This window comes from Magnolia sinica, chromosome 17, assembly GCF_029962835.1.
Source record: "Magnolia sinica isolate HGM2019 chromosome 17, MsV1, whole genome shotgun sequence".
NCBI lineage: Eukaryota > Viridiplantae > Streptophyta > Magnoliopsida > Magnoliales > Magnoliaceae > Magnolia > Magnolia sinica.
Window position 1 is genome coordinate 68,166,044 of NC_080589.1, and position 60,948 is coordinate 68,226,991.

At 38.4% G+C, this 60,948-nt stretch overlaps 3 protein-coding genes and 1 non-coding gene across 8 annotated transcripts; 1 reads left to right on the forward strand and 3 right to left on the reverse strand.

Annotated features, from left to right (window-relative positions):
* Positions 1–10,264: 10,264 nt before the first annotated feature.
* LOC131231353 (gibberellin 20-oxidase-like protein) lies at positions 10,265–12,055 on the reverse strand. The gene is made up of 2 exons (XM_058227519.1): positions 11,700–12,055; positions 10,265–11,556 (listed from the first exon to the last, which is right to left on the reverse strand). The coding sequence occupies exons 1-2, from the start codon at positions 12,053–12,055 to the stop codon at positions 10,932–10,934; spliced, it is 981 nt and encodes a 326-aa protein (XP_058083502.1). The 3' UTR covers positions 10,265–10,931.
* Positions 12,056–27,750: 15,695 nt separating this feature from the next.
* Positions 27,751–30,855, forward strand: LOC131231491 (pentatricopeptide repeat-containing protein At3g57430, chloroplastic-like). The gene has a single exon (XM_058227707.1). The coding sequence runs from the start codon at positions 27,997–27,999 to the stop codon at positions 30,142–30,144; it is 2,148 nt and encodes a 715-aa protein (XP_058083690.1). The 5' UTR covers positions 27,751–27,996; the 3' UTR covers positions 30,145–30,855.
* Positions 30,856–34,287: 3,432 nt separating this feature from the next.
* Positions 34,288–46,357, reverse strand: LOC131230762 (pentatricopeptide repeat-containing protein At5g14770, mitochondrial). 5 transcript variants are annotated; one of them, XM_058226726.1, is made up of 3 exons: positions 42,988–46,357; positions 39,208–39,432; positions 34,288–34,649 (listed from the first exon to the last, which is right to left on the reverse strand). In XM_058226726.1, the coding sequence occupies exon 1, from the start codon at positions 46,322–46,324 to the stop codon at positions 43,283–43,285; it is 3,042 nt and encodes a 1,013-aa protein (XP_058082709.1). In that variant the 5' UTR covers positions 46,325–46,357; the 3' UTR covers positions 34,288–34,649; positions 39,208–39,432; positions 42,988–43,282. The 5 variants fall into 5 exon arrangements, with proteins under 5 accessions (XP_058082709.1, XP_058082708.1, XP_058082712.1 ...); XM_058226725.1 differs by lacking the exon at positions 34,288–34,649 and adding an exon at positions 35,236–35,439; XM_058226729.1 differs by lacking the exon at positions 34,288–34,649 and adding an exon at positions 35,236–35,439 and having other exon boundaries at positions 39,208–39,435.
* A 4,451-nt stretch (positions 46,358–50,808) lies between these two features.
* LOC131232081 (small nucleolar RNA R71) lies at positions 50,809–50,915 on the reverse strand. Its single transcript, XR_009164685.1, has one exon. It is a non-coding gene; the product is annotated as a small nucleolar RNA R71 (small nucleolar RNA).
* Positions 50,916–60,948: the final 10,033 nt, after the last annotated feature.

Here is a 60,948-nt window from a genome sequence, read left to right on the forward strand (position 1 = left end):
TATTGCTGCAATTGGTAATCTAATTGTTTTTTGATATCATTAGTGGGCCACGTGCCCAATAGAATAATAGTAGGGTGACACGCATATTAGACATGCAACTATTGAAATGATTTTAGGTGTAATCCAAGCTCTCACTATGGATTAGAAACCCGAGTTACTTTATATATGCTGCCAAACAACAAGCGGATTTGAAATCCCCTCAAATACCCCAGATCCATGGTGCCAAATGATCCTTAGGAGGATTTCACATCCGGGGGGTTTTGAATCCAAGGGTTCCAAATCCACACTCCCAAACAGGCCCTTATAGATAGGTTGGACCTCAAATAAACATCACAGTGAGCCCTCGGAAGGTTTCAATAGTGGGTGTCCCTGTCCCCACTGTTTTCTAATGTGAGATTCACTTGAGATTTGGATTGCCTCGTTCTTTTGCTCATGCCTTAAAATGATCTATCAAAATGAATGGATGGTGTGGATACAACACATACATCATGATTGGGGCCATAGAGTTTGGTGATGTCACTCTAGCAAGATTCGCTACTAAATCAGTCAGTGGCTAATCAGCATCCCCATATAGGGCTCCCATGGGGGCACACCGTGATGTATATGTTCATCGGTAAAGTCCATCTATTTCTCATATCATTTTAAGCTATGAACCAAAAATGAGGCTGATCCAATAATGCTCAAGTGAATTCCACTAGAGAGGAGAGATTATTCTTGCATTTAATGGTTTTTGCATTTATTGCAACCCAAGCTCACTATTTGGTGTGATCCACATGCATGTACCATGAGAAATTAATAGATGATTGAGGCTTGCTAATCCCACGCGTGTACTTCACATTAAGGTTTTGAAAATGTAGTTGAAATTAAAACTTTTTGAAGATCAAAATTAGTCCATTAGGCCTTAAGAATCATAGTTAAGATATCATCAAGTTTACATAGAAAACCAAAATTAGAAATTTATGTTCAAAAATGTTTTTTAATCATTTTTATTGAAAAGTATTAGATTTTTTTAAATAAAAAAAATTGTACACCCCTACACACTCACGTTGCAGTGGGATTTCACCACCTATGGATACTCAAACCCTTGACCGGGTGTTGAAACTCCGGAGAGTCTGTCACCGGAGCAAAAAATATATATATTAGATTGTCAACGTCATATACTTTCAACGTAGAAGATTCTCTTCATAATCCATTTTTAACGAGGATAAAAGAAAAATCAATATGCAAAACCCTAAAATAGAACTAGAACCGGTTGATGTACTCTTGTCCTTTAGAATAAGACATGAGCCAGAGTTTCAACAAGAGACACCAGTAGGGTCCTTACTCTTGCTGTGGTGGTAGACTGTTAAGAGTTTCAACACTTGGTCAAGGGTTCGAGTACCCATAGGTGGTGAAATTCCAGGGGTATGTGTGCGTGTAAATAAAAAAAAAAAAAGACGAATATAGTATTTCACTACCTTACACATTTTAATATGCCTAATTACTATATCTAAAGTCTGCAATTCTACCTATATATTCAGATTGGCTCTATCTCTCATTTAAAAATGACCATCAGTACTCGACAGAAGTAAAGTGGCCCACCTTTTTTGTTAGTGCATCTACACTTTGGTGGTCATGTGATGGATGGCTTGGATGCTCTACACACTATCAATGTTAGCAAGTGCAGATGCATTTATTGGGGATGCTGGGCTACACATGCAGTGTGGATTAGCACACCTCAAAACTTTTTTAGGTCATGTGGATCACAAGGAAGGATGCATCTACCATACAATGTACACAATCCACACCGTCCAAATTGTAATCTCACTTTGGATGGAGCAATATTGCTCAAAAATCAAACTGATTAGAGAATCTGAACCTTTCAATCGGTGTGGCCATGAAATGAGTGAGGTCCACCATACGCTGGATAGTCGTATTATTCCTCTTAACTTTATCTAATCATAATCAAACCCAAATAATGCAATGCCACTGGAAGTTCTTATTGAATAACCGTACATCAACTCAAAAATTAATAAATAAACTTACCATTTTCTAATCCCAACGTATCCATTTCGAACAAGTGGGCCAATGTTTTATTGATCTAAACCGTTGATCTTATACTAGGCCCAAAAATCTTCGCATGAGCTTTCTTCTGAAAAGTTGTTGTATTTTATCTTTACCATCTATTTAGTGACCACTGATGAAATGTTTATTAAGACCTAATCTGGGAGGTTTTTGAGGAGTCCCTCATTCAAATTACTAGCGACACGATCAACGGTCTGGATGATTGAACTATGGCTCCATGGGTACATAATGGCCCATCATGCAGCTATTAACGATCTGATGCATTAGGACTTCATAATCCCATCACTGAAAACAGAGAAAAACTTCAATACTCTGGAAAAGTGTGATAGTTGATACACAGCTGCCACTAAAAAATTGTACATGTGGCATACAAGTAACTTATATATATTAAACCATCCAAATTGTGGGTCCCAATCTTGGTTCCTCATAAATAAAAAATAGCGCTGATTTTATTTCATCACTGCCACAATGGTGGACATTCAACAAAGTCAAAACAAAAATAACCGACGGTCCAAGATAAACAAAAAAATCCCTTTAATCAATGGTTAGGATCATCCGATCAATCTCAATTTTGGATGATGGCATATATACAGTGGCTTCCACAATCTGGATGGTCTAAACTGAATTAATATATCCGACATGTACAGTTTCTGTGTGCACGTGTATCAAACATAAAACTCTGCCAGAGTACAAAAATAAGCCTTCATTAGGGGAGAAGGCAGCCGTTGAATGCAATAATCAAAAGCTTAGTCTCTTGATTCAAAATATAGAGATAATAGCAAGTTGATGATGCACTTGCATTACTATATATATTTTGGGTTTGATGGGTCTAATAACAAGAGCAAGTCGCCCACTTTGAATGTTGAAAGTATTCTAGTCTATGGTGTTGTCTTTTGATTAGGGTTCTTTCCTGTCTGCGGTTGGTTTTGCAATCTTCAAGCAACAAAAGCGTTGACAATGACTAGTACATGTACATGAATACATACACATTGCATGTATATAGATAGATGTAGAGAGAGATGTACATAAGCACAAGTGTATGAAAGAGAGAGAGGTGCGAATGGTAGAGAGATGTGTGCATAAACATACATGGGGAGAGGTGTACATAAACATACAGCAGAGAGAGAGATGTGAGGTGGAGAGAGATGTCTGCATGAACATACATGGGGAGAGGTGTACATAAACATACAATAGAGAGAGGGGTGTCTGAGGGGGAGAGAGATGTGTGCATAGACATACATAGGGAGAGGTGTGCATAAACATACAAGAGAGAGAGAGAGAGAGAGAGAGAGAGAGGTGTGTGTAGATGGAAAATTTCTCCACCTGGTTTCATCAATTTGTAAATTCTTCCTCAATTAGTTAAAAAAATAAAATTAGTTGATATCATGAATACTAGGTAGTATAGATATCATTATAGAAGAAGTTGATTGTTGAAATTGAAATGATAATTGATACAACAAAAGTACAAGCTATCAATTCTTTTTCCAGATCGGAATCCCTACAAGAGGTATATGGCCTTGTATGGCTGCTTGTCCCTATTTTTATTGTGGTATTGTGAATCACGTCTCTTGATTGTGTGGTTAGAAAGAGAAATATCCACAAGGATACAACAAGCTATTGGGCTTGAATATGTTGGTCCCTTGAGAATTCTTCAAGCTCTAGTAGATGGGACCAAATTACTTTTCAAAGAGTGATGTAGAGTGGGTCGCGGACAGTTTCATGTCCAACATGGATCAGAAAAGGTTCGGTTGACGACAGAAGTGATCTGGACCATCAGACCCTAAATTAGGCATATCTCGCAATCCGAAATGAGTACTCGGATGTAAAATATATGATTTTGGGGTAGAACGAGCTACTTTAGCCACCCAACTCGCAAGCCAGATTTGCAAAATACTATTACATCGACGGTTGTTTCCCTATTTTAATTCTGTTTTTACTATAAATAATAAGTTTTAGTTTGATTATAACTCTTCATCCGTTGGGCTTTAGGAGTTGCGCCCAACACGAAAAGTGCTTAAAATAATTAGGAGAACTATGTGGTGAAGTCAAATACAACACTTACTATTTTTGGCTAAAAACCTTGTACAGTAGTAGACATCACGACTGTCTATAAATAGTAAGTTGCGAATTCTAGGAGTTTTAGTTATAGTTTGATTCTGAAATCTCTCCCATTGCTTAATATCTCTATTAAAAGGGTTGTGATCTCGTTTATTTCATTCTTCAATTAAATTACGAATTTTATATAATTTATTATTTTTCTTGCTTTTTTTCCTCATGGATTCGAGAAGTCTCTTAAGGAGTCCAGGGAAGTTCCAACGATTCGGAGTAGTTATCCTTGAGGAAGACGATGATCAACCTTATCACGTTCATCCCTGCGTCAAAGAGGAAATATTCATTAATTTATTCAGTAACGGACCATTTATAACAGTCATATCAATTCTACTAAGTTATTCTGTAATTCATTATGGTTATCGTCTTGTTCTAGCCGATCTCACACACACACACACACACAGTAGAGAAATATGTGCATAACATACATAAGAGTAAGATGTGTAGATAAACATACCTAAGAGATAATTAATGGTTGCTTGGCATAGTGGTAGACAGCCTCTATTTCAACACTAAGACCAGGGATTGAGTTCACATGTAGGCAGATGGTATGGCTAATTTGGGTAGCTCCAAGCAAGAAACGCCCCTGTTTTCTTCCCTTTCTGACCTTCCTCAGGTCGTTAGGGGGTTGCTTTTCCTTGATAGAGCGGGACTTGGGGCGATCCGGAAACGCAGTTTTAGGTAGCTCATCCCTTCGTTTTTTTCAATTTTTTAGTAGGGGTTTTCTAGTGTCGGGTTGGATGCCATCAGGGTGATGGCTCATGTAATTCTTCTTTTACAATAGGTGGCCCGAGTCTTGTGTTTTTGGTAGACTCTTGGGGACACCTGAAGTACAGTCTTTGTAACCCCTCCTTTTTTGAATGATATTCAGTTTTCGTTTATTTTTATTTATTTTTATTTTTAATTTTTATAGTGTTCACATGTAGTGAGGGTGGGGTATTGTGGGTGTGTGTAAAAAAAAAAAAAAAAAGGTGTAAAAAAACATACATGAGAAAGAGATGTGTGCATGGTTATATGCTAGAAATAGTTTGTGTGTGTCGCCCACTTCTTATTTATGTGGGCAACCACATTTCTCATTGCCATCTTAAACCTACATATAGCTGTTTAAATGCCATAGAGTAATCAAATGATCCAATTCAATTAATCAGTTTTGGGAGGTGTCTCGTACATTCATACAACTTTCATTAGGCACTGATGTCATATTTTGGGAATCCAATATAAATTATGACCTAGATCAGATCGATTTTTATATAAATCTCTACATATTCGATTCCTTCGAAACCCGAGAATATTCTATTTTTTTTTTACATAATTCTCTATACAATCTCATATTTTTTTCATCTTCTTGGAGACCTATGGAATAACTTTTTGGAATGATGCAACTAAAGAGAGCAATGCTTTTGGTTTGCTCGATCATGTTGGAAACCAAGTGGATTGTTATTATTATTGTTTGCCCATATTTAATGGGCCATAAGCACACGACCATATTTAAAGGCCGTTGCATGCAAAAATCTTCATGATCACCATCACACATGCCATCCACACAAACACATACATATGGGTCCCACAAAACAAGTCTATGTATGGATGACAATTGTGTGGACATGAGACATACATGTCTATGTGTGGATGACATTCGTATGTGTAGACCCATGCATGTGTATACGTGTTGATGTCATTTGTAAGGATACAAGCATGTGTATGTTTGGATGGCATGTGTGAAGACGTGTGCATTCTAATCAACTATTTCTTGACAAGGGTACAAGATGTGGTGGTCTAGGAACTGAAAGGACGGCCATGGGGACGGCCTCTTGGAATCTCTCATGCGTTCCAAATAAAAGCCTTAGAAAGGGAGGCCATATATACAGGGAGAAAACCGGCTACGTGAAAAACTGATTTTAAAATTTTTTAAAGGTGGTAGCTGATTTTGGGAGTGGTGTAGCATAACTTATTTAATTATGAGAATGCCAACTATAAGCATTTCTATTATCAAATACTTAAAATGTAGGAAGGAGCTCTTCCCATCAACTCCAACTAGCTGGGATCATGATGTTGATAATGGTGATGTATTTTTGGGTGCTTGAGTATGTATGTATATGCACATTCACAAATGTATGCATGTCTGTTGGTGCGACGCCTTAGATGCATGGGTTTTTTAATTAACTCGGGGACTAAAACTGACTCATTCAACTGATTAATGGTTTCTTATTATTATTACTGCTCGGCGACTTATACTGGCTAATTCGGCTTAGCTCACAACCTTCTTGCTCTAAGATAATCATTGAATCTATAGGGACCCTTGAATCCACAATGTAGAAAAACTTTTAAAAGAAAAAATACATATATTATTAAAAATAATGAACAAAAGTGAATAAATGTTTATTAAACTAGTAAACTTTACTAAAATATTGACCTTATTAAGAATAGTAGAAGTGTTTAATTCTATTACCCTAAAAGACTCAAGATAAAGATCTTAGACTATCATATTACTCTAAATCCTAAAATACTTAAAAAATGAGTAAAATTGCAACTTACTAAAATATTAACTTCAAACTTCAAACTCAAAATTAACCTTAAAATAACTTTATTTTGCAAAACTGTTCAAAGGCCAATTGCCTTTGGTATTGGCAAGGATGTAAAGTTTGTTCGCAACTTTCAGATGACATATCATATGTGCAATTCCAATAAATATTTGTAAGGTTGTAGCTCTAAGAATTTTTTTAATGCACATTACGTCCTTTTTTTATACCTATTTTGGCCCTACAACATGATTTCCTTCTATCTTGGTTTACCATATGATTGCATGTCTTATCGTCCACTAGGGGTGACTCATGCACTACGAGTAAAGGGCCAAATTCGACAGTCCAAAACAATCGATTTTAGCAAAAATCAACAGACATTGGAATTGAAAAGGATCGTCAAAATTTTTGATATAAAAAACGAAATTCGATAGTTCTAAACCTACTTATTGTTTTCGTTGGTTTAGTAGAGTAATCTAAACCTACTTATTGTTTTCGTTGGTTTAGTAGAGTAATCGAATGCGGGTTTCGATAGAGAATAAATTCAACGAATTTGAACTGTCAATCTACTTACCAATTTTTTTTGGTTGTGTCAAGAGTATCGTCAAATGAGTTTGGTGCAAGCATGGAAAATATTCGGCCATTTCAAGCCGTCATTTTGGAAACTTATTCAATGGATCGAAGCTGTCATTCCGAGTTGATATTTTTTCACATTCGACAACATATGCCGTCGAATTTTATTTCGATATAGGAAAAAAAAAACAGCCGAAATTTATATCCTTTGGGATATGGTTATGCTCGTACATATGATAAACATTTTTTATTTTATCTAAAATCACCATAATCCACCATACATCTGATAAACCCATATTATATTATCTAAAATCACCATAATCCACTATATACCTGATAAACACATTTAATTTATATAATCTAAAATTACTATAATCCGCTATTATTTTTTTTCAAATATATTTTAAAAAAATACAATTTGATTTTTCAATGCAAGGTAAATGAGACATTATTATCATTTCTAGGTGTTAGTTTAATAAGAAACTATGGCTCGTAGATTAATAGTCAAATATACTTGTGAAAAAGATGAGGTAAAACATAATCATTATATTTTTACCTTATGAAACCAATAGTTTTAGAGTGATTTCAGGTTAAAACAAACAATTTAATAAAATCATTAATATTACAGTCAAATGCATGTGATATAATAATCAAATTACAAAAGTAAATAATTATGACCCAAATACAATCGTAAATACAGGCGATTTCACTTGAGGAACAGTAAAAGAAGACTGCTGACATTTCATGGTCGAAGCATTAAGATCCGCAAGAATACAACTCATCCTAGCTAATTATTCCGTGAAAAGAAAAACTCAAGTAAATTAAAATTTGTGAATACAAAATTTCAACATAAATAATAAAAAGATGAAATCATATGCACTTCCCCAATTACTTCGAGTAGGAGACATCTTGAATCTGAGTAGTTGGTTGTCACCGGATCTTGATCATAGTCGATGGCCTCATCAAATTTAATTGCCACGGGCCCCACCACAGGTCACCGTGCAGGGCATCGATCCCACCAAGATTAAGCTGATATTTGTGTTTTTCCTTCATCCAAGTTTGTTTGACCTTATGAACATGTTGGATGGGCAACACTATCCCTAATGCTTCGTCATTTGTTATTAAGATATATAATGTCATTGTAACTAGTTCATAATCAGGATTTGAGTTAAATATTTTTTATTTTCACCGGATTCTCCATAAGCAACGAGAGAGTTGTTTACATACTTATCATCATTATAAAATCGGATCACTGTAGTTTATCTCTTTTTTCCAGTTGACAACACAAGACTACGTTCGAGTCTAAATTGTTCTACTGTCTTGAATGCTGCAAGATTGATAAAAGCCAGCATATGAGCTCAAATCAGTGGCTATCAAATAGATGGTTAAATAAAAATAGTGAGAGGTCCAAATTCTAAGAATAAAATCAGACCAATTACCATTGTTCTTGGGTTTTTCCCCATTAGCAGTTGGGTCTGCAATTTGGATAATTCAGATCACCCTAAAACTAATGCGTTCTACTTCTTCCCTTTCTCCATGCCCTTGCTAAGTAAAATGCATGCATACATATATGTATGGGGACATGCAAGCATGCATGTATTGGTGTGTAGGTATATGCGAAAACGAGAGAATAAAAAAATCTACAAATTGTTAAAAATCGTATATCATAATGTGATTACAAAAGACAAAATAAAGCAGATAAATTTTTTAATAAATGCAAGTGTGTTGTTATTGTTCCTACCACAATTCAAACTTATATAAGCATGTCAACTGTAAAATAAGTTAAGGCGTGTGATTCAAACCTTAAAATAGATTATAAAAAGACGGTGAGCTTCTTCTTCTTTTCTCCATGCTCTTGTTATGTTAAATGAATGCATAGATAGATGTATGGGGGCATGCATGCATCAATAGGTTGGTGTGTGAGTATGTGCAAGAACAAGAGAGAATACAAAATTATTAAATTGTTAAAAATTGTATATCATGATCTGATTGCAATTTGCAAAAGATAGAATAAATTAATATATTTTTAATAAATACAAGTATACAGTAAATGTTCCCACCATGGTATATTTTTGATCCTATTGTTAGAGAGACACTTTGTTGGGATGTGTCCGTGTGGCCTCATACATTTGTGTTCATTATTTCTAAAATCCATTTCTATAGTTTTTTTTTTTTTTTAGTTATGTATATTTATGAAGTTATTACTAAAATTCAGACTTTTTACATATGAGGAATCAAAGATTTGCATATAGTTAAAATGCAAGTGGTAGACTCACGAGAGTTTCAACATGAGGTCATAAGTTCGAATACCCATTGTAGTGAAAATCCACTGTGGTGTGAGTGCTTGGCTGCGTGTGAGGGTGTGAGTGCGTGTGTTAAAAAAAAAAAATTAATTAATTTTAGAGGAATTCTTTGTTTCTCAAGCAGAAGATCCATATTCATTAAATAGTGGCATTTTATATTTTATGCTAGAGAAAACTCACTATGTATAAGTTTAATTATTATTTTGTGGAACCATTGTTATCTTTGCAATCTAAATAACAGAAAATGTCAAATTAAGAGAAAAATAATTTTTTTCTTATGAATTCCAGCTATCCTTACCAGCCCTAAGAAGTTATTTTCAAACTTATAACTGCCAACTTTGTACTTGTCATGGAAGAAAATTCTCATGACTACCTAGGAAGAAGATTAGAAAAGTCCTACCCACAACAAAAAAACAATTAAAAGAAATCCTCATCAACAAGAAATTCCCATTATAGCTACCACCAAACTGTCCATTTTTATAAATTTCCTTTGCATAATTTTAATAGAGTCTACCTATGGACCTATCACACTTAACATCAATTCATGGGTAGCATGCATATCTATGCAAGCGCATGCACACACACATATATATATAGAGAGAGAGATAATAAACAAAGGGGACCTTTAAAAAAACACAACCCAAGTCCAATGAATTATATAATTAAAAAAACACAAGTTGCAACATGAGCTTCAACTCTATTACAATTCTTACAGTTAAAAAATGTTACCAATTCCCTTCCAAGAGACAAGCAATAACCATACTCCAACTTCCATCTTAAAACACCGACTTCCCTCTCTTTATTCTACCTTTGTTCATTCATATTTTCAACTCCATCACCATCACCACATTCCAAATTAAGATCACACAGAAACACTCTCTGTAACAAAATCCAACATAAAACTAGGGCTAGATAGTCAGGAACAAATGAAGAGAGAATGATCCAGTGCAACTCATGTGCACCATATTATGGTCCAACTTTCATTATTTGACATTTCAACAGTCAATCATTGATCTGGACCGTTCATCTGGGGGTCCACCTTTTATAAGCCATAATTTAGAATCAGAACTGACTTTACCATCCTAATCATCCAACCAGCAGTGTGCAAGTGGGTGGATGCAAATGATAGATCAGCAATTAGGATCATCTGATCTGAGCAGTTTTTTTTTTGAGAAGTGCCCAATGCAACATGGGCCTGGTTGGATGAATGGTCTAGATCAACAATCTGATTGTCTCAATGTCTGGTAACACAAATCACACACTAAAATGTTAAAAATGAATTGCACCATATCATTTCCCTCTAATGAAATCATAGGAATCAATACCCAACACTCTTCCAAATTTCAACCATGAGGCACTTCATTCATTCCACATTCAATCTTCCAGTGGTGATGGCTGCAGCGAAATCCTTTATAGTGTACCCGACTTTCTCAAACCTACCTTTCTCAGAGTTTTCTCTAAACTTCAAATAATCCACACAAACAAATGGCCTATAAATCCTTGAATTCCCTTCCCCCACCACTTCCTTAGGTGCCCAAATCACCTTCTCATCCTCAAAACACCAGAAGAAAGCGAGTGAAAGGCGGTTCACCGGCCGCTTCAAGACGACCCGGTGCTCGGACGATCTCAACCGTCCATTGCTCCAAGCTTGCAACAAATCACCAATGTTGACCACAAGAGTCCCCTCACATGGCCTTATGTCCATCCAACTCCCTTCCTTTGATCTCACTTGGAGCCCACCAATCTCATCTTGGTTGACTATCGTGATACAGCTCATGTCTGTATGCATTCCAAGCCCTTCCAGCTCTTCTTCCTCGGCGATCATCTGCGGCGGGGTGTAGTTGATTATCCTCAAATACCCATTACAATTCTTGAACTCCGATTCGTAGAACTTCATCTCAAGACCATCACCCAAACAACTCAAGAGAATCAAGGCGATTCTTTTCGATAATTCCATCATCTTGCTTCCATATTCTTGCAAGATTTTACTGCAAAACAAGAACACCCAACTAAGAAAATGCAAAAAACTAACAAAAAATAGCCCAGCACGGCCCATTTTATTCAAACTGGGGCCCACCCACAAGGCCAAACCAATGAATGGACCTGATTTAAAGGGTAGAGATGTTATTACCAGAATTCGGGATTGGGAGGGTGGAAGAGGACGTCTGCGGAGGCCTTGGCGGAGGCGAAGAAGTCGGGACCGGAGACTCGGAGGCTTTCAAAGAAAGGAGAGGCAATGAAATGGGGAGTGTAGGTTTTGAGATGTGATGATGGGCCCAGCTGGATTTTGGTGTGTGAAGGGATGGAGAAGAGGTGCTTGGAGATGGAATAGAGCTTGTTTTGGAGTTGTTTGGATATGCCATGGTTTGTGATGTGGAAGAATCCCCATTCCTTGCAAGCTTTAGTGAGAGAGGTGAGAGAGGGAGGTTGTAAGGGTTGGGAGATGTCTAAGATAGGGAGTTGCACTGATGTATGGGATTCAGACATTATCACAGAGAGAGAGAGAGAGAGAGAGAGAGAGAGAGAGAGAGAGAGAGCTGGGGTTGGTTTGTTCAGTTGGTTAGGAGGCTAATAAATAGAGAGAGAGAGAGAGAGAGAGAGAGAGAGAGAGAGAGAGAGAGATGGCTTTCCGACGTGGCACCCCTGTAAGAGATCCAGGCTGTTCATCCAAGGGCCTCGTGGTGAACGTGAACGAAACCAAAAATTGGACGGTTCGACTAAGGAAGCAAAAGGAAAGGATAACCAACGGTCCAGATTTAATTTACGAATATGGGCCTACCTGGTTTTTGGAGTTAGGGATATTTCCCCATAGGGCTCACAACTTGAACGGCTTGGATCTATCGCACGTGTGCTGTTTTAGTGCATCAGGAGGCGTGTATCAGGCGTTTGCAGATGAGCTTCTGCAAGTAGCATTTCTCTCCGAAAACAAAAGCCCTTTTTACATGGTTGCTTTCTAAAAAGAGCTCGTTTTCCTCCGTCGCGACTGATAATTAAGTGTGTGTCGCAGATTACCGGGGCCCACATTCACAGTGTTACAATGATCAGAACCGTCCATTTTATGGAATATTTTCTTTATAGTAGTTTTGAGAAAAACAAAGGTTAATGGTTGACTTTGACCATCACAATCTGTAAATGAGTTTAGAACTTAAAAAGAATTTTTCAATATATCGAATTCAACTCTAAAAATCAAAGGTGAGGATCATCATTAAAGTATAATTTGGGAAAATATCTTAATTTTGGTAGTAAATAGAATATGGACGGTTCAAATCATCAGACTTTCTCAGCAAGCAAGCTGCAGTGGGTGGCGACACACACTCGTATATGAGTCGCGACAGAAACAAAACTAACTCTTTAAAAAAATGAAGTTAACGTGTATAATAAAAGATCAGCTATTAATCAGCAATGTAGGCGGATTGATGCTACCTTCACCGGGACCCAGCTACAGACGGCCAGTCATGCAAGGGCTCTGTAGGCCCACTGTGTAGGTTTCATCCACGCCGTCAATCCATTTAGACAGATCATTTTAGAGCAGGAACCCAAAAATGAGGAAGCTAGGAGGTTCGAGTGGACTACACCACAGGAAACAGTAGAGATTGAATTTCTACCGTTGAAAACTTTTTAAGTCCCACTGTGTTGTTTATGTTCCATCTAACCTGTTCTTAAGGTCCAATAGACCGGTATGAAGTGAAAAAATAAATATCAGCTTGATCCAAAACTTCTGTGGCTCTCAAGAAGTTTTCAACACTAGGCTTTCAATCCCCACATGCTTCCTGTGGTGTAGTCCACTTGAGCCTCATCTCTGCCTCCTTTTTTGAGCATTACCCTAAAAATGATCTTTCAAAATAGATTGACGGTATGGATTAATGATATACGTCACGATGGGTCCTACAGAGCACCTGACAGGACCGTCCGTCTATAGCTGGGTCGTGTGGGGGTAGTACCCAATTCGCCCCCAATGTTCACGTACTGGAAATGTACGTGAACTTTCAGGTACAGCCACATCTTTCCTGCTAACGAGTCATTTTTTAAGAGAATCCTGGCCTTAGAAAATGTGGGCCACACAATGAAGATTACCTGTGGCAAAATCAGGTTCGTTCACTCAATGGGGATGTGAGAGTGTATGAATCAAAAGACAGCCGTTGATCTTGCACAACCTACAAGCATGGTCCACCTAATCCGTGGATCGGCCTGATTCTCGCACGAAGTAATCTTCCCATTTTTTCTGTCGGATGTTCTACAGTGATGTACATCAACCGGGCTGTCTAACCATTGGGTGGGCCACCATAGAATTCAACGGACATCCGAATGACTGATATCAACAAACTTAGTGACCCACATAATCCCGGGAACGGACTGATTCTCACCAATAGCAATTGCCATGGTGTGACCCATCTTTTGTACGGCTTGGATTCCTTACACGTATGACACTTTGTCAATAAAGATTGCGATGTATGTGAAGTTCACATACAGTGCCTGTATGTGATCATTTCTCAAAAAATCCACATCAGCACCGATGAAATGTTGGAGAACAGAAAGAGATGTGTGGCTGAAAATAATCCAAAACATATTATACACGAGAAGATCTCAAGTCCAACCGCTTGGACCGCTACATTGGTCCAGCCAAAGAATAACTTTCAATCTGTTAAATGATGCGCAATCCAAACCATTCAATAGGTTGCTCCCACAATGAAAATCACCTTATGGAAAAAAAAAAAAATCAATGCTATGTACTGAGCAAGTGTGGTACACTGTTTTAAAAAAATTCTACCCATTGATAAATATAAACTTTGATTTTTGTGCAGAGTAATGCTGATGGTGGGGCCAAGATATTGGATGGATAGGATTTCTTATACACTTAACAGGATGGGAGTTATCGGCTGGATGAACCGTAAATTGTGGTCTAACCGGTTGGACAGGATCCCTTCTCATTATATACATTTCATGTGAGAGTATTAGCAAAGGGAGCGGATTAGGTGACACCCCGGCCCCATCCAAGACGGTACGGCCCTTACCGTGGGACCCACTTGATGTATGTATTATGAATCCACACCGTCCATCCGTTTTTCAAGATCATTTTAGTTTACTTTCAAAAAACCTGAGGCAGATCCAATTATCCTCTGGACCACAAAACAGGAAATATAGGTGATCGCTCACCAATGTGCCGAAAATGTTTTAGATCAAGATGATTTTTCCCCCTTCATCCAGGCTTATGTGACCTTATCAACAGATTGGATAGAGAAAGAAAAAAAGCACTACGGAATCATTAAGATGCGCCCTATGAATTTTTTAATGATAGGATGTTCAATCACCACTGTTTCCTAGATAATGGTCCACCTGATAATTCTATATTCTTTATTATATGGATAATGCCATTAAATAATCTGGGAAAACAGATGGATGGGATAGATAAAGAATAAAAATATCAAGGTAGGCCCCACGGTAAGGGCCGCATCGTCTAGGGTCAGGCCGGGGTTTCACGTAAGCCGCTCCCATGAGCGGGGAAAAGCTATGTAGAATTCAATGTGCGTTTGCCACAAAGTGTCGAATTGTGGCAACTCACTTGAAATGCACATGGGACGCATACAAATCAATCCAGACCGTTAAATCATTGACGCTGATGTCGATAGAGCATGGCCTAGAGAGTTCTATGATAGACGATCTTGACCTTATGATTTCTACGATCGAGTTTATGTTGTTCATTATTTTCATTTTACCCATCCATTTTATGGCCACCAAATGGATGGTTAGGATTACATGATCGATATCATTTTGTTTGTATGTTCCATCTATGGTGGGGCCTACGATTTTGATGTCTGGGCTCTGGTTTTGTCATTTGCACCGGGGGTAAGTTGCCACAATATAGTGGTTTGTGCCCAGAGGGAAATGGGTGGTTTTTGCCGGTGAGGGATTCTACGGTCCTGATGCATCTCAAAGGGCATAGTTTCCTGATGAGCCAATCTGAAGATATGGGGCCATGTATGTGTTTTATCCGTTCCGTCCATCCATTTTTACATCTCATTTTAGGGCATGAGCCAAAAATGAGGCAGATCAAAATCTCAGGTGGACCATACCACAGGAAACAGTGGTGATTGAACACCCACCGTTAAAAACTTCCTAGGGCCCACCATAATGTTTATTTGCCATCCAACCTATTGATTAAGTCAAACAGATATGGATGAAGGGAAAACACAAATATCAGCTTGATCCAACACTTTCATGGCCCATAAGAACTTTTTTAATGGTGGGCGTTCAATCACCACTGTTTCCTGTGGTGTGGCCCACTTGAGATTTTGATTGGACTCATTTTTTGAATTATGCCCTCAATGAGATGGAAAAATGGATGGATGGCGTGGATTAAATACATACATTATTGTGGGGCCCACAGAGCATTTCCAGCACCGACGCGGGTTAAACCAACGGTCCAAAATAACAGTCAAAGATGAGATGAATACAATCACCGAATTTGAAAAAAATAAAATTAACCCATCTTTATCCATGATGATTCCCATCACATCAACGGTCCAGACAAACTACTTGTCGGCCCCAGTTCTGCAGAATAGATGCATCAGAACACTCATGCTTTGATGCATCAAGATCTTATATGTCTCCTTTAACTGAAGAAAGTCAATGAGAGAGATTGTGTTTTTAGTTCATTTTGTAGGTGATTTTTGGAGCAAGAGACAGGAATGATGGAGGGTTTTAGTGGGCCATCTTGACTTTCTTTAGGTAGAGTTATGATACTCGGTCTGTGTATGGCACTTGATACACAGGCACTCAGAACTTGTACACATGGCATGTATTGACACAAATTAAATCGACTAAACTGTAGAACCTACGGTCACTAATTTACAAACCTAAAATCAGAACAATCATAGCCTTTGATTCGTGGATCCTTGTTTGTAGACTTATGACCGTTGGATTTCATTTTAACCGTCCAATAAATGTCCACCAATCCGTTTGATAATCAAATGAGTGTAGTATTTTTCATTTCGGTACATCTATAATTTGTACAATTTAATCTGACTTAGTTGTATGCCACGTACGCAATTCCTAGGCGGCTGCGTATTGACCATCACTCTCTGCCAGAGTAACACATTTTTTTCTATTCTAGAGTTCGGTGATTGCATGGGGTTTGAGCTTAGATTCTTCTCGAAGGGAGATAATAAGGTAGAGCCAAACGAACTGGAGTATGGTACATCCGTCTTTGTTCATCATATATTTCGTAATAATATAGATATCGGAACCGTTCATCTTGTGGAAATAAATCTGGATGGCCTATTTTTTAAAAATTATACAGAATAATATCATATAAATTAATTTATTTATCATTCCAGATGCATAGTTTTGACCGTTAAAAGTTTTTTTTGCTACTATTTACTTGAAGTACAAGTTTCAGATCTATACATGATCCAATCTATGTGTGTCTTCAAAATTGTTTCATCTATATTACGACCCACTAGATGGACGGTTTAGATTGATGCATCAAGCTGCCAGGTGCACTATAAATAGATGGCCATACATCTTACAGTTCTTACAGCTCTACCGTATCATCCACCCGGGAAATGTACTGAGGAGCGTACCTACTATGATAGTTCATCATAATTTAAAAAATAGCGGTGATTCATCTAATAAGATACATTGCATAGTTGAACTGCAATCCTGACCGTCCAAATTATTGCAGAGCATCCACATCGCTTATCCAATTGTCGATGGTATAAACCATGATATTACACTGAGAAGATGACAACAACCATCTTCTTCTTCCCTTTGGCATATGGACCAATAAGTATTATGCTCCTAACCGTCCATTTGATTGACATCAATTGAATGGTTAGGATTACTTGAGTAGGTGTGATTTTAAGAATATGCTCCATCTGCAATATACCCCACAATTTGGATGGTTTGGATAGCCGTACAAAAATGCCACACGTGAGAATATCAGTCACCACCATTTTAAAATGGTGATGAACAATCAGAGGAATCTAGATGCTATTCCGGATGACTAGAGCCAACAACTTTCTACGGCGGAATCATAGGGTCAGGACTTGTCCCGAGGGCACGCGGATGCAGCCCCCGCCGCATGAAGTTCAATAGGGTCGGAATCTAGGTGGGGCCCATGTGAAATTCACCATTTTTTTCCACTTAGGACGTGAACAAAAAATGAGGCTCAAGTAGGCCACGTGACATGAAAAGGTGAGAATTGATCATCTACAATTGAATTATTGAATTATATATACACACACATACACACGTGTGGAAATGGTACTACGAGGTCGACCACATGGGAACTTTTCATGAGGTCAAGTTGTGTGAGCCCCACCATAATGTGTGTTGAAGATCTACACCGTGCATTTGATGGGTCTCTTTTAGGTTACAGGATATGTCAAAAATCAACCGTATACAGAACTTAGGTGGGCCCTACCATTTAAAACCATGTGAAGACATTACTAAAATATATAAAAGCACTTGGTGGGGCTCACCTGAGTTTTGGATGCAGCTAAAACTTGGTCTGGCCCCTCATCCAAGTGGGACACACACAATAGATGGGATGGATTTGTGAACCACATCTTGGTGGGCCCAATAAATGATTATGAATGTTTTAATGGGAGGGTAACCCATCTCAACCGGTGTATGTCGTGTGGCCCACCCAAGTCATGGATTAACTAAGTTTTTAAGCCTGTGGCCCACCCAAGTCATGGATTGACTAAGTTTTTAAGCCTGTGGCCCACCATGAAATGTTGCATCTGATTGATTGTAACACCCTGAGTTTTCAGGGGCCGTGTAGGAACTCGGCTCCTGAATTCTTGGGTGCCATGAGTGCCCTAATAGGCTTTATATTTTAATTACATTTAGATGATCTTATAAACAATAGAGAATTTAGTAAGGCATGAAGCATTAGTACGTCAAAAAGCAGTATCAATTGCTACTAAATATAAAAATATCCAAACCACGAATCCAAAATCATCTAAATAGGAAACTAGTCCAACCCATACATGACCTAAAGCGATTAGGGCTCTAGTCTATACCCCGCGGTAGCCCGAACTCAAACTAAAAGGATCCGCCGAAAGTCTGGAAGCAGGGAAGCTCCTCCTCCCTATTCATGCTCACCTCTCTTGGTTCATCGAGCTCCGCCTCACCTACATCTAGTAAAGGGGCTGGTTGGTGTTTTAAAACACCGTCCGAGAGTGGGAGTGAGTAGCTAACTCAATGGTTACTATTAGCCTTAAGTTACAACAAGCATTAATTATACAATGAATTTAATGAAAGGCATACATTCACGGATCTCTAACTAATCTTATCAATGCATATGTATGTATTATGATATGATGTATATCCTTACAACAATACTCTCTCGAGCGACTTCGTTTAACGATCGCGCAAGACCAACCACCCTCATTGTGACCTCAATTGCCGAGTCGTCAAATCCTAACTAATGCGATGCATGGATAATGTTAGCCGAGTATTTAATTAATTCTGTTCATCCAGCAGATTGGAAAAACTGGTACACCCCACGTATCATTGCCCTCAACTGGTTGCGAGGCTAAGGCCCTTCAATATGCGAGGCTAGGACCCCACGATCCTTGATCCCATCGGGTTCTCTATCCCCGATTTCAAGCACATGGGGAATGCTGAGAAGAGGGATCGCTCGCGATCACTACAGGGAGGCTCGTCACCCCATCGTAAGCCGACAGCTCGGATACAGTGTCACATTCCACCATGCCCGGCTCTCGAGTCAGGGATCGGTTTCAAATGGTTATCAATGGGCTTCAATGGTTGAAGGGTGTTCCAGGTTCCATACAGGCGTGAGTAGAGAGGATTAACAAACATGGTTGGTCAGTAAGTGAACTAGACCGTGTGAGTTCAGGCGAGTATGTGATGGACAACATCGAGTGCAGGCGACCCATGTAGTCCAACTACTGTCGCCCATTTGATTCCGCCCAAACCCGCTTGTTTAGCCGTAGGATGGTCCTACCAACGGCACCACCTTCTCCCACTTCAATTCCCTGACCAACCCAGGGGTTTATGACATTCAATGACACTTCAACGAATCAAAATTCGTCATCTAACACAAGTAATGTCATGCACTCATATATTAAACATATAAATTCAGATTTTCTACAACTACAACTACTAACAATAATGTGAAATAAATGTGTATGTGTGGGGTTAATGAAGAGAACAAGAGCTACACATCTATCATAGGACAAACATACAACAAGGATTAATACAATCTTGTATGCCACAAGAAAGGTTATACTAAGATCGCATACGAGATGAACATAACATACAAAATCAAGCCTAATCATGTTGAAGAGCAAATAAACAACACTCAAAGATGTCATGGAATTTAGTAAAATCATATATGAGATGAACATGTCACACTAAAGTCAAACCCAATCATGTTGAAGAACAAATAAACAACACTTATTCATTTCATGGAATTTAGGGGGACCTATCATGTAGGGTCTTGGCGAGGCTCTCTCTAGATTACTCAAGCACCTCATCCTAACATTTATAATCATTGATCTCATAGTAAAATTAGTGCTAGGCCACCTAAGGATAATAGTCCGCACCTTGTGACGAACCGCTCGATCCACGACGCCCGTAGGGTTATGGTGTTAGAAAATCATTGTTGAAATACCTAAATAAGCATACAAGCTTGTAAGATTTTTGATAAACAACTATTGAAACCCTAAATTATATTTAAGATTCAACACTTACTTCCAACCATTGTTGGAAAAACTCAGACGACAACTCCAGCTACGGCGAGGTGGCTAAAGAGGGGATGAGAGGGCGAAGGTGCACCAACACCGACACCCTAAGGTCTCTCTCTTCTCCTTTATCCTCTTTTTCTTCTCCCTTTGTCCATTTTTTTCTCTTGCTCTAGGAAAAATTCGTATGGGGAGAGGGGTGCCCAAATGAAGCCCTTTTATAATGCCAGATTTGGTGCAAATGGCCCCAAGGGTTGGGTTTTTACTATACTAGCCTTATGGGATGGTTTTTCTAGTCTCTAGGGCCCACTATGGGGGTGTACATATTGATATATACCGTAGGATACTTAGCCCTAATGATAATCTACGTATGGACATGTTCGGCCTGCCATTTGGATGCGCCGATCGACAAATATGATTAGAAGTCTATTCAACGGTCACCGATGGTCGATCGGGGCCGCGGCTATACGGATATGAGTAGAAAAATATCTTTACTCCACGTGTGAAGTTTAGTCGTAAACCGACGGTCTAAAATTCTCAACTTTGCATAAGAGTGGGTGACCCAATTCACTTAAGTTTCAGCTTCTTCCTTCAGGGATTTGTACTTCTCATGCACTCGTCCTTTGGCTCAAATTGAACGGTTCTGGACAGTACCTAAGTCTGACTCCCACGATGGACGGCAAGCCCAGTAAGACGGACATTATTCTATAGTTTTGGAACTAATAGCCCACCAACGAGCGGTCTAGAGCTTGTTCAGAAAATCGGGGCATTTCTAGAATGAATTAGGTATTGAGATTTCTCGTGGGCAATGATTAAGGTTTGGATTAACTATGTTCATAATGTGGCCTATTTATAGCTATTGAAAGTGGAGATTTGGTCATAATTACTCTAAACCGTTAGTTTTAGGCTAAAAGAGTAACGATATTGATTTAGTCTATTAGTCAAGATCCAGGCCTTATTTAACTCGGCTTCGGTTAGATCTTTAATTTAGTTATGATTGTCTTGATTAGTTAGTGATGGATCGGTTAGATTTGGGTCCTATGTGAGTAAATCATAGGGCTACACCTGATGTTCAAGTGATCAGGGGATTCGTTGGCTTCATACGGTTGATTAATCAGACTTGTGTGGTTCTTTACTAGTACCACCCCTGTATAAACTAACATTGAGTGCTAATTGTCATTAAGTGATATTACAAGTTAATTAATAGAAAAATTTTCAAGGATTTTTGAAAATCCAAAATAGTAAAAATCCAGGACGTTACACTGATGGGGTAAATGTTCAACACACATCACAGTGGGGCCCGCACAGCTAGACCTCATGGAAGTTTCCATGGGGTCACCTCATGACAACATTTTCCATATATATATATATATATATATATATATATATATATATATGCTCACACACACACCCAGAACCATAGCTCAAGTGGTAGATTGAGTGAAAGATACCTCGTTTCAACAATGAGGTCTTGGTATCGATTCCCTAGAGGGGGTGGCTAACAGTGAAAGTGTGAACTGACAGTGGGTGTACTAACAAGCTAACAAAAAAAAATAAAAAAACAAAAAAAAAAAAAACTAGTTGGACGGTCCAACTAGTTGAGTGCTAATTAATGCTAATAAATAATGATGACGAGAAAGTTATTTCGAAGTGTAAACGAGTTGTTAGCCTGGGTGGTCCCACCATAGCATTACTGAGAAATCCACTCCAACCATTAGATGAGTCACACCATGTTGGACATAGAGATTGGAAATAATCTCAATCCGTTGGTTAGGTGGACCACACAATTGGAAATAGTGTTCAATGGAAGCTCACCCTCCGAACGGTTTCCCTTGGTATAGCCTAGTTGAACCATATATGGGCCTGATTTTTGGAAGTCAAGACTAAAGTTTTATGTAGTATATAATGGTTGGAGTGGATTTCACATAATCATCACAGTGGACCCTATAAAAATTAAGGGTGGACGTAACTCTCCAAATTATTTCCCTTGGTATAGCTCACTTGAGTCACAGATCGGCTTCCTTTTTTAGCTCATGGATCATCATGGGATTATACATGTAATGATCGAAGTAGATCACATACACATATATCAATATATATACCATAAAAAATCAAGGTTAAGTGTACATCCGCAATCCGTAAGTTCATCCCTAGGTTACAGTAAAAGTGATACGTTTCCAAGAGAAATAGTCGTTTAGTTAAAATTAGTTAGGCTATAATCTACTGTTAAGCATATGATAAACTTTAAAGTATTAAGTGCGTATAAAATCCAACCCTTTCAACAATTTAGCCCCAACATGAGGATCATTCATTACAATGATTGTTAGTATTTATATATTAAGTGGTCCACATCATATAAAATAATAAGTATACGTTGATAACTGGTAACCATACAACTGGATATTAAGGAGTTATGAAAAAAAAGTGATTCTGATAATGATTAACCTATTAGAGGGTTTAGATGTCATATAAACATGAAAGGTTGGAAGTTAATAGTGGTTAGACCTTGATATATAATCCAAACCGTTGAACATGAAACTTTAAAAAAAGGACTTAGATTCAGCAGTGCTGTTTAATACCGAAGTCAGCACTAGAGGTGCTCTGTGGCCCATTATAATGCATGTGTTTTGTCCACGCGGTCCGTCCATTTTTCCATATCATAGTGGGACATGATCCTAAAAATGAACTAGATCTAGACTCCAAGTGGACCACACTATAACAAATAGTATTGATTGAACGCTCACCATTGAAAACTTTATAAGGCCCATTACAATGTATATTTTCCATCCAACCAGCTGATTTGGTCTCACAAACCTGGATGTAAGGAAACACAAACATCAGCTTGATTTTAGAGGATAAACAAAAAAGAGAGTAAGACCCATAGATCATGGTGATCCACTTATGCCTTAGATATGCCTCGTTTGGGTTCATGCCCTAAAATAATATAACAAAATGGATGGTCGGCTTGGATAAAATCCAAAGATCATGGTGTGGACCCCACATAGCCCTTTCTAGGCTAAAGACTGATTTGCTTCCATACCTAAGGGATAAAGCATTAAACAAGTATATTAAAAAAAAAAAAGGGGCATTAAATGAAGAGAGAGAAAGGAGGAGAAATATTTAAAAAGAAAATGGAATGATTAAAGAATTTGTACATGTGTGATATATTCGGATGATGCACGTGTCACATATCTTGAAATTTTGGTCCGTTAATTAAGTATGGTCCTTTATAAGCATGTGAATGATAAAATATTATTTTTTTAATGATAAATAGTATGATATTATCTACAAGAAAGGTGAGTTGTTAGAAATCTATATCAATAGTCCAGATTCAACTTACATGTGTAGCTCTCGTGATGATGATTATTTACTAATTTTTAGTATATAAAATTTTATTAGTGAGCCCTATTTGATGAATAGGTTGGATTTATGACATAAAATTCTCATCATACTTATCTAAAACTCAATGTCACGTATCCTCACATGTGGTGCATTACATATTGACGAAAATAATAATTTTTTACATTTAATGCACAACTAGTTGGACCAATTTGAATGGTCAACCTAGCTGTCTGTGAACCACATCTTGGTAGGCCCAATAAATAATTATGAATGTTTTAATGGGAGGGTAAGCCCTCTCAACTTGTGTATGTCGTGTGGCCCACACAGCTTGCCTCGTAGGAAGTGCATATATATATATATATATATATATATAGCTTATCAGGTGGTAATGACCTTGTAAACAGTTTGAATGGCACATAAATATTACTTTGGATCTCAAAAAGGCTTTCCCAGTAGACATTTCCCTCTTCACTTTTTTTTTTATTTATTGAAAGGTTCACTTGAGTTTTAAATCTATCTCATTTTTAGGCTCATGTCACACTCATACATAAGAATTGCGTGAGCTCAGAAATAAGTCAAATAAAAATCAAAGTTAGATTCAGAAAAAGAAAAATAAAAATACCTATCATGATAGACATCCCTACAGTCTACCGTAACGTTCATATGCCATATAAACCGTTCTTGAAATCATTCCTAATGAAATGGACTTAAATATTAGCCTGATTTAAAGCTTTTATAACCCCCGAATATTTCAATGGTGGGTTTCAATCCTCACTCTTTCTTATCATGTGGCACACTTGAGTTTTATATATACCTCATTTTTGGGCTCATATACCATCATGATCTGGTAAAACTGATGGACAGAGTAGATTTCATACAAAAATCATGGGGGACCATAGGAGCTTCTTTCTACAGTCCATGCAGGTGAGGCACGGCTTTTGGTGATCCAAACTGCTTGGGTTTCATGTTGGCAAGTGATATTGTTGTAAATAAAGTCTCTAATATGGAAGATCGTTACCCATCCTTGCTGTGACCTACATGCAAGATTGAGTGAAAAATCCTAAATCAGTGGTTCTCATTCATTTGATAAATGTAAAATGGCGTTTGGCTGTTGATAATTTAAAATATAGAAGTGTGGTACACCTGAAGAGTGGATGTAGCTTATTTTTGTACAAGATAATCCTGATGATGGGGCCAACTTATTCAAAAGGTTGGATGTTGTACACGCAAGAAGGTCGGAAGTTATCCTTGGGTAGATGATTACTTATGGTCCAACACATATGGACCACAAGTTCTGATCCACCCAACAGATAACTTCTAATATATTATTGGATGAAACATCCAATCCTTTTCAGTAGGTTGGAACTGCTACAAGGATTGAGTAGTGATAAATGAACCCCATTTACTCATCAGGTGGGCCACGTCACATAAAATGACTTCTAACCCTTTATACAAGTGTGGTCCAATTGATAAGCATATGTAGATGATTTTTATATAGGTTAATCCTTATAATAGGTTATACCTATTGAATGGGTTGGATATCGCATGTATATGAAAGATCAGTAGTTATTCATTACGTGGACCGTGACTTGTATAGTCAAACAAGGTGGACTTGAGATTTACGGATTGCATGGAGACCCAACTGCCCTAAGGTATGTATGTGTTTCATCCATACCGTCCATTCGTCTAGATAGATCTTTTCATGTTATGAACCTAAAAATAAGGCAGATCCAAATCGAAAGTGGACCACACCACCGGAAAGATGGGATTGAACACCTACCGTTGAAAACTTCTTGAGGACCATAGAAGTGATGGATCATGGTGATATTTGTGTTTTCCCTTCATCCAGGTCTGTATGACCTTATGAACATGTTAGATGGAAAATAAACTTCATGGTGGGTCCTACGAAGGTTTCAACGGTGAATGTCATTATCGCACTGTTTCCTGTGGTGTTGTCCACTTGAACTTTGGATACTTCAATTTTGGGCTCATGCCCTAAATTGAGCTATAAAAATAGATGGACGGAATGGATAAACCACCTACATCACAGTGGGCCCCACAGAGTCGTGTCAGGAGGGATATCCCAGGTGACGGTCTCAGGCAATCCGCTCCGGACTTGAGACCTTCTTTTAAATAAAGACAATGACCGGGTCTTCAACTCGACCCGATCCGATCGGATACCGAGTCTCGAGAGTACGGAGCCTATAAGAGGCCTTCTAAATAAGGGAGGGAATGGCCCGGGTAGCCCATCAGACCTGATGAGCCCGCTTGCTTTGGGCTGGCTCATGGGCTGGGCTTGGGCCTTGTATGCATGGCCTGATCAATTTCTGGGTTAGCCTTGGCTCGTCATTTTAGCTCAACCCCACCCGGCCCAACCCTTCTGGCCGGACTTTATATGTGTTATGTCATACAAATATGTTATTCTAATACTCGGTTAGAACTCAGGCAACTCAAATCACGAATCCAAACCATTGGTTTCATTCCTCTCAAATGTCTAATTCCTTATGCATGTGTAGCCTACTCGATGAATGAACATATTACGAAAATTCAAGCCGTTAAGAGGGATTTTACCAATTTTCGGGTCCGTCGGGTTAGGTCAAGCTGGGTCAGGCCAAAGCCACCCAAAATTTTCCAAGCTCAAGCTTGGGACCACTGTGCTAGGTAGGGTTATCATCGATGCGGGTCCCATGGTATCCATACTTGGGGTAATTGGGTTCAGGTTGGGTTAGACATGGGCCAACTAATATTTTTGCGGGCTCCAGGTTGAGGCTGGGCTAACTAGGTTCTGGTCTTATTAAGTCCAGGTCTAGTTCTTAAATCCCCAGACCTGAACCCATGCTTGGGCTAACTAGGTTCTGATCTTGTTAGGTCAAAGTCTAGTTCTTAAATACCAAGACCTGAATCTAGTTGGGATCCAGTATCCATTGGGTTGTCATTAAATCTTTTGATCTAGGTTTTAATTAGGGTTTGGGAAATATAAGGCTTCTATATGTTTGGGCCCACCTAATGGATGGATTAGATCATGCACATGTACCACTTTGAAACATGTATATATAAATGGGCTCTTTTATATGTGTGGCGTAGGAAACCTCGTTTTGTTGCTAAAATGATGAATGTGCGTGGAATGTATGTGTGTGTGGGGGTCCCACACAAACACTATAAAAAACCAACCGAACCTGACCAGACCCCTTTTTAAATAGGTCCAAAAGGTGAGACCCAAGCTTGACCCAAATTCTTTAAGGGTGCAAGAGATGGAACCTGGACCTAATGAAAGGTCAGGTTCAGGGTCCAGGTACCCATTGACAGCCCTAGTACTAGGCCCATGCTGCACTTGGGTCTTAAGTGTCGGGATGGGTCTAGGGCGGGTCTTGATAGCCCCACCAAACCCAGACCATTACTACACCTACTTGAGTCGTTCCAACTAGAGCTGAGCATCCAGTCAAGTCGGACCGGGTTAGGGTTGACCAGACTCAATCCTAATTTGAAATACACCTGACCCAAATTCGACTCGACTCGGTACCAAGTACATCATGCCTCACTCGATCCAACTCGATTTGAGTCGGGTCTGGCCTGAACTAATCCGGACTAAGTCTGACCCAGTCATAGGTACCAAGTCGAGTTGAGTAAGCACCAAGTCAGTTCGGATGCAATGAGTATCCACGAGCTGAATTGCAGCCTCTCCATCAACTATAGGACATCTCAAATTTGAAACATCAAATCTCTCTCTCTATATATATATGTGTGTGTGTGTGTGTTTTGAATCGAGTCGGGTCAGTACCAAGTTTGATTTTGGATCGAGTCGAGTCGACTCGAGCTATTGGGTGACCCCAACTCGACTCAGTTTGAATTTGGATTGGACGAAGTTTACCATTTGGTTCGGATCGAGCTGGGTTTAAATGAGTCGGACGAGCCAAGTTTGCCGAGTCGAGTCGTCCGTGCATCTAGTTCCAACTCCTCTTTCAAAATTTAACTGCCTCTCCTTGGTAAGCAATCCAGGCCGTTAATCTATTTTTCCTACGTGTATGGATTAAATTTTGAGAAAAATCTCATTCATAGAAGAATTTTTCACATTTCTATTTGTGCCATCTGATAGACGGTTAGGAAGAGAAATACAACAACAATCCATATTTTCATCTGAAAGGTTCTCGTCATATGTTATCTTCCAATCTGGAATAATTTTATGTCTTCTCTATCAGCGGTGGGCCCTACATTCCAACGGTCTAGATTACTAAACCATGGACCCCACTTGCCAGAACTGAAGACGCATGTATATTGTGCGAGGATTGGAGCCTGCGTATCATATAATTCCTCTTTTCAAATTACGCAGGGGTGCGTAGAGTGATTAACGTACGCGCCCTTGCAGCTTCCTCTCTAATGAACTATTTCCGTTGCTCTTCTTCAACGGCATTTAAATTCCGAAATTCTCATCTTTTCATCAAATCCGTTAAAAATCACATTTTTCCTGCACATCTGATCAGATCAGATCATACCCATTTCTGCATTTCCTTGAATTCTTCTCTCCATTCCATTTCTAGAAACACCCACAAAGTGTTCGACGAAAGTCCTCAACGAATTCCTTGGACTCGACTTTCCCGCCATTCATCCGATTCAGTAGAACCAGCGACTTCATCCTTCTCTGATTCCTCATGTTCCTCCTTCGAATCAATTTCCAGAAACACCCAAAAACCGTTCAACGAAATTCCTCATCAAAGTGCTCAGGCTGAAAAATCAGCCCAAGTGTTTGATGAAACGACGGAGAGAAATGTAATTTCTTGGACAGCGAAAATGTCCAGCTTTGCTCGAAGTGGTAGAGAAGAACAGGCTATCGGGTGCTTCAAATCCATGCTTCTACATGGGGAGAGACCAAACCATGTGACATTTCTCAGCACCATTCATGCAATCGGTGCAATTGGTTCAGAAGATCTGACGCATGAAATTCATGGGCTCCTGATTAAAATTGGGTTCGAATCAGAACTTTCAGTTGTGACCGCTCTTCTGGGCATTTATTCTTTGCACGGAATATCAGATGCTGTCAAGGTGTTTAATCATATACCCGTAAAGGATTTGATTCTGTGGAGTGCTATGGTAGCAGCTTGTTCGAAGAATGGTCAGTTTGTCAAAGCGATCGAGACTTTCCGCGAAATGCAGCATTTCGGCATAGAACCAAACAACGTCAGCATCTTGAGTGTGCTGAATGCATGTGCTGACCTAGGCGCCTTATCAGCTGGCAAACAAATACATGGGTTCTCTATGAGAAAAGAATTCTCTTTAGACACCAACATCCAAAACTCACTCGTGGATATGTACACGAAATGCGGAGAGTTAGACACTTCAATTCTAGTTTTCGACAGGATCAAGAAGACAGATTTAGTCTCGTGGAACACCATGATTTTCGGGTGTGCAGAAAATGGGCGTCCAAGGAAAGCATTGGCTATGTTTTCCTTGATGTGGTCTTGTTGCATTGCACCGGACGAGACCACTGCCCGGAGTGCATTGTCTGCGTGTTCAAGGATGGGAGAACTTGTGTTCGGGCTAGGACTGCATTCCTACATATTGAAGGATGGGCTCTTGAATTTCATATCGGTCGGAACGGCACTGCTAAAGCTGTATGCAGATTTCAGCGAGGTGGAGACTGCAAGGACTTTGTTCGACAGGCTCCGCCACAAAGATGTCATTGCATGGAGTGCGATGGTCTCAGTCTACGCACGGGCGGGGCACCCAGATCGTGCGGTTGAGATGTTCAAACAGATGCAGATGGCCAATCAGGATCCCAATGAGATCACATTGGTTAGCTTGTTGCAAGCATGCTCTTCAATGGGAGGTCAAGAGCATGGAAAAAGCATTCATGCCCATGTACTGAGAGTTGGGTGCTCTTGCAATGTATTCATCACATCAGCTTTGATTGATTTCTACTGCAGGTTTGGGAGGCTAAGACAGGGGAGGGCCCTGTTTGATCAGGTCCCAAACAGAGATCTTGTTTGTTGGGGCTCTATGATCAACGGCTACGCAATGAACGGCTGTGGTGAAATGGCCCTTGAGGCCTTCTCCAAGATGTTACGATGCGGGGTGCGGCCCAATGATGTTGTGTTCATATCCATCCTATCAGCTTGCAGTCATTGTGGCCTAGTGGATGAAGGGTGGAGATTGTTTCACTACATGGAAGGGGAGTATGGTATTAAGCCTAGTCTAGTGCATTATGCTTGTATGGTGGATTTGCTCAGTCGATGCGGGCGGGTGGCAGAGGCGTTTGAGTTTGTTAAGGGGATGCCAGTGGAGCCCGATGTGAGTGTCTGGGGAGCTCTGATCGGAGGGTGCCGATCGGGGCAGGACAATGTTGAGGTGGCTGAGGTGGCAGCCAGGCAGCTTATTAGATTGGACCCAGATAACACTAGCTACTATGTGATCTTGTCGAATGTGTATGCCGAATGTGGGCGATGGGGTGATGTGGAGAGGCTGAGAAGGATAGTGAAGGAGAAGAGACTGAGGAAGACTGTGGGCTATAGCATGGTTGAAGCAAGTTGAACTGATCATACAGCTTGCTGATGTGAGGATTACATACATGTGGGGCCCATGGGTAGGTGATCTGAATTGATGATTTGATTGAATCCGCAGTGGATGTGGGTTGCGTTGGATAGATCACGAATTGCTGTCAGACTATTTTTCCAGTTTAGTATGGATTGTCACAGAATTTTCCACTCCAATGGTCTGTTTCTGGGCAAATTTCAAAGGACTCTAGTTCTAATCTGGATCTTTTTCAAGTAATACATATCTGCAGTTTGGCCTATCAGATCAGCGAATTTGAATCACCAATCAACTGTCCAATGGTCAAGGGGGTTGAAAATTTTCAGTATGAGAAGATTTTTCGGTGTCCTCCATCAACGGTGAGGATCGTACCCCACATGCATCGGTGAACAGTATTCTTGGTCCCCTGTATTGATATTCATCAATGGAATTCTTTGACTTCTTTTTATATCTCTACCATATATAAGATGAGCTCTTTTGAATGCTCTTGCCCTTACAATTGGTCGTGTAAGGCCGAAAACTTTAAATATTAAAGGACATGCAAAAGATACGGTAAATGAAGTAAGGGATATTTTGGAAATTGAAAATTGTTGTTGTCTAACATACAGTCGGATTTCACTCAAAGAAGCTTTCAAATGGTTTAGATTTTATTCACAAGTATGTATTTTTGTCGTTTCAATTTATTGATTCAATAGCAACTTGAATTTATCATCTTCTTTGCTTGTAGCCTGCATGGAACGCAATAATACGGAGACTATGCAACAAAGGCTTTGTGGGGCTATTGTGATAATTGTGAGATATTCATACTCCATATAATTGTGTCAGCTCATGGCAGGGTATCATTCCATTCCAAGATAAGGTAGATCTACAACTTGGGTAGGCCATAACACAGGAAAATGTGGAGATGAGCAGCCCACCATTGAAACCATAAGCGTGCTTATTTGTTTCTTTCTCCTTTTAGCCTACACCTTTCCTGCATTATTTCTTTCTCCTTTTAGCCTGCACCCTTTCTGCAATTTTTCCCTTTTCCAATTTGATATTTCATCATCCATGCCATGTAACTAGATCCACTAGTGTTTTCAGTATCTTACGATATCAACAATATATTCCACGATATATCTGTTATTCCAGCTGGGCGATACGAAACCCAAGTTTAATATCCATTTTTCATGGTATCATGTAATATCACACGATGTCGCAATATATCATGAATTTCGCAATATCATGTGATATATACACTTCCCCTTATAAACCCTTAATATATCATGCGATATATCAATACCGAGTGCGATATTGAAAGGGATAAAAGGAAACCAATGCCCTATTATCCGGAAAATCCTCAAAAAAATATAAAAATAGATTTTTTTTCCAAAAAATAAAAATAAAAAAATCTTCCTAATACATTGCAAAGTGATTTCGACTAGTTCACTCTAGTTTGTTAGAAGAAAATCTTCAAAAAAAAATTGAAATCGCGATCAGAAGCTTCTTGGGGCCAAAATTTAAAAGGTGTGTTTTTTTTTTTTTGCATGCTGTAAATAGTATCAAATAGTAAGAAATCCATGATTCTTCGTGTTTCACATTAAAAAAATGTGAATTTTGAGATTTGGGAGAAATGTGCCCGGTTGCAAAAATTTGGAGAAAAAACAATTTTTTTTTCATTTTTTTTCCAAATCAGTTACAATCTTATTTTCTAAATATGAAATCAAACATTTATATAACCTTATCTTTACATTCTTAGCAATTTGGAGATTTTTTAAAAATTAATTAATTTTTAATTTAAAATATTTTTTAAAAAAAATCCACGAATTCATTTCTAATTTTCTACTTCTTCATTTGCTTTTAAATATTATGCTTGTGTTTCCAAATATGTCCTGTCACATTTATAAATTTTATAAATTGAATTTGAATATAATTGCATCAGTTTAGTCAAATATCACATAAATTAAGACCATATCCAAAATAAACATATTATATGTACTTGCTTTTTGTGACCGTTTGATTTCTAAGTGCATGTTGGTGCTTTTTTTAACTATTACTGATGTTTCATTAGAAATTTTTATCAATTTCCTAAAGTTTTTCCATGTTTCTCAAAAACAACAACAAATTATGCGATGGTACAACCAATATATCCTGTGTGATAACCAATATGTATCTGTATCCTAACAGTGGGATATATTACATGATAATGATACAAAAAACATTAGATCTCACTCATCAAAGCACATTATGGATTGCAAATACCACAACGATCTTCCTTCATAATGTGAATGTTCAATCAAAATTGTTAGATGTCGACATAATGATCCACAAAGTAGGAGAGTCAAAAATAATAATCGACGGATGCAGCTTCAAACTAGCCTTTGTATGGTATTAAGCATACTTGAAAATTTATTTCGTGAAAAGAATATAATATAGTGCATTATTAACATAAATTACTTTTTCAACATTTTTTTCTCTTTAATCTAATTACCAAAGATACACTCCTTCACCAAGAATTCAAATCAATGACTAGACTTCTATTATAATAAAGTTTTTGGCTATTGGTGTAAATGGCTAAGATCATCCAATCACGAGAGATAGCCAACAAAAGGAAAAGATGAGGCCCACATATGATGGATGGTCCAAATCACCAACCGAACCTTCTCGGGTATAATAAATGTTGCCATGCATGAGATGGCTTGGATCATCTCATCAAAAAGGTTTTTTTTTTTTTTTTTTTGGAGGGATAGGCAACCAAAGGTAGTTCCCATCTATGGCTTGGACTATCAAATGAACGGTATGGATCACCAAACAATTGTCCCACACGTATGGAATCTTACGGTCATGATCATAGGCAATGGTACAGTTTGCCGGTATGCATGGTTGGACAATCCAAACCATTGATGTAATGAGATGAACAGCTGATAGGGGATGCCCACAAGAAGATGATTATCAAGACTGTGTATGCAAAAGAAAGTAGTCCACTGATCAAAGGGTTGAAAATTGACGATATGGGAATCTTTCAGTGTCCTCCAATGGTGAAGATCATACACAACTGTGCATGTGGGTCCCACCCAACTAATGATCCAAACCGTTCATCTAGAGGCTGCATGGAATAGAATGGTTAGCATCATCAATCAATGTATTTTTAAAAGGGATTGACCATTAGAGGTGCGCTCCACATCATGGACCGTCCAAATCACTTATTATAGTTTCTCTGATATATGACAAAGATGGCCTGTCCATTTTCCTAGACATTGATAAAATGATTAAGGATAATCATATCAAAGTTATTTTCAAGAGGACTCAACATTAAAGGTGGGCCGCTGCGCATGATGGACGGCCCAGATCACAAATTAGGACTAGGAAATTCCATTCTGAATGAAAATTGAGCATGACCCATCCATTTTCCTATGATGCATTTTAAAAAAAAAAAAAAAGAAAAATCATAATTTCACATTCCATATTGAACTAAAAATCACCCAACACTTTGGGCTAACCGATGTTCCATTCTAGATGAAGAAATATTAACCATTGCAGGTCCACTTTCCTATACCCCGCCTATACAATTCAAAGTACATTCCCACTGTCACATTCATCTAATAAATTAATAATAATAATAATTAAAAAAAAAAAAAGATGGCCCACCATGCTGTTTATAAATAATAATAATAATTAAAAAAAAAAAAGATGGCCCACCATGCTGTTTTTATGACATCTCGATGCCCCGCAAATCAAGTCAATCCAACTATTAGATGCACCTAGGTCAATGTGGAGTTTTTTTTTTTTTTTTGGGTAATTGTTCATTGTTTTCTCTGGTGAGCACCACCTGATAGTTTAATCAACCTGATTTTCAGGGCATCCCATTTTCATGGTGGGACAACCTTGCTGGACGGACGAGATGTCATACAAACACCATGGTGGGCCCCACACATCAACTAACTAGTTGGACATAGAGCATTTCTCAAATAAAAACAGTGGCAACTAAATTAACATTGTCGCATTCCACATCTAACTGAAAAATAAAAAGGCCAAGATATTCTCTACTTTGAATGAAATTTGGGCTACGACCCATCCATAAAAATTACAATTTCACATTCAACATTGAACTAAAAGTCTACCCAACTCATGGGTTAGGATATTCCAATGTAGATGACACTTGGGTCATGGCTCAATCCTTCTTTTTTATTTTATTTTTTCGGCATTGCAACCGCGTAGCTAACATAATAATCACATTTCATATTCTCCATGCTCATCTAAATACCAAACCTTAGGGAATTTCAATTCAAATTTGTAATGGCTCATTACAAAGCTGATATTAGCTTAAACATGCAACATAGGGCCGATTCTATGGCCCACATAGATTTGGTTTTTACACAGGAAAATGTGCAATTTAATAATTTAAAATTTAAAAAATAAAAATAAAATAAAATAAAAGTGCAGTGCATGTTGTACATTTCACCCATATCGTATGTGCCACCTCTGTCGGCCCAGTGCCATGTTCCTGACTGGAGAAATCTCACCGTCTGCAAGGAAAAAGTGATGAACCGAAGAGGAATCCATCTGCATCTTTTGTACATGTCTTTTTCTTGTCTTTTTTTGGAGAAGTGATGAATTTTATTAAGGAAAAGTCAGGGTGCTCTGTGGGCCCCACCATGGTGTATTTTATACATGCCATCCATCCATTTTTCCAGATCATTTTAGGGCTTGATCCAAAAAATGAGGTGGATCTAAATCTCAAGTGGACCACACCACAGGAAAACAGTAGTGATTGAATGTCCACCATTAAAAACCTCCTAGGGCTTACTATAATGTTTATTTGACTTCCAATCTGTTGATTAGGTCATTCAGACCTTGGATGAAGGGAAAAAACAAATATCAGCTTGATCCAAAATTTTTATGGCCTTCAAGAAGTTTTTGATGGTGGGTGGTCAATCAACACTGCTTCTTGGAATGTGGTCGGCTTGAGATTTAGATCCATCTCATTTTTGGGCTCATACCATAAACTGATCCGGAAAAATGGATGGATAGCGTGGATGAAACACATACATCCTGGTGGGGCCCACAGAGCCAACCACCAGCCATTGGCTAGTGGCAGGGTCACTAGCTAAACACTCATGTCAGTTTTTATGTTCATAACAAATTAAATATATATTATTACTCAAATATTTGTATTTGTTTTAAATATTGAGTCGAGTTGAATCTTCAAGTTTGCCGGGACCCAGCTGGACATTGAGTCAAGTCGAGTCAAGTTGACTTTTCAGTTTTCTGGACTACGACGAGCAGAGCTTGTAGCAAGACAACAGCTGCTATATCCTGTTTAAAAAATAATAATAATAGTAATAAAATAAAAAAATCACCCAAGCATTCAAGAGTTCGAATACACGTACAGCTCTTATTCAAAGACGCAAGTGATAATCATTAGGCAGCAAGAAATCATGATAGGAGCAGTGTTGTAAAGAAAAGAAAAGAAAAGAAATATACATCCTGAATTATCAATGACAAAAAAATATCTTTTTTTACTACTGGTCTCACATGTTTGTGTTTCAGATCCAGGTCATTCATCAGGACGGACCCACCAACTGTCACTTCTTTTAAATTAATGCATGCACCACCAAGCTAATGACCAGGCTCACCTAATTTTCAGACGAAAAGATACAAGGAGAGGCCGACCCAATGAACAAAAATAGTTACATACATGAGGAGCCATGTCATTTCTCCGCTGGGGAGGATACCATCAAACAGGTATGGAATGACCAGAGATAGTGGTCATTCGACAGTGGTAATTTGTGGTCTGCCGATTTTTGCTCAGTAGATAGTGAAGTGATACAGACCATCAGATTTGCGGCGATTTGGGTTTCACTGAGGATGTTCCTCAATCGGATTATCTTAGCCATCAAACAGTGGCCTCGCAAATGAAAGATTAAGGAAAGAAATACATCAACATCCACACTCAACAGGGAAAAAAAATCCTAGACAGGTCAAGGTCACTGCATTCTTCCTATCTGGGAGATGTTTGGGGGATGGTCCACTCGTGGTGGCTCGAGAGCTGATCAGCTACAGCAGCATGCATGGCTGTGTATATGGCTCGAGGGTTTGGAGGTTACTAAATAGAGGGACGGAGGGAGTTGCAATAGCTAAATGATGGTGTATCAGTCAGAACATAGAACCTCTGTTACTAGATCTAATCCCCCACGAAAACTGCATGTTCGGAGGCCCAAGAGAGTATTCTTTTTTTGATATTGTTTATCGGTATCCGACATTGGCCATTCATGGTATTTCTATACTTTCACCATTCATTACATGATGGTTATTCACAGCCAAACGACTATTTCACAGAGATCTGGCAAGGGATTCCATTCATAACAGTGTGTTTTGATCATTCAGTACAACTTCATGAATTTAGTAGATCCTTTTAGGAGGTATCAATGACCATATATCAAACCTATTCAATCTTCACTTATGCTTAGCAGGCAGCATATTCAATTTGGATAGTTTTCTTTGGCTTCTTTGAAATTGATTTACATTCAGAGCAGTTATCATCGACAGGTGAAGTAGTAGTGGGGCATTTCTAAAGAAGGCAAGATTTTATGGATTCTCCCACATGCTATCATGTGGGGCATTTCCGAAGAAGGCGAGATTTTATGGATTCTCCCACATGCTATCATGTGGGGCATTTCCGAAGAAGGCGAGATTTTATGGATGCTCCCACATGCTATCATGTGGGGCATTTCTGAAGAAGGAATAACACGACCTATTTATAATAAATACCTAGTATTGCTAGATAGTGGCTAGCGTAGAGATGTCTTCGGTGAATTGGGGAATTTTGTTTCTGAAGAGCTCAAAAGGATTTCTAAATCCGATCTTATTCAAGAGTGGAGAGTTATTATTGGAGACCGGTCCAAAAATCTGAAATTTGGATGTCTCTTTTACTGGACCACTGTAAGCTCAACGTCAACTGATTGACGAAAGCTTGATAGGTAAACCCAAGCATCCGGGATTTGGGGACTTTTACGAGACGAGCATGAATTATTATGTTTCATTGTCTGGGACAGCTAGTACTGTCCTCGGACAGAACGGAGTTGTTGGCTATCAAAATAGGGGTGGAAATCTTGGTTTGGTTGTCCAAATTCCAGATGGTGAGAGAGAATTTCCTGTGATGCAAAACCTGGGAATCGAGGAGACGTAATCCTTAAGATCTTGCTTTAAGCTTAGAGAAATACATTGATACTCGGCATACAATTAATTCAAAATAAATCGTCCAAATTATGATTATAAGTTGAATGTGGAATATGAAATTATAATTCTGTAGAATTATGAGTTATTTCCAAGTTTGAGAATAATAAGTAAATTCTCAAAACAAAATTATGATTATAAGTTTAGATGTGTCATTTACCAAAAATTACTCTTATTTGGTTATCTAAAAATTATATAGCTGGATGCTTATTGGACGATTAAAAATGAATAATATCCGATGGTCTTATTTCAGAAAACAAGAGCCCACGAATCAGAGGTGATGCAGGACATGGAAAATTAAATATGATATGCAAGATTTCAGACTTAGATCCTACCAGTTCAAAAACAATCACACAAATTCCATGTCCCACATGAAAATCCAAACATTCAATTAAAAGGGGGAATCTATGCGGGTCCAAGCCGACACAGGCTAAGACTGGACCAATAAAAATTATAAACCAAACGATGTCAAAGGGAAATAAAATCTACTCATGCATAAAAATCAGTCCCTAATCCAAGGGATTCCCTAATTTCAATTCAAAGAACCCTAAGGTGATAAAAGGGGACAAATCAATTAGGGATCATATAATCTAAGGTTAGGATTCATGAAAACGGCTATGAGAGAATAAAAGAGGATAAAAACCTGAGCCAAAAGATGATTTCGCGTGTGGACAACAACAATGGCTCAGACGGACATGCGTGTGATCCCGGCCGCACGTGTGTGAGGCCCACTATTCAGAAAAAAGCCACCTTGGCCCTGGTCGGCCAGGGATGGACTCCAAAACCCCCAGATCTCAGCTCGATCCGATGTAAACCTGCTGTAATAAAGAAATCTAATGCAACAAAAGGATAAATTCGAAGTACGGATGGTGGGGGAAGATGGAAAAAAAGATGATGGAAGATGGGGGTGAATTGGGATCGATGTGGCTTCGCACCACGGTAGTTAGCCCTTCGAAAAGGGATGGTTTCGCACCCACTTTTGAATTCTTCCACAACTCACGAAGAGAGCAGAAAAATAAAGCAGGAATTTTTTATTAACTTCAATGAATCAAAAGAACTACAAGGGGTGCCTATTTATTGGGAGAACCCTATACCCAAAAACTCGCACCATGTGCGACACCTATTACTTGGCGATGAAGTAAACTAAAATAAAAACCAAACAAGGAAATCTAAAACGTTCACGATGTTCTAAATAATAACAATAAGCAAAATCTAAAATATAAAACCAATCCGACGAGTGGGCCACGATCATAAGATCCCATAGTGGGCTTTTTTTGACTATCGGACTACTTTTCTGAACCAAAACTTGACTTCTAACTAGGAGGCCCTCCCTGGACATCATCATCGAGCCAGATCGATGGTGGGGTCCTCCTACGTACGTACGTGCGTAGGGGGGCGGCGTGAGTGCGCGTTTGCCCGTGATGTCCCCATCAAGAGGTTAGGATCGTTCAACCAATCTGATTTTTAGAATGTAACAAAGTGACAATGTATTCCACAATTTAGTCGGTTTAACATGAGATAATAGTTTCCACATGTACAATTCCTAGGTGCCTGCATATCAAGCTTCATATGCAACCAGAATATAAAATAACTACCCTTTAGGGGATTTTAATCCATTGCCTTGATGCTCTGTATCTTTTTGCCCTTCTAGTGCTCTTAATAAACTCATGTGTTACCGACGCATGCACTCACATCTTGATTGGGTAGTTTGTTTTAAATACTTGTTACGTAATCTAATTGTTTAACTAGAAGAAGCTCATTGACATTTTTCTCAATAATATCAGGCATGAATTTGGTTACGATTGAGAAGAAAGCAAACAATTCAACAAGTATGGCTATGAAAATTACCTCCAATGCAGTTCCAACTTCCAAGCTTTCCACAACGTTTCTCACATGACACCAAGCGCATGGCAATGGCATACTTTGAGGATTCCACATCCACCCATTTCTTTAATTCTTCAAAGCTCCATTCGAATACGTCTGATGAGTCACATCCCTCAAGCACAGATTTCTTTGTCGTATTGTCAAAATCATTGGTGCTGGCAGGCTCATAACTGACAGTGCCTTTTCAACCTGCTATTAGCCAATATTTTTAGAACTGAAAGCATGACACAGGAGAAACCAGTTGTGCATTTTCAAGTCTATGGTATGATTAAGCTATCACAGACTAATGATGCAGAAGACATTTCATGTATTCTGTCACCTCTTTTCTTCATATTTGTGTTTGTTTTCAGGTTGGCAGTGGCAGTAGATGTCATCTAAACTTCCATCTTTGTGAAACAAGGTTCTTTCAGTTGCTTTTTTTTATTGCATGGAAACGACTTGAACCCAACTTTGAGAAAAACCAACTTTTATATGGGGCACGCTCCAGTGGTACCGGTACCACCATAACTTTTATATTTTCATGGAATATGTTGAGAGGGAACGTTGATGTAGGACTGATGCATGAACTCAAATATTGTGTGAGATCAACAAGCAAAATTAAATTAATCAATAAAAATTACAAAACTTGCTACCATCATCACAAATACCAAAATTTCAAAAGGAGATCATGCATAATTCAAGCCTAGGTTACCAAGCATCATCCTACAAGGCCATTAAATTAAGGAAACTGTGATCTAATGGATGTAGGGACATCGAAATAGCATGAGGTAAGCCTATTTCCAAAAGAGAAGATCTAATACTACCTAGGGTGAAATTACGGTTTAGGAGAATTGGGGAAAAATGAAGAATTGAGATTTCTAGGTTTAGGGTTAGGGTTTGGACAAAAGAAGGTAAGGTCTTATGGTATGAATGATGGAAAACCAAATGAGCAAGGGTGGGGTCGTACGGCCAACCCTATGGGTTCACACGTGTGGATGTACAGTCACACGTGTGGACTAGGTAAGTGGGGTTTTGGTTTTCTAGGGTTTGGATCATCGATGGATGTGAAAGGGATGAAGGATGTTGATAGCTTGGGATGAAGGAGAACGAAAATTGGAGAATGTGGAAGAATACCTTGTTTATTGATAAAGAGATGAGAGTGTGGGGGATAGAAGGAAGCCTCGCACTTCCATTGATGAAAATAAGCTCCGCAACAATCTTCCTTCCAATCCACACAGAAGTCACCCTCACATCATATGAAAATGGAAGAAGAAAACAAGGAGATTTCTCTCTTCTTCTTATTTCTCAAAAACCAAGTAAAAAAAAAAAAGTTTCTTTTACAGCCACAAGAACTTTTCAAAATTACAATTTAAACCGTCTCATGAGTTTTGACCAAAGTAACCTTAGTCTAATGAAAAATCAAATAAAATCACTCATAAGGTGTCCAAAACTTAAATCAATCATAAACTAAATCCTAAAAGATGATAATATCCAATAATGATGAAAACGATCCACGAGCAATGGCACGATCATGTGATCCATGCGATCCAACGGCCAGATCATCACACCCCTCGAATTCGACGGTCCAAATCACTCCCTAAAGCAACCCATGTGAATCTTTCCAGTGTAGGGTCTTCCAGATGCTCGCACATACACATGAGATCTTCAACATGATCACGGGTACTCACCTAATCACAGAGAAATTAGTGCGGCCCATCTCCTCTGATACTTTATCAGGATATCACTTCACGTACACATTTGCGTACGTATTAGAGGCAGGCCGCACCGATTTCTCTGTGGCTAGGCGAGTACCCATGATCATGTTGAAGACTCCATGTGCATGTGCGAGCATCTGGAAGGCCCCACACTAGAAAGATGCACGTGGGGTCTTCAAAGATGCACGAACATACACGTGGGGTCTTTAACGTGACTAGGAATGTGAATTAAGCCAAGTAGGCCCCATGTAATGGTTGTCTAGCCATAAGGAGATTGGCTCAACCCTCCTTTGATATGTTGCTCAGATGTCCTCATCAAATTTCTTTTGGAAAGGGAAGGAAGATAAGAAAAAGTTTCATCTCATGAAGTGGGATCTGTAAGCCATGGAATCAAGGGAGCAGGATTACGAAGCTTGAAGGTGGTGAATTTAGCCATGTTAGAAAAATGGGTGTGGAGATTCGGAGTGGAGGAGGTTAGTTTATGGAGGGAGGTGGTTGGTAGGAAGTATGGTATCAATTCCAGGGGTTGGTGGACCTAGCCCTCCCCAATGTATAGATCGTCCTATTTGTGGAAAGTGGTAAATTCGATTAGAAGCAAGGTACGAGAAGGGGTGGGCTTCTCCTTAGGTAATGGGCTGAAGATTAGGTTTTGGGATGATATATGAGTGGGGGAGAAGATATTTGTGGGAGGCATTTCCTAGGTTAGCAAGGCTATCAAGAGGGGAGGGGCTATTAGTTGCAAGTTATTTTTCCGTGCAAGATGAAGAAGCGATATGGGCCCCGCCGTGTAGAAGAAGTTTAAATGATGATGAATTTGAGGAATAGGTCAACTTGTTGAATCTCTTATCCAAGGTGAGGCTGGTCCTATCATAATCGGATTCGATGGTGTGTGGCTAAAAGAGAAGTCAGGGGAAATTTTCTGTAAAATTGTTCTTCAATATACTTAGCGGAGGGGGGCCCGACAATGGGGTTAACCCAACTACTCCCATTTGGCGTTATGGGGTTCCTCCAAAGGTGGCCGCTCTGGTATGGCTCATGGGTGGCAACAAGGTGCTCACTTTGGATAATATTCGTAAAGAAATGTGATTCTTCTAAACGTATGTATTTTGTGCCTTCAGGATGAGGAATCGATGGATCATTTATTCATCCATTGTGCCTCTACTTGCCAAGTGTGGGCAAAATTCTTAGATCTATTCCGAGTTCTGTGGGTGTGGCCTAGGTCTATTAGGCAATTGTACATGATGTAGCACAGTGGGGGTACAAGCAGATTGGGCTTGAAAGTTTGGTGGGTATGTCTCCTTGTGCGTATTTGGTCATTATGGCTAAAAAGGAAGGTGTTTCAGGAATTGTGAGGGGTGAGTGGAGGAGGTTTTCAATAGGGCCAAAATGCTAGTGGTTAAATGAGCTAAAGCCTCTAAGGCGGTTGATCATTTTCCTGATAGTTGGGCTGAGTTGTAATTATTTCTATGCTCTTTGTATAGTGTATCTTTGTAAATTCCAGTTGCAGCTTGTTTTCGATAAATTGTTGTGCGATGTTTTTAAAAAAAAAACACCAGTGATAACATATGTTCTTTTTTCTTAGAAAGATAAGAGGCCAAATTCCCTAATCATTCTCAATAGGGAACTTCCCCATTCAGAACTTAGTTTGTAGATCTGGCGCCCATAGGTGGTCTATCCAAGCCATTGATCTGATAGTCCCAATCACAGATGGACCATTCCCAAAATATCTTCTCAACTAGTCAACTTTAACCTTCCCGTTGTTGGCATGCAAATGCATGGTTTTAAAAAATGCATGAAAAAACCACATTTAATGGAGGCAAGTCCAAAGATTTGAGGACTAGGACATTTCAATTTGGGAGAATTTGGATAAAGCAACCATGGGCCCCACATCTACAAGCTACATTCTGAACAGAAAGTTCCCTGTTTGGAACAAATAGAGAACTCAGCCTTGAAAGATAAATATACAAATTAAAATGATATAAAGGAAAATTATGACAAAAGGAAAAAGGAAAAAAAAGGTGGAAGATGAGGAAGTTGAAGTCAATCTCACCTTTAAAAGTTTACTCTTTCTACAAGGGCCATTCCCTTTTAGTACGCTGCCTCTGCTGACTGGTCTTGTTTGCCTCCATTTTAAGCTCCCCATCTGACCTACTTCGGCACAGACCTTTGACAGATATATTTGGAAGTTGGATAGAGAGCTTCAAATCAATCAGACCCAACTCATCCAAATATTCAAAAGTGAAGATTTCCACAGTTGCAGACAGAATTAAGTTCTCATCATGGTTTTTCTTTTTTGCAACTTGACAGTCTTCCATTCAAAACAGTGTTTTCTGTTTCACCGGTCGTTATTCTAGATTTTTATACAATCTTCCTAACAATCTCCGAGCATACTTCTTCTTTCCTGGTTTTGCAAAGATGTTACTAATACAGCCAAGGGTACTTTCACATGGAACAAACCCCTTCTCATTCATCTCTTTCAACAGCCTTTTCACCTCAGCTCCATTTGACAGCTTGCACCACCCACTTATCAGTATGTCATACGTCGAAGAGTTCGGCATCACCCCTCTCCTTTGCATTTCATTTAGAAATTCTCGAGCTTGATCCATCGTGCCCACCTTGGCGAAATCGGCAATAAGTGCATTGTATATACCAACCTTCGGTATAAAACCTTTCCTCACCATTTCACAGTAAAGCCTAATGGATTCCTTCTTATTACTTTTCTTTGCATGGCCTGCAACCATCAAACCATAGGTAACGGCATCAGGGACAAAGCCCCGTCTCTTCATCTCATCAATCAATTCGTCGGCCTCTCGCATCAAGCCAGCAGTCATGAGCCCATTGAGCATGGTGTTGTAAGTTGTGAGGTTTGGGGTAACCCCTTCAAGAACCATTTTAGAATACGAAGCAAATGCCCACTTTAGATGGCCACTCATGCAATAACCATGAATGAAAGCATTGTAAGTGATGGTATTTGCCGAAATTCCTCTTCTCGACATCTCCTTCAACACACAAGTGGCTTTCCATGTCATCCCATGTGAGCATAAAATCCTGATTAGAGTATTATAAACTGTTAGATCAGGTTTGAGTCCCGTAGCTAACAATCTCTCATGTATTTGAAGAATGATATCTACACGATCCATCTTGGAACAGGCACGGAGCACTATGCCATGTGTAGCGTTGTTCGGGCAAAACCCCAAATTGGCCATTTCATTCATCAAATCAATCACCATTTGCATGTTCCTCACCTCACAAAGCCCTCCCAATAGGGAGTTGTATGTGATGATATTCGGCATCAGCCCATTAACCTTCATCGCATTAAAAAGTTCAAGAGCTCTGTCCATCTTTCCCTCTTTGCAATGCGAAACAATCATGGTGTTGTACGTAGCTTGGTCGGGATCCAGGCCCAAATCTTTCATTTCTGTGTAAAACGACCATGCCTCATCATGCTTCCCCATCTTACAGAGGCAATTGATGAAGACATTGTATGAGACAACATCAGGCGCTAGATTTTTCTCCATCATTTCTTGGCCAATCTTGAAAGCTCCAGATGTATTCCCCGCTTTGAAGAGACCATCCATCAAAGAAGTGTAGTTGACACGGTCAGGCAATAATCCACCACCTATCATATCTTTAAATAAGCTCTCCGCTTCATCCATCCTCCCATGTTTTCTCAAACCATTTACAAGAGCATCGAGTATGAAGTTGTTCGGCTCTAGACCTTTCCTCCTCATTTCCTTATAAATGTCAAAAGCTGCTTCTACCTTACCTGCCTTGAAGTACCCATCAACTAGTATACCGTAAGTGAAAACATTCGGATGCACATTTTTCCCAATCATGTTCTCCATAACATTGGTGGCTTCAACCAGCATTCCTTTCCGTGCATACCCATTCATGATAGAAGAGTACGTGACAACATTTCCGCCTCCAATTTCCCTCTCCATCTCTTGCAGTGCCAACTCCGCCCCCCTCATATCTCCTACCTTGCACCGCCCATCAATCAATGCAGAATATGAAACATGATTCGGAACGAGGCCGAGCTTTGACATTGTCCGAAACATGCGCTCCGCTTCATCCACCTTCCCTGCCTTGAAAAGCCCATCCATCAAAGCAGTGCACAAAACCAAATCAAACGCAATCCCCCGAACAACTATTTCACCCAGAAGAACAGACGGCCCCTTCACTCTCCTGGCCTTGAAGAACGAATCGATCAGAGTAGCATATGACACATGGTTAGGACACACACCCATCTTCTCCATCTCCCTAAAAAGCATCTCCCCTTCAGCAAGCTTCCCATTCTTGCAAAGGCCCGCAATCAAACAACTGTAGGTAACAACATCAGGCAAGATCCCACTCCTAACCATCTCCTCATATAACGAAAAAGCTTCCTCGAGCCCGTCCTTTCTACAATACCCACTTATAAAAGTCGTGTGTGTTATCGCATTCGGCTCCAAATCCAAATCTTTGATATTCGACCCACAAACATCCCTCCTGAGACCCAGAATCTCGTCCATTAGATCTTTCGCCTTACCAAATTCCCCAATCTTACAAAACCCATTAATCAAACTATTGTAACTAACGATATCCGGCTGCACACCCTCCATCCTCATCCTCTCTATCAACTCAACCATGGGCCCCACCATCCCAAATTCACAATACCCATCGATCAATGTATTGAATCCAACGACATCTACACCGATCCCCCCACTAACCAACATCTCCATCATCATTTCTGCCTTCTCCAACAACCCTTTTTGGCAAAATCCATGAATCAGAGTATTGAAGCTAACTGCATCGACCTGAACACCCCTCTTGACCATTTCCGACAAAAACCCAAATCCCGATTCAACATTCCCTTCATTGCAAAACCCCCAAATGATAGTGTTATAGCTGACCTCGTCGGTTTCAACCGTTCTAAGCAATTCTAAGGCCATTTTCAAGCTACCCATTTTGCAGAAAGCATGAATTACGACATTGTGGGTGAAAATGTTTGGTTTTATGCTACAAGAAAGCAATTCAGAGTAGATAATTGGTACCTGTTCAATCAATCCTGCAGCGTTGAATGCATACAGAATCTGATTCCATGATCGGAGGTTTGGAATCAAGCTGTGATTTCTCATCTGATTGAATGCATTTGAAGCATCTGAGAATCTCTTGCAGGTGAGATAGAGTTGTATGAGAGTGGAGAAGAAGGAGGAGTAGAGATGGGCTTTTGAGGGTGGGATTGTGGGAGAGGTGGGATGGGGATTTGGAGGAGAAGGGATGGGTACAAATGGAATTTGGGGCTTTGGGTCTTGTGGGGGGTTGGGGGTTGAGGAGAGAAACAGAGGGTGGGGTGGTCTAGCAACGGGGTGGGTGAGATTTTTTATTATTTTGAGAGGACTTCTCATCTTGGAGTGAGAAAGTTGGAGAAGAATGGGGTGGTTTTAGCAAAATAGGATGGGGGCGAGAATTTCCTACAACACAGCAATGTAGAGAGCCCGTTCAACAAAATGCTCTGTGGGGCCCACAGTTATATCTGTAGAAAATCTAATCCGTCCATCAGTTGAGTCTGATCGTGATATGACTTGAGACCAAAAATAATACAATAAAAATTCTATAATGGGCCACACCATAGGAAACTGTGGGATGAGGACGCTCACCGTTAAAAAGTTCTTGAGACCATCGATGTTTTGAATCAGGTTGGTATTTATGTTTTCCATTCATCCTGATGAGACTATATTTATGAACGGGTTGGATGGAATATAAACATCAAAGTGGGCCCCATGAATGTATCAACGGTGGTTGTCACCATCCCACACTGTTTCCTTTAGCGTGGCCCGATTTGTTTTGGATTGGGCTGATTTTTTGAATTCATGCACTGGAATGGTCTGGCTCTGCTGATGGACGGAGTGGATTTTACACTGACGTTATTAAATTTCTGCAGAGGTAGTAGTAAGATTTTGCTTTTTTTCTTTTCTTTTCTTTGCAGATGAAATTGCTCTTTTACCCACCACCATCGTAAGACCTCACTTGCAATGAAAGTCTCGGAGAAGGGACTGTGGATCCTACTAAGCCATATATAGACCCACTACTTAGGACATTTGATTCGTTTGTTCGCTTCAGGGCATGCATGAACATTAAAAGGCATTGATGTCATCTTTATCTAAGGCCTCCGTTACCCCCAATAGATATAATAGTGGCATTTTCTCTATTGGCATGTTTCCTCTAATATGGTTCATCCCTAGTGTTTTCTTCCTTGATTCTTGGAATCATGCCCTGAAATTATTTCACCAAGCTAATGGTTGAAATGGATTTTAATGAAGATGCACGGTGGGCCCCACAATATTATTCCATGAGCATATATGTGGGGTCGGACCCACATTCTAACCCATTTTCAGGTTTTTATAATTTTTTAGAGAAGGGACCACCACCACCACCACCGATTTAAGATAGATGGGACCACCACCGCCGCCGAATTGAGAGAGAGATGAAACCACCGACACCACTGATTCGAGAGAGAGAGAGAGAGAGAGAGAGAGAGAGATGACCACCACTGCCACCACCGATTTGAGAGAGAGAGAGAGAACCACTACCACCATTATGAAGACAGTTAAGACAGTTGTGTCCACCTTTGTGGGACCCACTGCAACAATCCTTCAGTGTATTTACGGTGACAGTACATTCATCCTTAGTACTCTACATCAGAACGGAGTTGCAAAACGTATAAATCGTGCGCTTATGGATTATGCTAAGAGCATGCTGAGTTTGGCTAGGCTCGATTAGTGTTTGGGCGGAAGCCATTAATACGACTTGTTATCTAGTAAATCGTTCTCCTACTACTGCACTTGATTGAAAGATCCCTAAAGAGGTATGGTTTGAAAATTTTGTTAATCATTTATTTCTTTGTAGTTTTAGTTGTGGCACTTATGTATGGATTCCCAAATAGTACAAGCCTAAGCTGGATGCGATGTCCAGAAAGTATATTTTTCTTAGCAATGTAGATGAAACAAAATGGTACAACATATTATGAAACCCTACTACAGCAAGTTAGTAATTAGCCAAGACGTGGTCTTTAATAAAGATTCAATGTAGAAAGATACAAAATTGTTGATCTTAGAGTCACGAAAAATAATTAAATTGAAATATTAAAACGATGTTCAAAACCAGTTCATTAATTCAGATGATTAACAAGTTGATGATATCATAAAAGATGAAGCTAATGAAGTACATGCAGAAGAGATACTGGATGCTGAAACTAAAAGTGATTAAGGTCAACCAAAGAGAGCTACAAAATCCTTTATTTGGCTTAAGGATTATGTTATGACTTATGTTAAGACTCAAATATTGCATAATTTTCGCCATTTATATCTTGGTTTTATGAACATAAATCATCTTAATATTCTATTTTACTCATGTATGTGTTGCAAGGTGAATTTAAAAGCTTGGATTGAAAAAGGTGTTAAAAAGTAAGAATTTGATGCTCAAATTCACCAAGGCAATGGATGGATCTTAGGAAATCAAGATTGAAGAATTCACATGCCAAAGATCCAAGAAAACCAAGCGAGGAATGAAGAGAATCGAAGATTTGAAGTGAAGAATCCTGAAATCGTCCTAAAAAAGTGTATTTTATAGCTGTGAAGTTTATTTTGGAAAACTGTGCAGCAGGAAGTCTGTTTTAAACGAACTATGCAGCGAGAAGTCTATTTTGGGAAAATACGTATATTTGAGGCGTTTTCTAGGGTTTTCAACTTTGTACGAAGTTTGGAGTTCCCTACTTATAAATAGGGCCTCCTAGGGCATTCTAAAGCATCATTAGAAGCATTCAAGAGCAATATTTAGAGTTTTTTTAAAGAGTTTTTAGTTTTATTAAAGCTTTATAAGTTGTTTCTTTCCTTTTAGATCTTTTTTATTTGTAATTTTTCTTCTTTCTTTTTTGTTGCTTTTTATTTCTGCAATTTAATTATGTTTTTCTAAGTTCCCTCTAGCCCAAGCTAGAAGGCAAGCACATGGGTTTAATATTTCTTTAAATTATGATGATTGATTGTTTTAATGATGAGAATAATGGTGTATGCATATTATCTATTATTTAGGTTTTGTTTTTATCCTCTTGTAAGATCCATATGTTTCCATCATATGAGATTTACATTGATGGATAGGCTTACCCTAGATTAATCAGATTTCCTAGATAGGAGATGTTCTCAACCTGTTATATTTCTTTGATATTCATTATCCTATAGATATTGAATACTTAAAATCACTGGCGCTTGAGAATATATGTCAATGGTGCAAATCTATTATTTTCTAATCTTTTATATCATTTATTAAAATATTTAAAGTGTTTTATTTTCCGATTAGGCTGACCATAGTGCTCAGATCCTAGTTGTGTTATCCAAGTCATCATGATTTTGGAACATTAATCTATGTGTGGAACTTTGAAGCTTGGGTGTTTTTTTTATTCAATTGAATTACATCCATTCAAAAATTCAAAAATCAAATCATCAGTTTAGTTTTTATTACTTAGTTTGTTTTGCATTTGATTTTTTCCTTCTCGCAATTCATCTCCCTGTGGGATCGACCCTGTATTCACAGGATATTACTTATGAACCTCTGCACTTGGAGGCAAGCAGTCAAGTTTTTGGCGCCGTTGCCGGGGAGAGACTGAGATAGATCAGATCTGTGCAAGATAGCCAAGGTAAGTTTTCTTCTAAACCCTCCAGATTTTCCATAGATTTTTTTTATTTTTTTATTTTTTATTTTTTTTCTTATTTTCTTTTTCTTTGAAAATAAATTCAGTTGGGACTTTCAAGCACTAACTATGACATAAGGTTGCCCTGCTTGGGATTTTATCACCCAAGTGCTATGGTTGTCCTATAGTTTTTTGTTTGATCACAAAGATCATCCATTGAATCTATTTTCCATATTAGCATAGTTTAATTTCTGCATTAGTTTTACTTTTATTTATTTATTTATTTTTTATTTTGCTTTGTAGATTGAACCCTTGGGTTGTTGATTTATTTTGCTTTGTGGACTGAACCCTCATGGTCGGCTTTGCTGCCTGGGTTGTTGATTTATTTTGCTTTGTGGACTGAACCCTCATGGTCGGCTCTGCCGCCTGGGTTGTTGATTTATTTTGCTTTGTGGACTGAACCCTCATGGTCGGCTTTGCCGCCTGGGTTGTTGATTTATTTTGCTTTATGGACTGAACCCTCATGGTTGGCTCTGCCGCCTGGGTTGTTGATTTAAGTTTTTATTTTTATTTTAAGTATCATACTTGCGATTTGAATTAGTGGTATTTGTTGTGTGGTGTGGATGGTTTATGTCCCGTTGGAGTAGGGATCAAAACAATCGACTCTCCTCTGAAGGGGGACTAGTTCCAGGCCTTGATCATTCACTTAGAAGAGGCACTCAATATCACTTGGATTCCATGGCAGACCCAATTGATAATCCAAATCCAAATCTGCCAAATCCAACTATAAATCAAAATAATCCTCCTCTTGAGGATGAAAATGAAGTTCATAGGAATGTGTTAAACCAACCACGGACTTTACGTGAACATTTACACCCTGAGAGATCAACTTTACCATCTTGTATAGTGTTCCCTGCTCACATAGGGAACATTGATTTTAAACCAGGTGTGATTCAATTAATTCCTAAATTTCATGGCTTAGATTCTGAAAGCCCCTACTTGCACCTCAAGGACTTTGAGGAAGTAATTGCAACGTTACAAGTAAACAATGGCAATAGGGATGTACTTAAGCTTAGGTTATTCTCATTTTCTCTAAAGGATCGGGCCAAAGCATGGCTCAACTCTCTAAGACCTAATACCATCACTTCATGGCAAGCCTTAAATAAAGAGTTTTTGAAAAAGTTCTTTCCCGAGCACAAAACAAATGCACTAAAACAAGAAATCATGTCATTCTCCCAAAAGGGGAATGAACTATTTTTTCAAGCTTGGGAGCGCTTCAAAGACATTCTAATTACTTGTCCACATCATGGTTATGAACCATGGCACGTGATTGATGCTTTCCGAAAGGGGCTCACCATGGATACCCGTCAGTTCATAGAGATGATGTGTGGTGGAACCTTCCTTGATAAAGATCATAATGAGGCTTGGGATTTTCTAGATATGTTAGCAGAGAATACTCAGACATGGGATGTTTCTGCTAAATCAGACCAAACTAGACCCATTCCTAGAGAGAAAGCGGGAATGTATGTCCTAAGAGAGGAAGACGACCTTAATTCAAAATTCGCTGCATTGGCTAGAAAGGTCGAAGCTTTGGAAATTAGGAAGATTGATATGGTTAAAGCAAACACTTCCTTAGGTAATTTTTGTACCATTTATGGTAGTACAGACCATGACACAAAGGATTGTCCAATAATCTCAGTTGTACAAAATATCATGCATGAGTATGATCAAGCAAATACTATAAATAATTACCAAAGGTCAGTTATGCAACCAATGGGAAACACGTATCATCCAAATTGGTGTAACCATCCTAATCTTAGTTGGAGGAATGAACCACAAATTAATGTGCCCAATGCACCTCAAATGCCTCCACAAAATAACTTCTTTTGGGCTCCTAACAATGCACATTTTGTGCCCCGCCAAAGCGATCATCTGTGGAGGATGCATTGACCACATTCATTAACTCTCAAGCTCAAATGAATCAGTCTCTAATCCAATCAACTAGGATTAAAGACAGTTGTGGCTAGGATTGAGACTCAACTAAATGCTAGTTTAAAAGGCACCCTTCCTTCTCAATTTATGCCAAACCCTCGAAATACACATTTCATTGAAGACTTAAACCCAAGTGAGCTACATTATGAACAAGCTAATGCCATCATTACCTTGAGAAGTGGAAAAGAGGTCGATAACAAGATAATGCAACTGGTAGAAATATCGGAAGATGAGCCACTGTCTCAAGAAAATGATGAATCGGCTATGGTTCAAGAGCCGCAACAACAAAAGGATAAAGGGACTAAATCATATGAGCCTCCAGTTCCATTCTCATCTAGACTTCGGAATCCAACTGTCCCCATGAAATATCAAGAGGTATTGGATGTGCTTCAAAAGGTTACTGTCATTATTCTTCTCCTTGATGCCATTAGACAAATTCCATCATAAGTTAAATATCTCAAGGACTTGTGCACTGTAAAGAGAAAATTAAATGTGCACAAAAAGGCCTTCCTTACTGAGAAAGTGAGTGCTATAATTCAACAAAGGGTTGTACCCAAATACAAAGACCCGGGAAGTCCCACTATTCCTTGTATTATTGGGAATTTTCAAATTGAACATGCTTTGTTAGATTTGGGTGCAAGTGTCAACTTAGTACCTTATTCGGTTTACAAACAAATGGGGTTAGGCGAGCTTAAACCAACCACGATTACACTCCAACTCGCTGACCGCTCTATTAAGGTACCAAGGGGAATTTTAGAGGACGTGCTAGTCCAAGTGGAGAAATTCTACTTCCCCGTGGATTTTATTGTACTAGACACTGAACCATGTGTAAATGCTAGCGCTCAAGTTCCCATCATTTTAGGCCGCCCATTCCTAGCAACTTCAAATGCAATCATAAATTGCAGGAATGGAATGATGAACTTGTCTTTTGGTAACATGACTCTAGAGCTAAATATTTTCAATCTATGTAAGCAGCCCATTGATAATAATGAGATCCATGAGTTGAATTTCATGGACTGCTTGATAGAAGAAGAGGAATTAGAACCTAGTCTGACTGATGAATTGATTCAAGTCATTGGAGACTTGAAAAATTCTGATTTAGAAAAAGTGCTTGCTGAAATTTCTGATGATAATGAGAGCACTACCACTCAGGACATTGGTATGTGCCAATGGAGACCGCGCACTCAAATCCTATCTATCGAGGACTTGCAACATCTACCATCACCAACCAATGTTCCAAAGCTTGATTTAAAACCACTGCCAAATGAGCTTAAGTATGTATACTTAGGTGAAAATAAAACTTATCCTGTGGTGATCTCTTCATTTTTAGAGAAGGATCAAGAGATTAAATTGTTGAAAGTTCTAAGGGACCACAAAGGAGCCTTGGGCTGGACCATTTCTGACATCAAGGGTATAAGCCCTTCCATTTGCACCCATCGGATCCACCTCGATGATGACGCCAAACCAATTAGACAACCTCAAAGGCGTCTCAATCCAAACATGATGGAAGTTGTAAAAAATGAGGTGATCAAATTATTGGATGTGGGAATCATCTACTCAATATCCGATAGTGTTTGGGTAAGTCCAACTCAAGTAGTCCCAAAGAAATCTGGAATAACTATTGTGCACAATTCTAATAATGAACTCATACCAACACGTGTCACCACTGGTTGGCGTGTTTGCATTGACTATAGAAAATTGAACCAAGTCACAAAGAAGGACCATTTCCCTCTACCATTCATTGATCAAGTTTTAGAGAGGGTAGCAGGTCACTCCTTTTATAGTTTTCTTGATGGATATTCTGGATATAACCAAATAGAGATAGCCCTTGAAGACCAAGAGAAAACCACGTTCACTTGTCCATTTGGCACGTTTGCTTTCAAACGGATGCCATTTGGATTGTGTAACGCCCCAGCAACTTTCCAACGGTGTATGTTAAGTATTTTTTCAAATATGGTTGGGAAATTTCTTGAGGTTTTCATGGACGACTTCTCTGTATTTGGGAGTAGTTTTGAGGAATGCCTCAACAATTTATCTCTTGTCTTGTCTAGGTGTGAAGAGAAACACCTTGTCTTAAATTGGGAGAAATGTCATTTCATGGTTCAAAAGGGAATTGTTTTGGGCCATGTTATCTCCAAAAATGGAATCGAGGTAGATCGCTCAAAACTTGACATTATAGCTAATCTACCTATCTCCCGAACTGTTAGAGATATTAGATCACTTATAGGGCATGTTGGTTTTTATAGAAGATTCATCAAGGACTTTAGTGTTATTACTAGACCCTTGACTAATCTTCTTCAAAAGGATGTTCCATTTAAGTGGACAGATGAGTGTGCAAGTGCTTTTAATAAAATTAAATCATCCCTTATCACTGCACCTATCATGCGTCCACCAGATTAGACACTTCTTTTTGAACTAATGTGCGATGCAAGTGATTATACCATAGGGGCTGTTTTGGGCCAAAGGAAAGATAAATGGCCCTACGTTATTCATTATGCGAGTAGAACTCTAAACTCAGCCCAAGTGAACTACTCAACAATTGAAAAAGAGTTACTTGCAGTAGTTTTTGCTTTGGATAAGTTTAGGTCCTTCTTGATGGGATCCAAAGTCGTCATTTTCACGGACCACTCAGCTTTCAAATATTTGCTATTTAAGAAGGATGCAAAGCCGAGACTTTTGAGATGGATCCTCCTACTCCAAGAATTTGAATTAGAGATAAAAGATAAGAAAGGAGTAGAAAACGTAGTGGCCGATCACCTTTCTAGATTGGTGTTAGATGATTCCACTGAGGAAATGCATATCCAGGACACTTTCCCTGATGAACAATTATTTGCGATCTCCAAATTACCTTGGTATGCGGATATAGTGAACTATCTTGTAACGGGAAAAATGCCATATCATTGGAAGTTACAAGATAGGAAGCGTTTTGAAACCGAGGTTAGGAACTTCTTCTGGGATGACCCGTATTTATATAAATATGGGACTGATCAAATTTTTAGACGTTGTGTCCCAGAGGATGAAGTTCGAAGTGTTATTTCTTTTTGTCACATGGAAGCATGTGGTGGCCATTTTTCTGCTAAGAAAACCACTGCAAAAATCCTGCAATGTGGTTTTTACTGGCCTACCATGTTTAAAGATACCCATACTTTCTATGTTGCTTGTGATAGATGTCAAAGGTTGGGAAGAGTGTCCTGGTGTAACATGATGCATTTATCCCCAATTTTACCATTGGAGATTTTTTTATTGTTGGGGTATTGATTTTATGGGTCCATTTCCATCTTCTTTTGGATTTCTTTATATATTGGTTGGTGTGGACTATGTTTCAAAGTGGATTGAGGCAGTTCCAAGTAGGACCAATGACAACAAAGTGGTCATACGATTCCTCAAGGAAAATATTTTTTCTAGATTTGGAACTCCAAAGGCCATCATTAGTGATGGCGGGTCTCACTTTTGCAATAGGACATTTGAGGCTTTGATGAAGAAATATGGCATCAAGCATAAAGTGAGCACCCCATACCACCCACAAACGAGTGGACAAGTTGAGATTTCTAATCGGAAAATCAAACACATTTTAGAGAAAACTATAAGGCCAGATAGGAAGGATTGGTCCCTCAGACTATCCGACGCTTTATGGGCTTATAGGACTGCTTATAAGACCCCGATTGGAATGTCTCCATACAGATTGGTGTATGGGAAGGCTTGCCACTTGCCTGTGGAATTGGAACATAGAGCCTACTGGGCAATAAAAAAATTAAATTTTGATATAGATCAAGCAAGTGGACAAAGGAAATTAGAGTTAAATGAATTAGAGGAGCTGAGGAGAGATTCCTATGAAAATTCTAAAATCTACAAAGAGAGGATCAAAGCTTTTCATGACAAAAATATCCTGAGGAAGAATTTTGAACCTCAGCAAAAGGCCCTATTGTACAACTCCCATCTCCAGTTCTTTTCGAGAAAGTTAAGATCAAAATGAACATACCCCTTCATTGTGAAGAATGTTTATACTCATAGGGCTCTTAAAATTGAGAATCCACGTAATGACAATGTGTACAAAGTTAATAGTCAGAGATTGAAACCTTATGTAGAAAACTTTTATTTGGGAGAGGAGTCCGTCCCTCTTCATGAGCCGTAATATTCGAAATGATGCTCCTGTCCGACGAGCATTTGTGTAGGATTTGTATCATATTCAATTTTTAGTGTCACCTGCAGGTGAGTTTTTCATGGCAGGTACTATCCACCATTTCTTTTATTTTTATTGTTCTCTACATTACATTATCATTACATTGGGGACAATGTAGATTTTAGGTTGGGGTGTGTGGATAGTCATCCATGTGTAAGTTTTTTTTTTTTTTTAGGAGTTTCAGTTTATTTTATTATTATTTTTTTTAGGTTTCAGTTAGGTTTAAGTTTTTTTTTTTTTTTTAGGTTTATGAAAAATTTAAAAAAAAATAAAAATAAAAAATTTCAACATTTTCAAAATAATATTTTTTATATACAAGAATGTGAACATGATATTTTGCGAATTCCAAAGGCAAATTTAATACCTAATCTAGGTTGATAGTAGTCAAAATTTGACAACTAAAAATTATAAACTTGAGTTCAATTATCTAATCACTAGTTTAAAGTGAGTTGTAATTTGATGTACTGAATTCACAATACACCCTAGCTAACTAAGTGAGGAATATGATATGTGAACTAAAATAACAACTTTTGATTCAAACAAGGTTGAATGAACTAGTACCATTGATATATGTTTAAAAGAGAGAATATTAAAGGAAAAAAAAAAGAGTGATGGAAAAAAAGAAATTTTTATTATAGAGCATGAATGCAATGACCATAACAATCGTGTCAGTAATCCGGAGTAAGAATACCTAAGTATCCATTACTGTTACCATTACAAGTACGATACCTTAGGTTATGAAGCAAACCCGATGGGAATCTTCATCTAAGGGTGGTCTATAATAATGAGGATATGATGATAAAAGAAGAAATGTCATAAAAAAAATGAAATAACTAGAGATTTCATATTCTTGGGATGATTGAAAGGAGTTAGGATAGGGAACATGCATATTTCTCAAAGTTAGACTAGTGTCACGAAGCACCTAAGGATATTGGGTTATAACTATTCTAAATTTTGATTAGGTCTCTGAACTCAAGGATGTAATGGATTAAAAAATTAAGATTCTAGCTAACTTCATATCTAGGGTAAGTATTGTTTTGTTTTGGAATTCATATGATTAATGGAGGCATAATTGTATAAATTTTATAGTATTGAAATATTTTTCTTATTTTCAATGTTTGTGGGTAACATTTCTGAAAACCCTCACGAGACTATAACTCGTCCACTAGGGGAAACCTAGGGGTTTAAAGGCTTGTTACATATGCTAAATGCAATCGAGATTACTTGCGAAAGTGGTGTAGTTAGAATTTTGTTTTCATTTTAATTTTGTTTCTAGAATTATTTTTTTCTTATTTTTATTTTTCTTCGCTTATTTTGCTCGAGACTAGCAAAATGCTGGTTGGGGGATGTGTTAAGACTCAAATATTGCATAATTTTCGCCATTTATATCTTGGTTTTATGAACATAAATCATCTTAATATTCTATTTTACTCATGTATGTGTTGCAAGGTGAATTTAAAAGCTTGGATTGAAAAAGGTGTTAAAAAGTAAGAATTTGATGCTCAAATTCACCAAGGCAATGGATGGATCTTAGGAGATCAAGATTGAAGAATTCACATGCCAAAGATCCAAGAAAACCAAGCGAGGAATGAAGAGAATCGAAGATTTGAAGTGAAGAATCCTGAAATCGTCTTAAAAAAGTGTATTTTAAAGCTGTGAAGTTTATTTTGAAAAACTGTACAGCAGGAAGTCTGTTTTAAACGAACTATGCAGCGAGAAGTCTATTTTGGGAAAATACGTATATTTGAGGCGTTTTCTAGGGTTTTCAACTTTGTACGAAGTTTGGAGTTCCCTACTTATAAATAGGGCCTCCTAGGGCATTCAAAAGCATCATTAGAAGCATTCAAGAGCAATATTTAGGGTTTTTTTAAAGAGTTTTTAGTTTTATTAAAGCTTTATAAGTTGTTTCTTTCCTTTTAGATCTTTTTTATTTGTAATTTTTCTTCTTTCTTTTTTGTTGCTTTTTATTTCTGCAATTTAATTATGTTTTTCTAAGTTCCCTCTAGCCCAAGCTAGAAGGCAAGCACATGGGTTTAATATTTCTTTAAATTATGATGATTGATTGTTTTAATGATGAGAATAATGGTGTATGCATATTATCTATTATTTAGGTTTTGTTTTTATCCTCTTGTAAGATCCATATGTTTCCATCATATGAGATTTACATTGATGGATAGGCTTACCCTAGATTAATCAGATTTCCTAGATAGGAGATGTTCTCAACCTGTTATATTTCTTTGATATTCATTATCCTATAGATATTGAATACTTAAAATCACTGGCGCTTGAGAATATATGTCAATGGTGCAAATCTATTATTTTCTAATCTTTTATATCATTTATTAAAATATTTAAAGTGTTTTATTTTCCGATTAGGCTGACCATAGTGCTCAGATCCTAGTTGTGTTATCCAAGTCATCATGATTTTGGAACATTAATCTATGTGTGGAACTTTGAAGCTTGGGTGTTTTTTTTATTCAATTGAATTACATCCATTCAAAAATTCAAAAATCAAATCATCAGTTTAGTTTTTATTACTTAGTTTGTTTTGCATTTGATTTTTTCCTTCTCGCAATTCATCTCCCTGTGGGATCGACCCTGTATTCACAGGATATTACTTATGAACCTCTGCACTTGGAGGCAAGCAGTCAACTTACACTTATATGACGAATAGCACAAGCCTTGTTCATACCGAGAGGCATATGAATTTGTGGATACTAACTAATTGACAGTGTCTGTAGAGGAAGAGATGGAAGTTCTGCATAAGAATAATAATTGAGAATTAATTGAATTACCCAGGGGGCAAAATGTTATTGGTTGCAAATGGGTTTACAACCTAAAAAATGGCGCTAACGGGATGTTAAAAGATACAAAGCGTGATCAATGGTAAAATGATATACTTAGAAATCAGGTATTGATTTTAATGAAAATTTCTCTCTAGTTATTTGTTTAAGTATTATTTATATTGTGTTGAGTATGGCAGCAGTGCTTAACTTTGAATTTGAACAGTTAGATGTAAAAATAATTTTTCTGCATGAAAATCTTGACGAAAAAATTTATATGATTCAATCCGAAAGTTTTATTGAAGAAAATAAGAAGACCTTATTTTATTGGTTGAACAGATCACTTTATAGTTTAAAAGAGGCACCAATGAGTTGGTATAATCAGTTTGATTCATTCATTGTGAGCCTGGGATTTCAAAGATGTGAGGGAGATCATTGTACCTGTGTTTGTAACTACAGTTGTAGTGGCTTTATTATCTTGTTATTGTATGTGGATAGCATATTAGTTATAGGTACTAGTAGAAATCTTATTGCATCATTAAAAGCTCATTTGGGTAGGGAATTTGATATAAAGGATTTTGGTGTCGTTAATCAGATTCTTGGGATGACCATACTTAAAGGCAGAAAGAACATGAAAGTCTACATAACCCATAAAGGTTGTGTTGAAAGAGTTTTGTACCACTTCAACATGCAAAATTTTAACATGGTTAGTATTTCATTTCTTATTGGTTACAAGCTGTCTTTAGACCCGTGTCCTAGCACATGAGTGAAGAAGATAAATATGTCTCAAGTGTCATATTCATCGGTAATAGGAAGCCTTATGTTTGTCATGGTGTGCACCAAATCAAACATTGCATAAGTAGTGGGAGTAGTCGATAAATATATAATGAACCCTGGTAGAGAACATTGAACTATTGTGAAGTAGATTATTCGTTACTTGAAAGGTACTTCTAAGGCGGCTATTTGTTATAGCGATAATGATTTAGTTTGTTGCATTTGTAGATGCAAATTATGAAAGAGATCGTAATAAAAAAGATCTATCATATGCTATGTTTTCTTTTTGGCTGACGATGTGGTTAGTTAAATGTTGAAACTGCAGTCAATGGTGGCATTATATACTACAAAGGCAGAGTACATATCAGCTGCACAAGTATATGTAAAAAATTTGTTTGGTTGAAGAGGTTGTTATAAGAATTAAAATTTAAGCAAAAAGTTATGACGATTCATTGTGACAATCAGGGCGCATTACACTTTGCTAAAAATATAGTATTTCATTCTGAGACCAAACACATTGATGTTTAGTATTACTTTGTTCGCGACATGGTGAAGGACAGTAATATCTCATTGCATAAGATTCACACTGATGAGAACATACCAAATTTACTAACAAAGCCTATTGCAATGAAAAAATTTATTTGATGCAGAGCGGCGATTGGTGACATTTGGACAGCTGTTATTAAGAGTGTTTTTCATGTTATTAGATAAGCTAGTCTTTAAGTGGGTAAATGTTATGGTGGTAGAGTTCCAGTGAAAGACGTACTCTCTCTCTCTCTCTCTCTCTCTCTCTCTCTCTCTCACCTTCTCTCTTTTTATCTCATTGTAGAATGTTCAAACGTACATATGTATGTATGTGAAGCCGATTTCTCCGGGCTTTGACATTGGTTCTCTTCTATTGTGTGGTCTATACAATGAGAGATAAGAGAGAGGTATTCCATAGTATTCATCTTCTTAGGTGTTCTTTGTAAGGGTGAAAGAGAGGTATATAAGCCTTGTATTTTCATTTCTCTTGTTTCTAGCGAAGAATAAAGTTTTATTTTGTTATACCGTGGAGTAGGCATATTGTCAAACCACGTAAATTTTTGCACCTCTTGTCTCTTATTTTTGTTTAGTCATTTTGGCTTTTGTTTGGTCATTTTCTTTTATGTTTTAGCTTTGCCGACATTGATCAATATGTGTGTTTTTTCCTCAACAGACCCTAACAATTCAACAGTCTGAAAATGTTAAACACAAGTGACACCACAAGGACGATGGTCATCCACCACTAGAGCTGGGCAAAATAGATCCGATCCGGTGGATCCGACCCGATCAAACCCGATCCGACCCGATCATAACCGAATCGACGGTTTGGATCGGTGCGGATCATGTTAGATATTTCAAATCCGAATGATTTTCGGATCGGGATCGGCTTGCCGTCAATCCGGACCGATCCGATCCGAAACCTGATCCAAATGGATCTGACCCGATTCGGAGCCTTAGGAGGATTTTAATGGAGGATATTCAATCATTATTGTTTTCCTATGGTGTGATCCACCTGAGATTTTTATCCCTTTAATATTTTGTATTAAGCCTTTAAATGATCTGTAAAAATGGATGAACGACATCGATGAAATA

Bases quoted from the DNA above. Each gene is read 5' to 3' on its own strand.
- LOC131231353 (XM_058227519.1), bottom strand. From the start codon at position 12,055: ATGTCTGAATCCCATACATCAGTGCAACTCCCTATCTTAGACATCTCC. The intron at 11,557-11,699 runs GTAATAACATCT...CTTGTTTTGCAG, and splicing joins CCTCCCAATCCCGAATTCTG to TAAAATCTTGCAAGAATATG.
- LOC131231491 (XM_058227707.1), top strand. From the start codon at position 27,997: ATGAACTATTTCCGTTGCTCTTCTTCAACGGCATTTAAATTCCGAAAT.
- LOC131230762 (XM_058226726.1), bottom strand. From the start codon at position 46,324: ATGAGAAGTCCTCTCAAAATAATAAAAAATCTCACCCACCCCGTTGCT.